The following is a 72,089-nucleotide window of genomic DNA, read 5'->3' on the forward strand; positions in this document are numbered from 1 at the left end:
AACCTTCGGAAATCATTTACCTCAACCTTCGAAAAGCATCCGTTATACGAGTTATGGCAATACTCCCGAACTCCCGCCCCAGTATTGGGTGGCGTCGAGGTTATCTCACCAACAACTGCATAAAAGAGATTTTCGATGTCGGCGAAACTAATCTCAGGTATTCCAAAACTGCAACGATAAAATTGTGACGACAACACCTCGGAGCTCAACTCCCCGGGACACTGCCACAACCCCTAAATGTCAGGAGGCACCAAGAACAATGTTCTCGTCAAAAATCGATCGGAACGATTCCAAGATACCCTCGTGATCCTAAAAAGTTTTTAGTGAAATTTGAGAAGAGAAGAGTCAAAACTCTACGTCAGGATGCCTCACCAGAGCGACGAAGGGACTGGGGAGTAAAAATAATTCCTAACTCTCCGATATATATAATCCTAAATGACTCAAAACATTTCTAGACTCAATAACGCCAGTGATTCGATCAAGCAGGGGGATCCAAAGGTTGGGGAAGGCTCTGATTACCAACTTATAATGCCCTCGATGCGGCTATATCTCCCACGTGTCGAAGCACGACTTAGAGGCATAACCGCATTGAAAGCAATGTCGCAAGTGAGGTAATCTTCACACAACCCATGTAATACATAAGGGAAAGAGATACATAGTTGGCTTACAATCGCCACTTCACACAATTAAATGAATAAAGCATTACATCATCCAGATACAATCAAGGTCCGACTACGGAACCAAAATAAAAGAAGACTACCCCAAATGCTACACAGATCCCCGATTGTCCCGACTGGGCTCCACTACTAATCAACTGGAAACGGAACAACACAAAGAACGGGATCTTCATCAGGCTCCTCCTTGAGCTTGGTTGCGTCATCTGCACGGTTCAACGGCACCTGCAAACTGGTTTTGGAAGTATCTGTGAGTCACGGGGACTCAGCAATCTCACACCCTCGCGATCAAAACTATTTAAGCTTATAGGTAGGGTAAAAGGTATGAGGTGGAGCTGCAGCAAGCGACTAGCATATATGGTGGCTAACATACGCAAATGAGAGCGAGAAGAGAAGGCAAAGCACGGTCGAGAAACTATGATCAAGAAGTGATCCTAGAACAACCTACGCCAAACATAACTCCAACACCGTGTTCACTTTCCGGACTCCACCGGAAAGAGACCATCACGGTTACACACGCGGTTGATGTATTTTAATTAAGGTCAACTTCAGGTTTTCTACAACCGGACATTAACAAATTCCCATCTACCCATAACCGCGGGCATGGCTTTCGAAAGTTCAAATCCCTGCAGGGGTGTCCCAACTTAGCCCATCACAAGCTCTCACGGTCAACGAAGGATATTCCTTCTAGCGGGAAGACCCGATCAGACTCGGAATCCCGGTTACAAGACATTTCGACAATGGTAAAACAAGACCTGCAAAGCCACCCAGATGTGCCAACAAATCCCGATAGGAGCTGCACATATCTCATTCTCAGGGCACACCGGATGAGCCAGACGTCGTGTGGGCTAGCCCAGAGTTTCCCATGGTAGCTCCGGACATCGCTCAGTTGGACCAACACTTAGAGAAGCACTGGCCCGGGGGGGTTAAAATAAAGATGACCCTTGAGTCTGCAGAACCCAAGGGAAAGAAAAGGCTAGGTGGCGAATGGTAAAACCAATGTTGGGCATTTCTGGAGGAGTTTTATTCAAGGCGAACTGTCAAGGGGTTCCCATTATAACCCAACCGTGTAAGGAACGCAAAATCCGGGAACATAACACCGATATGACGGAAACTAGGGCGGCAAGAGTGGAACAAAACACCAGGCATAAGGCCGAGCCTTCCACCCTTTACCAAGTATATAGATGCATTAATTAAATAAGAGGTATTGTGATATCCCAACAAAATATCCATGTTCCAACATGGAACAAGCTCCAATCTTCACCTGCAAATAATAACGCTATAAGAGGGGCTGAGCAAAGCGGTAACATAGCCAAACAACGGTTTGCTAGGACAAGGTGGGTTAGAGGCTTGGTTCAACAATATGGGAGGCATGATAAGCAAGTGGTAGGTATCTCAGTATAGGCATAGCAAAAGAGCGAGCATCTAGCAAGCAAAGATAGAAGTGATTTCGAGGGTATGGTCATCTTGCCTGAAATCCCGCAAGGAAGAAGAACGAATCCATGAAGAAGATAAACGGACGTAGCCAACGGATCCTCACAAACGCAACGTTACCGGATTACCGAGAAGAACTACACCGGAAAGAAAACAAACAACATGGTAAAACAACCACCACATAAGCATGACATGATGCACAACCAAATATGATGCATGTCCGGTTTAATGAAGCATGGCATGGCAACATGCACAAACAATACTACAAGTTAAATGGAGCTCAATATGCATCGGGATGCATATTGACAAAACACCACATTCCATTATTTAGTTCGATCTCGTTATGTGCCCAACAATATTAAGTGTTGATTAACATGGCAAGGGGGTGAATCAAATGAAAACTACCTATCTAGTCAAGTTTAAATGAGGCCGAAGATAACGAACAACAATTCCGGAAAATCCTCATATGCATATATTCGGTTTGGTACTGTTCTTCCCTAAACACAATTTTAGAGTTATTAAACATGCAAAGTAAGGTCACCATGTTAAACTAGGCATCTTTCTACCCCATTTACATATAAAGTTTGTTACAAACCGAGTTACGGTTAAATAGTTATGAATTAAATCATTTTAGCAAGTAATTTAAGCAAATTTAAACAAACAGCATTTTAAACATTTTAAACATGGATGGAAAATACATATTATGAAACTACACAAAATTCTAAGCAACTTTCATATTAAGTTTGTTTTAATCCGATGCACGGTTCAACAGTTATTAAATGCATGATGCTCGGGGGGTTTTCTGCAAAATTGTCCCTCTCTGGGAAAATAGCTAAATTCGCTGGACAGGAAAAAAACACGATGGGCTGGAATCTGGATTGACTGGGCTGCTCACCTCGTGGGCTCACGGCCCAGTCAGAGGAGAGGCTTGGCAGGCCGGTTGAGGAGGAGTGCGCTGGGCGTAGAGGCTGCTGACAGCGGGCCTTGGGCCGGTTGCCAGATCTGGGCCTGGTGCGGATGGAGCGGCTACAGCAGGCCGGCTTGGCACAGGCCGGGCCCTGCGCTGGGAATTGGCCCATGGGGAGGTGGCCGCGGTCAATGAAGCAAAGGATCGAGCGGTGGTGGCCTGCAGCGTGCGTGTCGTGGGACTTGGCGTGCAGGCGCAGTGACCTGAAGAAGGCGGCGCCGATGGCAGGGAACGGCCGGGAACAGGGGTCTTCGGCCCGGATCTGGTTCGTGGCGGCTTGGGGAGGCGGATGAACTCCAGGACGGGTGCGCGGTGTGGGTCAACGGGGATGAACGGGCGAACTGTTGTTGCTCGTTCTCTGCTCGCCAGAGGCTGAACGATGGAGCTGAAGGTCAAATGCAGGGCAGCAGCAGGACTTGGTGCGGCGACGGCGCACTGGAGGGGCGGCGTCCTTGCCAGGAACTGAAGGAGACGACAGCGACAGGGACTCCGGCAGTGGCAGGTACTCGAGGCGGCGGCCATGGCATCGTTCCTACAACTAAGAGAGAGCGAGCATGAGAGAAAGACAGGGATGGGGAGGAGAAGGAAGAAGCAGGGGAAGAGGAGGTCAGGAGGAAGGGATCCAGCGCTGGCTGGCTCCGGTGGCCTGCCGGAGCAGCGAGCGACGACAGTAGGTGATGGGGGAGAGGCCGGGAACGAGCTTCCTGCTCGATCTGGAGGCGGGCACGAGGATGGTTCGAAGGGAGGAGGTGGAGGCTGCTGGTTGGATGGAGTCAGTGGTTGGTGGAGGCTAAAAGGATTGGATCGGATGCGGGCTTGGATCGAGGAGGAGCAGAAGAGCGATGGTTGGTGGTCTTGGATCGGGAGGGGATCCCAAGGAGGAGGAGATAGTGGGCTGGCGGCGGCGGAGGATGGGACAAGATCCCTAGAAATTAGGGTTTGCTAGTTTAGGTAGGGTTTCATCTGCTATAAATAGCAGGTAGGAATTGGGTAGGTCTATCACGTCCCTACGATCGCAATCGGATGGTCGCGAATAAAATAGTTAGGGAGTCCAAAAAGGAAAACGGTGATGTTTTGTAGACGTTTGGGGATGATCCGGACACGACGGTGACGACTGCTCGGGTCGGGTCCGGGACAACTTTTCGGGCGCGCACGCGAGGAGGGCCGTGGGCTGACGAGAGGGGTTAGGTTGGGCCTGGCGGTAGGTAGTGGACTGTGGAGAGAGGGTCTCGAGCTAAGAGAAGAGAAGAGAGGGAGGCCCGGCGACTGTTTCCGGAGACCGAAAACGTCCGACGTTAGACCGGCTATACTGCCACTATAGTTAATCGGTTAGGCTATCAAACGAACTCCGAATGCGATGAAACTTGACAGGCGGTCTATCTACACTATAATAAGACCACACGCCAACTTTCAACCCAATCCGAGAACATTTTCCGGCCACTTATAAAATACTATTACGGACATGCCGCGGGCGCGTGCAAGTGTGTCTGAGCTCAGAACGAACAACGGACGGAACTGGGGGAACCCGGACGGATGCAAGTTTTGAAAAACATGATGATTCAATGCACATGATGACATGACAAGATGCAACACGCAAGCGAATGACATGGCAACGTCGGCGAATAACTGTAAGACACCTGGCGCATCGGTCTCGGGGCGTCACATATGCTTATCCATTTAACCGGAGTGTTGTGCCCTCTGCTCGAGTTCTTTTCGCCTTATCAAGTCTTGCATCTCTTTTCAACCGGAGTGTTGTCCGAATTTGTTCTTCCTTGTTCCTCTTTCCTAATGGAGTGTTTTCAACTTCGATCACCTCCATGGTATTCTTTCTTTCAAGTTGTTCAACCTTTCAAGGTTCTTTGGTTTCAATGGTTTGTCAAAGAAGCAAGTTAGTTTTACCTCTTATCTTCCTCGTCCTTTTCCCTCCGGTGCCATCCTAGATCTCGGGACGAGATCCTCTCGTAGTGGTGGAGTGTTGTAACACCCCGGATGTAACTTTCCATATTCATAACTCCGACTCTTGCCTTTTCCAGAGTTGCCATATGAGATTCCCTTCGTGGTTGGGTTTTGTCTTCGTTTTGCATTTTGTTCATGTCATGCATTTCATATCATGTCATCATGTGCAACGCATTTGCATACGTGTTCGTCTCATGCATCCGAGCATTTTCCCCGTTGTCCATTTCTCAATCTGACACTCCTACTTGCACCGGCGTCCCCTCTTGTCTCTTTTCATGAGCGGGTGATAAACGTTCTCGACATGGACTGAGATTTGCCAAGCGGTCTTGGTACACCACCGGTAGACCGCATGTCAAGTTTCGTGCCATTTGGAGCCCGTTTGATGCTCCAATGGTTAACCGGGGAACCGTAAAGGCCTCCTGTGTGTTGCAGCCCAACACCCCTCCAAAACGGCCCAATAACACATCCAAACCACTCCCATGTCCTCCGTCGTTGGATCACGGTCGTATGGCCGAAAACCGCACCTCATTTGGACACTCCCACCTCCTTCTATGTATAAATATGTGCTCCTCGTCCAAAAATTCGGGTCCAAAACCCTAGATCTCACCTCCACCGCGCCACCGGACATGCCCGCACCGCGCCGGACATGTCCACCACCGCCGCCACATCTCCCGCTGCCACATCAGCGCCACCGCCTCCCTCCTCCAATCCCGTTTCGCCACGTTGCCCACGCCGCCATCTCCACTGCGCGGTCCTGCCGTGCCCAGATCCGGCCCGCCTCGGGCCACGCCAGGCCCGAGGGAGCCCGTACCTCGCCAACCTCACATCCCTGCTCCGCCACCATCGTCGGCGCTGGCCGCCGCGCGCCGGCGACCCGCGCCCTCATCGCCGGCGCAAGCGCCACCCGCCGCCTTCACGCCGTTGCGCGCCGCTCCTCCGCCGCCTCGCCGTCGCCGACCTCGCTGCGCCGCCCTTCGCGCCCTCTGCCGCAACCCGTCCTCCCCGCTGACGCCGTGCTCCGCATCGCCGGCGTCCCGCCGCCGCTCGCCGTTCGGATCGGATCGGGAGGATCCCGGTCCAGTCAGCACCAGTTGACCCCACGCCCGGATGGCCCCGTCCTGGATCCGCAGATCCCCCACACCAAACGGCCTCCCGCACCGCTCCATCCAATTCCCCGCGAGTTCCAATTTTTCACTAAGTCCCTGAGATGGATACATTCTGGTGCTCTATTCATCTTGCCATAACTTCATCACCGTAGCTCCATTTTGTGCGTGCAATATATCAAAATGTTCATCATGATGTGCTCTTCACTTTGTTCCATTGTGCCATGCTTGTTTGAGTCCATCTTGATGCCCAAATCGTTGATGTAAGAGTGATATAAAATGTTAGCTCCTGTTTCTTAGCAGATTATGAGGATTTGTCTTTTTTGTGACATTTGTTGTGTGCTACATATGGGCATGAGCTCTACATGTATTTTGATCTATGCCATGCCATCTTTACAGGGGTGCTTGACATGTATTTTTGTGATCAATGTGGTGACTAGCACAAGCATGCAAAGTAGCCTTCGTGTTATTGCTGATTTCAGGATCTCGGGATTTTTACTAAGTCATTGCTCTGCTATTATTTTTATGCCATGTGTTCATGATGCTACAGTGAGATCCATGCTTGTTTTGAGTTGCTTCAGTAAGGATGATTTGGACATATGGTTGTGCTCTATCCATCCATGCCCCTGTTTGCAATTATGGAGTGCTCTAGCATGTCTCAATCTTGATCCACTTTTGCTATAAAATGTTCCTGGCAGATTGTTTACATGTTAATCAATTTTACCATGGTTGTTGCAGCTGATCCATGCATGCTATGAACTTTTTCTTGCCTTTTTTATCTTCTTGAACATGTCTTCTTGTTGATTATATGCTTATCTTTTCATGCAATACCTTGTGTTGAGTGAATCGAGCTCGCAAAGATGCCTTCATAATTCTGTTTATGCCATGCTCTGTTTTCTGCTAAGTCTGAACATGTTAACAAAACTTGCTATGTTTACATGGGTGCCATCATATCTTCTGATCCTTTTTGACTCATGGTCAGTAAGGGACTTTTGTTCTATGCTTTGAGTAGATTCATGCCCTGACTTGTTTTTCTATGATATGTTCCTGTAGCATGTTGTTAGCTTGCTCTAAACATTGCTTCATGTTGTTAATTCCTGGCATGTTGTTATTTTCACCAAGTCTGTGATGCTGATATCTTCTGCACTTTTGCCATGCTTGTTTGAACCTGCTATTGTGTGAATTAGACGTAGGCCAGTGTTCATCTTTTGTCAAGCATCTTGAGTAGATCACTTCCATGTGATTTGTTGCTATGTTGGAGTGCAGTAGCTTAGTTTCTTGTTGCATTCTAGATGGCATCGTGTTGTTAATCGTAGAATTGTGTCATTCTTGTTTTGCTTGCCATTTGCAAACCGTGCATCCGATTCCGGTGATCTTTATATCGATTTCGACCGAAATCATCTCATCTTTCCAGCGGCACACTTGGTTTGCCAAGATGATGCCTTGTTCATCATTTTCCTTTCGGAGCACGCATATGCATTGCATATCACATCCCGCATGTCATGCCATGTTTTGCATCATGTTGCTTGCGCATTGCACCGTGATTGATTGTGGTTTCTTTTGCTTGTGCTCTTGCTTTGGGTAGAGCCGGGAGACGAGTACATGATTGAGGAACCTGTTGAGTACGCTAATGAGGATCAAGCTTTCGACAACTCTGAGTTTCATTTCAGGCAAGATGACCATACCCTCGAAATCACTTCTATCTTTGCTTGCTAGTTGTTCGCTCTATTGCTATGCCGCGATACCTACCACTTGCTATATCATGCCTCCCATATTGCCATGTCAAGCCTCTAACCCACCTTTCCTAGCAAACCGTTGTTTGGCTATGTTACCGCTTTGCTCAGCCCCTCTTATAGTGTTGCTAGTTGCAGGTGAAGTTGAAGTTTGTTCCATGTTGGAACATGGATTTTGTTGGGATATCACAATATCTCTTATTTAATTAATGCATCTATATACTTGGTAAAGGGTGGAAGGCTCAGCTTTATGCCTAGTGTTTTGTTCCACTCTTGCCACCCTAGTTTCCGTCATACCGGTGTTATGTTCCTTGATTTTGCGTTCCTTACGCGGTTGGGTTATAATGGGAACCCCTTGACAGTTCACTTTGAATAAAAATCCTCCAGCAAGGCCCAACCTTGGTTTTACCATTTGCCACCTAAGCCTTTTTCCCTTGGGTTCTGCAGACTCAAGGGTCATCTTTATTTTAAATCCCCGGGCTAGTGCTCCTCTGAGTGTTGGTCCAAACTAGAGCACCTTGCAGCGCCACCTCGGGGAAACTTGAGGTTTGGTTTTAATTGTACGGATTTCTTATCTGGTGTGCCCTAAGAACAAGATATGTGCAGCTCCTATCAGGATTTATCGGCACATTCGGGTGGCTTTGCTGGTCTTGTTTTACCATTGTCGAAATGTCTTGTAACCGGGATTCCGAGTCTGATCAGGTCTTCCTGGGAGAAGGAATATCCTTCGTTGACCGTGAGAGCTTGTGATGGGCTAAGTTGGGACACCCCTGCAGGGTTTTGAACTTTCGAAAGCCGTGCTCGCGATTATGGGCAGATGGGAATTTGTTAATGTCCGGTTGTAGAGAACTTGACACTTAACTTAATTAAAATGAATCAACCGCGTGTGTAGCCATGATGGTCTCTTCTCGGCGGAGTCCGGGAAGTGAACACGGTTCTTGTGTTATGCTTGAACGTAAGTAGTTTCAGGATCACTTCTTGATCTTTATAGCTTCTCGACCGTGCTTTGCTTCTCTTCTCGCTCTCATTTGCGTAAGTTAGCCACCATATATGCTTAGTGCTTGCTGCAGCTCCACCTCATTACCTTACCCTACCCATAAGCTTAAATAGTCTTGATCTCGCGGATGTGAGATTGCCGAGTCCTCGTGACTCACAGATACTTCCAAACAGTTACAGGTGCCGATGATACCAGTGCAGGTGACGCAACCCAGCTCAAGTGGGAGCTCGATGAAGATCGTGTTCGTTGTGTTGTTTTGTTTCCTGTTGATCAGTAGTGGAGCCAGTTGGGACGATCGGGGATCTAGCATTTTGGGTTGTCTTTCTTTATTTTGGTACCGTAGTCAGACCTTGATTGTATTCTGGATGATGTATGATATATTTATGTATTGTGTGAAGTGGCGATTGTAAGCCAACTCTTTATCCCTTCCTTATTCAGTACATGGGATGTGTAAAGATTACCCCTCTTGCGACATGCCTACCATGCGGTTATGCCTCTAAGTCGTGCCCCATCACATGGGAGATATAGCTGCATCGTGGGTGTTACAAAAGTGAACAAAAGTATATATGATATACATGTTATTGATGTGTACTTTACTAGTGTTCATAGTAACCCCTACGTATTTGATACTGGTTCAGTTGCCATGATTAGTAACTTGAAACAGGAGTTACAAAATAAACAGAGACTAGTTAAGGGTGAGGTGATGATGTGAGTTGGAAGTGACTCCAAGGTTGATAAGATCACCAACACACACTCCCTTTACCTTCGGGATTAGTGTTGAACCTAAAATAAATGTTATTTGGTGTTTGCGTTGAGCATAATATGATTAGATCATGTTTATTGCAATACGGTTATTCATTTAAGTCAAAGAATAATTGTTATTCTGTTTACATGAATAAACCCTCTGAGGTCATATACCCAATGTTAATGGTTTATTGAATCTCGATCGTAGTGATACACATATTCATAATATTGAAGCCAAAATATGCAAAGTTAATAGTGATAGTGCAAATTATATGTGGCACTGCCGTTTAGGTCATATTGGTGTAAAGCGCATGAAGAAACTCCATGTTGATGGGCTTTTGGAATCACTTGATTATGAATCACTTGATGCTTGCGAACCATGCCTCATGGGCAAGATGACTAAAATTCCATTCTCCGGAAAAATATAACGAGCAACAGACTTATTGGAAATAATACATACTGATATATGTGGTCCGATGAGTGTTGATGCTCATGGCGGGTATCGTTATTTTCTGACCCTCACAAATGATTTGAGCAGATATGGGTATATCTACTTGATGAAACATAAGTCTGAAACATTTGAAAAGTTCAAAGAATTTCAGAGTGAAGTGGAAAATCGTCATAACAAGAAAATAAAGTTTCTACGATCTGATCATGGAGGAGAATATTTGAGTTACGAGTTTGGTCTTCATTTGAAACAGTGCGGAATAGTTTCGCAACTCACGCCACCTGGAACACCACAGCGTAATGGTGTGTCCGAACGTCATAACTGTACTTTCTTAGATATGGTGCGATCTATGATGTCTCTTACCGATTTATCACTATCGTTTTGAGGTTATGCATTAGAGATAGCTGCATTCATGTTAAATAGGGCACCATCTAAATCCGTTGAGACGACACCATATGAATTGTGGTTTAGCAAGAAACCTAAGCTGTCGTTTCTTAAAGTTTGGGGCTATGATGCTTATGTGAAAAAGTTTCAACCAGATAAGCTCGAACCCAAATCGGGCAAATGCGTCTTCATAGGATACCCAAAGGAAACTGTGGGGTACACCTTCTATCACAGATCCGAAGGCAAGATATTCGTTGCTAAGAATGGATCCTTTCTAGAGAAGAAGTTTCTCTCGAAAGAAGTGAGTGGGAGGAATGTAGAACTTGATGAGGTAACGGTACCTTCTCCTGAATTGGAAAGTAGTTCATCATAGAAATCAGTTCTAGTGATTTCTACGCCAATTAGTGAGGAAGCTAATGATGATGATCATGAAACTTCAGATCAAGTTACTACCGAACCTCGTAGGTCAACCAGAGTATGGGCCGCACCAGAGTGGTACAGTAATCCTTTCTGGAAGTCATGTTACTAGACCATGATGAACCTACGAACTATGAGGAAGCGATGATGAGCCCGGATTCCGCAAAATGGCTTGAGGCCATGAAATCTGAGATGGGATCCATGTATGAGAACAAAGTGTGGACTTTGGTTGACTTGCCCAATGATTGGCAAGCCATAGAGAATAAATGGATCTTCAAGAGGAAGACGGACGCTGATAGTAGTATTACTATATAAAAAACTTGAATTATCGAAAAAGGTTTTCGACAAGTTCAAGATGTTGACTACGATGAGATTTTCTCACTCGTAGCGATGCTTAAGTCTGTCCAAATCAAGTTAACAATTGCCACATTTTATGAAATATGGCAAATGGATGTCAAAACTGCATTCCTTAATGGATTTCTTAAAAAAGAGTTGTATATGATGCAACAAGAAGGTTTTGTCAATCCTAAAGGTGCTAACAAAGTGTGCAAGCTCCAGTGATCCATCTATGGACTGGTGCAAGAATCTCGGAGTTGGAATATATGCTTTGATAAAGTGATCAAAGCATATGGTTTTATAAAGACTTGCAGTGAAGCATGTATTTACAAGAAAGTGAGTGGGAGCACTACAACCTTTCTGATAAGTATATGTGAATGACATATTGTTGATCGGAAATGATGTAGAATTTTCTGGAAGGCATAAAGGAGTGTTTGAAAGGAGCTTTTCAAAGAAAGACCTCGGTGAAGCTACTTACATATTGAGCATCAAGATCTATAGAGATAGATCAAGACGCTTGATATATTTTTCAATGAGTATATACCTTGAAAGATTTTGAAGTAGTTCAAAATGGAACAGTCAGAGAAGGAGTTCTTGCCTGTGTTGCAAGGTGTGAAGTTGAGTAAAGACTCAAAACCCGACCACGGCAGAAAATAGAAAGAGAATGAAAAGTCATTCCCTATGCCTCAGCCATAGGTTCTATAAAGTATGCTATGATGTGTACCAGACCTATTGTGTACCTCACCATGAGTTTGGCAAGAGGGTGCAATAGTGATCCAGGAGTGGAACACTGAACAGCCTAGTAAAATTATCCTTAGTGGAATAAGGAAATGTTTCTCGGTTATGGAGGTGACAAAGAGTTTGTTGTAAGGAGTTACGTCGATGCAAGCTTTGACACCGATCTGGATGACTCCAAGTCTCGATCTAGATACATATTGAAAGTGGGAGCGATTAGCTAGAGTAGCTGCGTGCAGAGCATTGTAGATATAGATAATTTGCAAAATACATACGGCTCTGAATGTGGCAGACCCGTTGAATAAACTTCTCTCACAAGCAAAACATGATCACTCTTTGGGTGTTAATCACATGGCGATGTGAACTAGATTATTGACTCTAGTGCAAGTGGGAGACTGAAGGAAATATGCCCTAGAGGCAATAATAAAGTTGTTATTTATATTTTCTTATATCATGATAAATGTTTAGTATTCATGCTACAATTGTATTAACCGGAAACTTAGTACATGTGTGAATACATAGACAAAACAGAGTGTCCCTAGTATGCCTCTACTTGACTAGCTCGTTAATCAAAGATGGTTAAGTTTCCTGACCATAGACATGTGTTGTCATTTTATGAACGGGATCACATCATTAGAGAATTATGTGATGGAAAAGACCCATCCTTTAGCTTAGCATAAATGATTGTTTAGTTTTATTGCTATTGCTTTCATAATGACTTATACATGTTCCTCTAACTATGAAATTATGCAACTCCGGAATACCCGAGGAACACCTTGTGTGCTATCAAACGTCACAACATAACTGGGTGATTATAAAGATGCTCTACAAGTGTCTCCGATGGTGTTTGTTGAGTTGGCATAGGTCGAGATTAGGATTTGTCACTCCGATTGTCGGAGAGGTATCTCTGGGCCCTCTCGGTAATTCACATCACTATAAGCCTTGCAAGCAATGTGACTAATGAGTTAGTTACGGGATGTTGCATTACAGAACGAGTAAAGAGACTTGCTAACGAGATTGAACTAGGTATTGAGATACCGACGATCAAATCTCGGGAAAGTAACATACCGATGACAAAGGGAACAACGTATGTTGTTATGTAGTTTGACCAATAAAGATCTTCGTAGAATATGTAGGAACCAATATGAGCATCCAGGTTCCGCTATTGGTTATTGACCGGAGATGAGTCTCGGTCATGTCTACATAGTTCTCGAACCCGTAGGGTCCGCATGCTTAACGTTTGGTGACGATCGATATTATGAGTTATGTGTTTTGATGTACCGAAGGTAGTTCAGAGTCTCAGATATGATCACGGACATGACGAGGAGTCTTGAAATGGTTGATACATAAAGATCGATATATTGGAAGGCTATGTTTGGACATCGGAATGGTTCCGGGTGAGTTCGGGCATTTACCGGAGTACCGGAGGGTTACCGGAACCCCCCAGGGAGTGTATGGGCCTTATTGGGCCTTAGTGGGAGAGTGGAGGAGGCGGCCAAGGTGGAGGGCGCCCCCAATCCCAATCCGAATTGGGTGGGACCACCCCCCTTCATTCCCTCTCTGTCCCCCTTCCTTTCTCTCCTACTCCAACAAGGGAAGGGGGAATCCTACTCCCACCGGGAGTAGGACTCCCTCCCTTCAGGCATGCCATAGAGGGACGGCCCTCCCCCTCCTCCACTCCTTTATATACAGGGGAGGGGGCACCCCATAGACACACAAGTTGATTGTTTAGCCGTGTGCGGTGCCCCCCTCCACAGATTTCCACCTCGGTCATATCGTTGTAGTGCTTAGGCGAAGCCCTGCGTCGGTAACTTCATCATCACCGTCATCACGTCATTGTGCTGACGAAGCTCTCCCTCGACACTCAGCTGGATCTAGAGTTCGTGGGACGTCACTGATATGAACGTGTGAAGATCGTGGAGGTGCCGTACCTTCGGTGCTAGGATCGGTCAGATCGTGAAGACATACGACTACATCAACCCCATTGTCATAACGCTTCCACTTACGGTCTACAAGGGTACGTGGACAACACTCTTCCCCTCTCGTTGCTATGCATCACCTAGATGGATCTTGCGTGTGCGTAGGAATTTTTTTGAAATTACTGCGTTCCCCATCAGTATCTACACACTCTCTCTCTCTAAACATGTGGTCATGATTATCGATTTCGTCTTTCGCTTGAGGACATGCAAGGTCTAAACTTGGGGGAGTTGATACGTCCATTTTGCATCATGTTTTTATGTTGATATTTATTGCATTATGGACTGTTATTTCACTTTTTAAAACAATTCTCATGCCTTTTCTCTCTTATTTTGCAAGTTTCATATGAAGAGGGAGATCGCCGACAGCTGGGATTCTGGACCAAAAAGGGCTATATCAGAGGCACTTTTTCTAAACAACTCCAAATGAGTTGAAAATTGACGGAGAATTATTTTGAAATATATTAAAATTATTGACGAAAGAAATACAATAGGGGGACCCACCAGGCAGCCACAAGCTTGGGGGCGCGCCCTAACCCCTAGGTGCGCCCCCGAGCTTTTGGCGCCCGTGGCAGTGTTGGGGATCGTAGCAGAAATTCAAAATTTTCTATGCATCACCAAGATCAATCTATGGAGTAATCTAGCAACGAGGGGAAGGAGAGTGCATCTACATAACCTTGTAGATCGCTAAGCGGAAGCGTTCAAGTGAACGGGGTTGATGGAGTCGTACTCGTCGTGATCCAAATCACCGATGATCCTAGCGCCGAACGGACGGCACCTCCGCATTAAACACATGTATGGTTGGGAGACGTCTCCTCCTTCTTGATCCAGCAAGGTGAGAGGAGAAGTTGAGGGAAAACTCCGACAGCACGACAGCGTGGTGGTGATGGAGCTCGTGGTTCTCCGGCAGGGCTTCGCCAAGCACTACGGAGGAGGATGAGGTGTTGGAGGAGGAAGAGGGGTGCGCCAGGGGAAGGGTGCGGCTGCCCTCTCTCTCCCTCACTATATATAGGGGGAAGGGAGGAGGGGGAGGCACCCTAGGGTTCCCTAGGGGAGGGGCGGGCGGCCACAGGGGAAACCCTAGATGGGGTTGGGCGCCCCCACCCCCTAGGAAACTTGCCCCCCAAGTCGGGAGGGGCGGCTGCCCTAGGGGTGGCGCCCCCACCTCTCTTGGTTATGTGAGATGGGGTGGGAGGGGCGCTCAGCCCCTTAGTGGGCTGATGTGCCCTCTCCCCTTGGCCCATAAGGCCCCCCAACGCTTGTCGGGGCCTCCGAAACCCCTTTCGGACACGCTGGTCATCACCTGGTACCCCCGGAACAATTCTGGACTCCAATACCCTTCGTCTAATATACCGATCTTCACCTCCGGACCATTCCGGAGCTCCTCATCATGTCTGGGATCTCATCCGGGACTCCGAACAACCTTCAGTAACCACATACTATTTCCCATAACAACTCTAGCGTCACCGAACCTTAAGTGTGTAGACCCTACGGGTTCGGGAACCATGCAGACATGACCGAGACAACTCTCCGGTCAATAACCAACAGCGGGATCTGGATACCCATGTTGGCTCCCACATGCTCCACGATGATCTCATCGGATGAACCACGATGTCAAGGATTCAATCAATCCCGTATACAATTCCCTTTGTCCATCGGTATTGTACTTGCCCGAGATTCGATCGTCGGTATCCCGATACCTTGTTCAATCTCATTACCGGCAAGTCTCTTTACTCGTTCCGTAACACATCATCACATGATCAACTCCTTGGTCACATTTTGCACATTATGATGATGTCCTACCGAGTGGGCCCAGAGATACCTCTCCGTTTACACGGAGTGACAAATCCCAGTCTCGATTCGTGCCAACCCAACAGACACTTTCAGAGATACCTGTAGTGTACCTTTATAGCCACCCAGTTACGTTGTGACATTTGGCACACCCAAGGCACTCCTACGGTATCCGGGAGTTGCACAATCTCATGGTCTAAGGAAATGATACTTGACATTAGAAAAGCTTTAGCAAACGAACTACACGATCTTGTGCTAGGCTTAGGATTGGGTCTTGTCCATCACATCATTCTCCTAATGATGTGATCCCGTTATCAACGACATCCAATGTCCATGGTCAGGAAACCATGACCATCTATTGATCAACGAGCTAGTCAACTAGAGGCTTACTAGGGACATGGTGTTGTCTATGTATCCACACATGTATCTGAGTTTCCTATCAATACAATTCTAGCATGGATAATAAAAGATTATCATGAACAATGAAATATAATAATAATAATAATAACTAATTTATTATTGCCTCTAGGGCATATTTCCAACAGTCTCCCACTTGCACTAGAGTCAATAATCTAGTTCACATCGCCATGTGATTAACACTCACAGGTCACATCGCCATGTGACCAACATCCAAGAGTCTACTAGACTCAATGATCTAGTTCACATCACTATGTGATAAACACTCAAAGAGTTCTGGGTTTGATCATGTTATGCTTGTGAGAGAGGTTGTAGTCAACGGGTCTTGCCATATTCAGATCCCTATGTATTTCACAAAACTTTATATTGTAGATGCTGCTACCACGTTCCACTTGGAGCTATTCCAAATTATTGCTCCATTATACGTATCCGGTATCTCTACTCAGAGCTATCCGGATAGGTGTTAAGCTTGCATCGACGTAACTCTTTATGTCGAACTCTTTATCACCTCCATAACCGAGAAACATTTCCTTATTCCTCTAAGGATAATTTTGACCGCTATCTGGTGATCTACTCCTAGATCACCTTTGTACCCTCTTGCCAGACATGTGGCATGGCACACATCAGGTGCGGTACTCAGCATGGCATACCGTATAGAGCCTATGACAAGAGCATAGGGGACGACCTTCGTCCTTCCTCTTTCTTCTGCCATGGTCAAGCTTTGAGTCTTACTCAACTTCACACCTTACAACTCAGGTAAGAACCCCTTCTTTGACTGATCTATTTTGAACTCCTTCAAAAATATGTCAAGGTGTGCGTTCTTTGAAAGTATCATCAGGCGTCTTGATCTATTTCTATAGATCCTGATGCCCAATATGTAAGCAGCTTTATCCAGGTATTCCTTTGAAAATCACCCTTCAAACAACCGTTTATGCTTTCCAGAAATTCTACATTATTTCGAATCAGCAATATGTCATCCACATATACTTATCAGAAATGTTGTAGTGCTCCCACTCACTTTCTTATAAATACAAGTTTCTAGCAAACATTGTATAAACCTAAAAGCTTTGATCACTCCATCAAAACATATATTCCGATTCCGAGATGCTTGCTCTAGTCCATAGAAGGATTGCTGGAGCCAGCATACCTTTTAGCATCCTTAGGATTGACAAAACCTTTTATTGTATCACATACAACTTTTCTTATGAAAACTGGTAAGAAAACTTGTTTTGACATCCATCTGTAAGATTTCATAATCGAAAAATACAGCTAATTCTATCATGATTCCGACGGACTTAAGCATCGCTATGGGTGAGAAATTCTCATCGTAGTCAACTCCTTGAACTTGTGAAAAGACTCTTTCCCACAAGTCGAGCTTCATAGACGGTAACATTACTGCCCAGGTCCATCTTCTTCTTAAAGATCCATTTATCTCAATGGCTTGCCGATCATCGGGCAAGTCCACCAAAGTCCATACTTTGTTCTGATATATGGGTCCTATTTCAGATTTCATGGCTTCTAACCATTTGTCGGAATACGGGCCCACCATCGCTTCTCCATAGCTCGTAGGTTCATTGTTGTCTAACAACATGATATCTAAGACAGGATTACCGTACCACTTAGGAGTAGTACATATCCTTGTCGACCTACGAGGTTCGATAGCAACTTGATCCGAAGCTTCATGATCACTATCATTAACTTCCTATTCAACAGACGTAGGCGCCACAGAAAACATCTTTCTGTGTTGCATCACTCTCTGGTTGAAGTAAAGGTTCGACAACCTCATCAAGTTCTATCTTCCTCCCACTCAATTCTTTCGAGAGAAACTCCTTCTCGAGAAAGGACCCGTTCTTAGCGACAAACAATTTGCTCTCGGATCTGAGATAGAAGGTATACCCTACTGTCACCTTTGGGTATCCTATGAAGATGTGTTTGTCCGCTTTGGGTTCGAGCTTCTCCGGCTGAAGCCTTAAGCATCGCAGCCCCAAACATTAAGAAACGACAACTTTGGTTTCTTGCCAAACCAATGTTCATACGGCGCCGTCTCAACGGACTTAGATGGTGTTCTATCTAAAGTGAATGCAGCTATCTCTAATGCATAACCTCAAAATAATAGCGGTAGATCGGTAAGAGACATCATAGATCGCACCATATCTCATAAGGTTCGATTACGACGTCCGGACACACCATTACCTTGTGGTGTTCCGGGTGGCTTCAACTGCGAAACAATTCCACAAAGTCTTAAGTGATTGCCAAACTCATAACTCAGAAAATCCCCTTTTGATCAGATCGTAGGAACATGATCTTCTTTGTTATGATGATTCTTAACTTCACTCTGAAATCGCTTGAACTTTTCAAACGTTTCAGACTTGTGCTTCATTAGGTAGATATACCTATATCTACTCAAATCGTCAGTGAAGATGAGAAAATAGCGATATCCACCGCACGCTTCAATTCTCATTGGATCACACACATCAGCATGTATGATTTCCAACAAGTCACTTGCCCGTTTCATTGTACCTGAAAGCGGGGTCTTAGTCATCCTGCCCACGAGGCATGGCTCGCATGTGTCAAGCGATTCAAAATCAAGTGACTCCAAACATCCATCGACATGGAGTTTCTTCATGCATCTTACGCCAATATGACCTAAGCGGCAGTGCCACGAGAAAGTGGTACTATCATTATTAACTCTACATCTTTTGGCGTGAACATGTGTATTACCATGACCGACAATGAACCATTCACATAGGGTGCATGACCATGAAAGGTATCGTTCATGTAAACAGAATAACCATTATTCTCTAACTTAAATGAATGACCGTATTGCAATGAACATGATCTAATCATATTCATGCTCAACATAGACACCTGATAACATTTATCTAGGTTCAATACTAATCCCGAAGGCAGATGGAGCGTGCGATGGTGATCTCATCAACTTTGGAAACACTTCCAACACACATCGTCACCTCGCCCTTAGCCAGTCTCCGTTTAGTCCGTAGCTTTTGCTTCAAGTCACCAGTAATAGCAACTGAACCGGTATCCAATACCCAGGTGCTACCAGGAGTACTAGCAAGGTACACATTAATAACACGTATATACTTTGTTGAAGTTGCCAGCCTTCTTATCTACCATGCATTTGGGGTAATTCCGCTACCAGTGACCGTTCCCCTTACAATAGAAGCACTTAGTCTCGGGTTTGGGTTCAACCTTGGGTTCCTTCACTGGAGCGGCAACTGGTTTGCCATCCATGTAGTTTCCCTTATAGCCCTTGCCCTTCTTGAAACCAGTGGTCTTGTTAAACCATCAACACTTGATGCTCCTTCTTAATTTCTACCTTTTATGGTCTTAAGCACCGTGAACAGCTCCGGGATCAACTCCATCCCTTGCATGTCATAGTTCATCATGAAGATCTAGTAGCTTAGTGATAGTGGCTAGAGAACTCTATCAATCACTATCTTATCTAGAAGTTTAACTCCCACTTGATTTAAGTGATTGTAGCACCCAGACATTCTGAGCACATGCTCACTAGCTAAGCTATTCTCCTCCATCTTGTTGGCTAAAGAACTTGTCAGAGGTCTCACACCTCTCAACACGGGCATGAGCCTGAAATCCCAATTTTAGCTCTTGGAACATCTCATATGTCTTATGGCGTTCAAAACGTCATTGAAATCCTGATTCTAAGCCATAAAGTATGGTGCACTAAACTATCAAGTAGTCATCAGGATGTGTCTGTCAAGTGTTCACAACATCCACAGACGACGTTGTAGGGGTTTGCACATCGAGCGGTGCATCAAAGACATAAGCCTTCTGTGTAGCAGTGAGGACACTCCTCGGACTACGGACCTAGTCCGCATCATTGCTTACAATATCTTTCAACTTAATATTTCTCTAGGAACGTATTGAAACAGGGAGCTACAACATGAGCTATTTATCTACAACATATTTGCAAAGACAATTTAGACTATGTTCATGATAATTGAGTTCATCTAATCAAATTATTTAATGAACTCCCACTCAGATAGACATCCCTCTAGTCATCTAAGTGAAACATGATCCGAGTCAACTAGGTCGTGTGCGATCATCACGTGAGACGGACTAGTCAACATCGGTGAACATCTTCATGTTGATCGTATCTTCTATACGACTCATGTTCGACCTTTCGGTCTTCCGTGTTCCGAGGCCATGTCTGTACATACTAGGCTCGTCAAGTCAACCTAAGTGTATTGCGTGTGTAAATCTGGCTTACACCCGTTGTATTCGAACGTTAGAATCTATCACACCGATCATCACGTGGTGCTTCGAAACGACGAACCTTCGCAACGGTGCACAGTTAGGGGGAACACTTTCTTGAAATTATTGCGAGGGATCATCTTATTTAAGCTACCGTCGTTCTAAGCAAATAAGATGTAAAACATGATAAACATCACATGCAATCAAATAGTGACATGATATGGCCAATATCATTTTGCTCCGTTTGATCTCCATCTTCGGGGCTCCATGATCATCGTTGTCACCCATGACACCATGATCTCCATCATCATGATCTCCATCATCGTGTCTTCTTGAAGTTGTCTTGTCATCTATTACTTCTACTACTATGGCTAACGCTTTAGCAATAAAGTAAAGTAATTACATGACGTTTATGTTGACACGCAGGTCATAAATAAATTAAGACAACTCCTATGGTTCCTGCCAGTTGTCATACTCATCGACATGCAAGTCGTGATTCCTATTACAAGAACATGATCAATCTCATACATCACATATATCATTCATCACATCCTTTTGTCCATATCACATCACAAGGCATATGCTGCAAAAACAAGTTAGACGTCCTCTAATTGTTGTTGCAAGTTTTTACGTGGCTGCTATAGGTTTCTAGCAAGAACATTTCTTACCTACGCGAAAACCACAACGTGATATGCCAATTTCTATTTACCCTTCATAAGGACCCTTTTCATCGAATCCGATCCGACTAAAGTGGGAGAGACAGACACCCGCTAGCCACCTTATGCAACTAGTGCATGTCAGTCGATGGAACCAGTCTCACGTAAGAGTACGTGTAAGGTCGGTCCAGGCCGCTTCATCCCACGATGCCGCCGAATCAAGATAAGACTAGTAAACGCAAGCAAATTGACAATATCGACGCCCACAACTGCTTTGTGTTCTACTCATGCATAGAAACTACGCATAGACCTAGCTCATGATGCCACTGTTGGGGATCGTAGCAGAAATTCAAAATTTTCTACGCATCACCAAGATCAATCTATGGAGTAATCTAGCAACGAGGGGAAGGAGAGTGCATCTACATACCCTTGTAGATCGCTAAGCGAAAGCGTTCAAGTCAACGGGGTTGATGGAGTCGTACTCGTCGTGATCCAAATCACCGATGATCCTAGCGCCGAACGGACAGCACCTCCATGTTCAACACACGTACGGTTGGGAGACGTCTCCTCCTTATTGATCCAGCAAGGTGAGAGGAGAAGTTGAGGGAAAACTCCGGCAACACGACGGCGTGGTGGTGATGGAGCTCGTGGTTCTCCGGCAGGGCTTCGCCAAGCACTACGGAGGAGGATGAGGTGTTGGAGGAGGAAGAGGGCTGCGCCAGGGGAAGGGTGCGGCTGCCCTCTCTCTCCCTCACTATATATAGGGGGAAGGGAGGAGGGGGAGGCGCCCTAGGGTTCCCTAGGGGAGGGGCGGCGGCCACAGGGGAAACCCTAGATGGGTTTGGGCGCCCCCACCCCCTAGGAAACTTGCCCCCCAAGCCGGGAGGGGCGGCTGCCCTAGGGGTGGCTCCCCACCTCTCCTGGTTACGTGAGATGGGGTGGGAGGGGCGCTCAGCCCCTTAGTGGGCTGATGTGCCCTCTCCCCTTGGCCCATAAGGCCCCCAACGCTTGTCGGGGCCACCGAAACCCCTTTCGGACACGCTGGTCATCACCTGGTACCCCCGGAACAATTTCGGACTCCAATACCCTTCGTCCAATATACCGATCTTCACCTCCGGACCATTCAGGAGCTCCTCGTCATGTCCGGGATCTCATCCGGGACTCCGAACAACCTTCGGTAACCACATACTATTTCCCATAACAACTCTAGCATCACCGAAGCTTAAGTGTGTAGACCCTACGGGTTCAGGAACCATGCATACATGACCGAGACAACTCTCCGGTAAATAACCAATAGCGGGATCTAGATACCCATGTTAGCTCCCACATGCTCCACGATGATCTCATCGGATGAACCACGATGTCAAGGATTCAATCAATCCCGTATACAATTCCCTTTGTCCATCGGTATTGTACTTGCCCGAGATTCGATCGTCGGTATCCCGATACCTTGTTCAATCTTGTTACCGGCAAGTCTATTTACTCGTTTTGTAACACATCATCCCATGATCAACTCCTTGGTCACATTGTGCACATTATGATGATGTCCTACCGAGTGGGCCCAGAGATACCTCTCCATTTACACGGAGTGACAAATCCCAGTCTTGATTCGTGCCAACCCAACAGACACTTTTGGAGATACCTGTAGTGTACCTTTATAGCCACCCAGTTACGTTGTGACGTTTGGCACACCCAAAGCACTCCTACGGTATCCGGGAGTTGCACAATCTCATGGTCTAAGGAAATGATACTTGACATTAGAAGAGCTTTAGCAAACGAACTACACGATCTTGTGCTAGGCTTAGGATTGGGTCTTGTCCATCACATCATTCTCCTAATGATGTGATCCCGTTATCAACGACATCCAATGTCCATGGTCAGGAAACCGGAACCATCTATTGATCAACGAGCTAGTCAACTAGAGGCTTACTAGGGACATGGTGTTGTCTATGTATCCACACATGTATCTGAGTTTCCTATCAATACAATTCTAGCATGGATAATAAACGATTATCATGAACAATGAAATATAATAATAATAATAACTAATTTATTATTGCCTCTAGGGCATATTTCCAATAGGCAGGCCTCCGAGACCCATCTTCACCTATATGGTGCCATTTGATCTAGAAGAAATCAGAAGGACGGTTTCGGGACGAAATGCCACCGTCTCGAGGCGGAACCTGGGCAGGACCATTCGGACGGCGGCCCAGGTTCCGCCTCGAGGCTGAACCATCCGGGAAACTTCCCTCCGGGAGGGGGATATCGAAGCCATCATCATAACCAACGATCCTATTGAAGGAAATATGCCCTAGAGGCAATAATAAAGTTATTATTTATTTCCTTATATCATGATAAATGTTTATTATTCATGCTAGAATTGTATTAACCGGAAACATAATACATGTGTGAATACATAGACAAACAGAGTGTCACTAGTATGCCTCTACTTGACTAGCTCGTTAATTAAAGATGGTTATGTTTCCTAACCATTAACAAGGAGTTGTTATTTGATTAACGGGATCACATCATTGGGTGAATGATCTGATTGACATGACCCATTCCATTAGCTTAGCACCCGATCGTTTAGTATGTTGCTATTGCTTTCTTCATGACTTATACATGTTCCTATGACTATGAGATTATGCAACTCCCGTTTGCCGGAGGAAAACTTTGTGTGCTACCAAATGTCACAACATAAATGGGTGATTATAAAGGTGCTCTACAGGTGTCTCCAAAGGTACATGTTGGGTTGGCGTATTTCGAGATTAGGATTTGTCACTCTGATTGTCGGAGAGGTATATCTGGGCCCTCTCGGTAATGCACATCACATAAGCCTTGCAAGCATTGCAACTAATGAGTTAGTTGCGAGATGATGTATTACGGAACGAGTAAAGAGACTTGCCGGTAACGAGATTGAACTAGGTATGGGATACCGACGATCGAATCTCGGGCAAGTAACATACCGATGACAAAGGGAACAACGTATGTTGTTATGCGGTCTGACCGATAAAGATCTTCGTAGAATATGTAGGAGCCAATATGAGCATCCATGTTCCGCTATTGGTTATTGACCGGAGACGTGTCTCCGTCATGTCTACATTGTTCTCGAACCCGTAGGGTCCGCACGCTTAAGGTTTCAGTGACAGTTATATTATGAGTTTATGAGTTTTGATGTACCGAAGTTAGTTTGGAGTCCCGGATGTGATCACAGACATAACGAGGAGTCTCGAAATGGTCGAGACATAAAGATTGATATATTGGACGGCTATATTCGGACACCGGAAGTGTTCCGGGTGATTTCGGAGAAAACCGGAGTACCGGAGGGTTACCGGAACCCCCCCCCCCGGGAGAAGTAATGGGCCATATGGGCCTTAGTGGAGAAAGAGAAGGGCAGCCAAGGTGGGCCGCACGCCTCCTCCCCCCTGGTCCGAATTGGACTAGGAGAGGGGGGCGGCGCCCCCTTTCCTTCTCCTTCCCCACTTCTTTCCCCCTCCTAGTAGGAGTCCTATTCCTACTAGGAGGAGGACTCCTCCTTGGCGCGCCTATAGGGCCGGCCGGCCTCCTCCCCTTGCTCCTTTATATACGGGGGCAGGGGGCACCCCTAGACACACAAGTTGATCCACGTGATCATATTCTTAGCCGTGTGCGGTGCCCCCTTCCACCATAGTCCTCGATAATATTGTAGCGGTGCTTAGGCGAAGCCCTGCGATAGTAGAACATCAAGATTGTCACCACACCGTCGTGTTGACGGAACTCTTCCCCGACACTTTGCTGGATCGGAGTCCGGGGATCGTCATCGAGCTGAACGTGTGCTAGAACTTGGAGGTGTCGTAGTTTCGGTGCTTGATCGGTCGGGCCGTGGAGACGTACGACTACATCAACCAAGTTAACGCTTCCGTTGTCGATCTACAAGGGTACGTAGATCACACTCTCCCCCTCTCGTTGCTATACATCACCATGATCTTGCGTGTGCCTAGGAAATTTTTTGAAATTACTACGAAACCCAACAGTGGCATCCGAGCCTAGGTTTTATATGTTGATGTTATATGCACGAGTAGAACACAAGTGAGTTGTGGGCGATATAAGTCATACTGCTTACCAGCATGTCATACTTTGGTTCGGCGGTATTGTTGGATGAAGCGGCCCGGACCGACATTACACGTACGCTTACGCGAGACCTGTTCTCCTGACGTGCTTTGCACATAGGTGGCTTGCGGGTGACAGTTTCTCCAACTTTAGTTGAACCGAGTGTGGCTACGCCCGGTCCTTGCGAAGGTTAAAACAGCACCAACTTGACAAACTATCGTTGTGGTTTTGATGCGTAAGTAAGATTGGTTCTTGCTTAAGCCCGTAGCAGCCACGTAAAACTTGCAACAACAAAGTAGAGGATGTCTAACTTGTTTTTGCAGGGCATGTTGTGATGTGATATGGTCAAGACATGATGCTAAATTTTATTGTATGAGATGATCATGTTTTGTAACCGAGTTATCGGCAACTGGCAGGAGCCATATGGTTATCGCTTTATTGTATGCAATGCAATCGCGTTGTAATGCTTTACTTTATCACTAAGCGGTAGCAATAGTCGTGGAAGCATAAGATTGGCGAGATGACAACGATGCTACGATGGAGATCAAGGTGTCGCGCCGGTGACAATGGTGATCACAACGGTGCTTCGAAGATGGAGATCACAAGCACAAGATGATGATGGCCATATCATATCACTTATATTGATTGCATGTGATGTTTATCTTTTATGCATCTTATCTTGCTTTGATTGATGGTAGCATTATAAGATGATCTCTCACTAATTATCAAGAAGTGTTCTCCCTGAGTATGCACCGTTGCGAAAGTTCTTCGTGCTGAGACACCACGTGATGATCGGGTGTGATAGGCTCTACGTTCAAATACAACGGGTGCAAAACAGTTGCACACGCGGAATACTCAGGTTATACTTGACGAGCCAAGCATATACAGATATAGCCTCGGAACATGGAGACCGAAAGGTCGAGCGTGAATCATATAGTAGATATGATCAACATAGTGATGTTCACCAATGAAACTACTCCATCTCACGTGATGATCGGACATGGTTTAGTTGATTTGGATCACGTAATCACTTAGAGGATTAGAGGGATGTCTATCTAAGTGGGAGTTCTTTAAGTAAATTAATTGAACCTAAATTTATCATGAAACTTAGTACCTGATAGTATCTTGCTTGTTTATGCTTGATTGTAGATAGATGGCTCATGCTGTTGTTCCGTTGAATTTTAATGCATTCCTTGAGAAAGCAAAGTTGAAAGATGATGGTAGCAATTACACGGACTGGGTCCGTAACTTGAGGATTATCCTCATTGCTGCACAGAAGAATTACGTCCTGGAAGCACCGCTGGGTGCCAGGCCTGCTGCTGGAGCAACACCAGATGTTATGAACGTCTGGCAGAGCAAAGCTGATGACTACTCGATAGTTCAGTGTGCCATGCTTTACGGCTTAGAATCGGGACTTCAACGATGTTTTGAACGTCATGGAGCATATGAGATGTTCCAGGAGTTGAAGTTAATATTTCAAGCAAATGCCCGGATTGAGAGATATGAATTCTCCAATAAGTTCTATAGCTGCAAGATGGAGGAGAACAGTTCTGTCAGTGAGCATATACTCAAAATGTCTGGGTATAATAATCACTTGATTCAATTGGGAGTTAATCTTCCAGATGATTGCGTCATTGACAGAATTCTCCAATAACTGCCACCAAGCTACAAGAGCTTCGCGATGAACTATAATATGCAAGGGATGAATAAGACTATTCCCGAGCTCTTCGCAATGCTGAAAGCTACGGAGGTAGAAATCAAGAAGGAGCATCAAGTGTTGATGGTCAACAAGACCACTAGTTTCAAGAAAAAGGGCAAAGGGAAGAAGAAGGGGAACTTCAAAAAAAACAGCAAGCAAGTTGCTACTCAAGAGAAGAAACCCAAACCTGGACCTAAGCCTGAAACTGAGTGCTTCTACTGCAAGCAGACTGGTCACTGGAAGCGGAACTGCCCCAAGTATTTGGCGGATAAGAAGGATGGCAAGGTGAACAAAGGTATATGTGATATACATGTTATTGATGTGTACCTTACTAATGCTCGCAGTAGCACCTGGGTATTTGATACTGGTTCTGTTGCTAATATTTGCAACTCGAAACAGGGACTACGGATTAAGCGAAGATTGGCTAAGGACGAGGTGACGATGCGCGTGGGAAACGGTTCCAAAGTCGATGTGATCGCAGTCGGCACGCTACCTCTACATCTACCTTCGGGATTAATATTAGACCTAAATAATTGTATTTGGTGCCAGCGTTAAGCATGAACATTATATCTGGATCTTGTTTGATGCGAGACGGTTATTCATTTAAATCTGAGAATAATGGTTGTTCTATTTATATGAGTAATATCTTTTATGGTCATGCACCCTTAAAGAGTGGTCTATTTTTATTGAATCTCGATAGTAGTGACACACATATTCATAGTGTTGAAGCCAAAATATGCAGAGTTGATAATGATAGTGCAACTTATTTGTGGCACTGCCGTTTAGGTCATATCGGTGTAAAGCGCTTGAAGAAACTCCATACTGATGGACTTTTGGAACCACTTGATTATGAATCACTTGGTACTTGCGAACCGTGCCTCATGGGCAAGATGACTAAAACACCGTTCTCTGGTACTATGGAGAGAGCAACAGATTTGTTGGAAATCAAACATACAGATGTATGTGGTCCGATGAATATTGAGGCTCGTGGCGGATATCGTTATTTTCTCACCTTCACAGATGACTTAAGCAGATATGGGTATATCTACTTAATGAAACATAAGTCTGAAACGTTTGAAAAGTTCAAAGAATTTCAGAGTGAAGTTGAAAATCATCGTAACAAGAAAATAAAGTTTCTACGATCTGATCGTGGAGGAGAATATTTGAGTTACGAGTTTGGTGTACATTTGAAACAATGTGGAATAGTTTCGCAACTCACGCCACTCGGAACACCACAGCGCAATGGTGTGTCCGAACGTCGTAATCGTACTTTACTAGATATGGTGCGATCTATGATGTCTCTTACTGATTTACCGCTATCGTTTTGGGGTTATGCTTTGGAGACGGCCGCATTCACGTTAAATAGGGCACCATCAAAATCCGTTGAGACGACGCCTTATGAACTATGGTTTGGCAAGAAACCAAAGTTGTCATTTCTGAAAGTTTGGGGCTGCGATGCTTATGTGAAAAAGCTTCAACCTGATAAGCTCGAACCCAAATCGGAGAAATGTGTCTTCATAGGATATCCAAAGGAGACTATTGGATACACCTTCTATCACAGATCCGAAGGCAAGACTTTTGTTGCTAAGTTCGGAAACTTTCTGGAGAAGGAGTTTCTCTCGAAAGAAGTGAGTGGGAGGAAAGTAGAACTTGACGAGGTAACTGTACCTGCTCCCTTATTGGAAAGTAGTGCATCACAGAAAACTGTTTCAGTGACACCTACACTAGTTAGTGAGGAAGCTAATGATGATGATCATGAAACTTCAGAACAAGATACTACTGAACCTCGTAGATCAACCAGAGTGAGATCCGCGCCAAAGTGGTATGGTAATCCTGTTCTGGAAGTCATGCTACTAGATCATGATGAACCTACGAACTATGAAGAAGCGATGGTGAGCCCAGATTCCGCAAAATGGCTTGAAGCCATGAAATCTGAGATGGGATCCATGTATAAGAACAAAGTATGGACTTTGGTTGACTTGCCCGATGATCGGCAAGCAATTGAGAATAAATGGATCTTCAAGAAGAAGACTGACGCTGACGGTAATATTACTGTCTACAAAGCTCGACTTGTCGCAAAAGGTTTTCAGCAAGTTCAAGGGATTGACTACGATGAGACCTTGTCACCCGTAGCGATGCTTAAGTCTGTCCGGATCATGTTAGCAATTGCTGCATTTTATGATTATGAAATTTGGCAGATGGATGTCAAAACTGCATTCCTGAATGGATTTCTGGAAGAAGAGTTGTATATGATACAACCAGAAGGTTTTGTCGATCCAAAGGGAGCTAACAAAGTGTGCAAGCTCCAGCAATCCATTTATGGACTGGTGCAAGCCTCTTGGAGTTGGAATAAACGCTTTGATAGTGTGATCAAAGCATTTGGTTTTATACAGACTTTTGGAGAAGACTGTATTTACAAGAAAGTGAGTGGGAGATCTGTAGCATTTCTGATATTATATGTGGATGACATATTACTAATTGGAAATGATATAGAATTTCTGGATAGCATAAAGGGATACTTGAATAAGAGTTTTTCAATGAAAGACCTCGGTGAAGCTTCTTACATATTAGGCATTAAGATCTATAGAGATAGATCAAGACGCTTAATTGGACTTTCACAACGCACATACCTTGACAAAGTTTTGAAGAAGTTCAAAATGGATCAAGCAAAGAAAGGGTTCTTGCCTGTGTTACAAGGTGTGAAGTTGAGTAAGACTCAATGCCCGACCACTGAAGAAGATAGAGAGAAAATGAAAGATGTTCCCTATGCTTCAGCCATAGGCTCTATCATGTATGCAATGCTGTGTACCAGACCTGACGTGTGCCTTGCTATAAGTCTAGCAGGGAGGTACCAAAGTGATCTAGGAGTGGATCACTGGACAGTGGTCAAGAACATCCTGAAATACCTGAAAAGGACTAAGGATATGTTTCTCATATATGGAGGTGACAAAGAGCTCATCGTAAAAGGTTACGTTGATGCAAGCTTTGACACTGATCCGGACGATTCTAAATCGCAAACCGGATACGTGTTTACATTAAACAGTGGAGCTGTCAGTTGGTGCAGTTCTAAACAAAGCGTTGTAGCGGGATCTACATGTGAAGCGGAGTACATAGCTGCTTCGGAAGCAGCAAATGAAGGAGTCTGGATGAAGGACTTCATATCCGATCTAGGTGTCATACCTAGTGCATCGGGTCTAATGAAAATCTTTTGTGACAATACTGGTGCAATTGCCTTGGCAAAGGAATCCAGATTTCACAAGAGAACCAAGCACATCAAGAGACGCTTCAATTCCATCCGGGATCTAGTCCAGGTGGGAGACATAGAGATTTGCAAGATACATACGGATCTGAATGTTGCAGACCCGTTGACTAAGCCTCTTCCACGAGCAAAACATGATCAGCACCAAGGCTCCATGGGTGTTAGAATCATTACTGTGTAATCTAGATTATTGACTCTAGTGCAAGTGGGAGACTGAAGGAAATATGCCCTAGAGGCAATAATAAAGTTATTATTTATTTCCTTATATCATGATAAATGTTTATTATTCATGCTAGAATTGTATTAACCGGAAACATAATACATGTGTGAATACATAGACAAACAGAGTGTCACTAGTATGCCTCTACGTGACTAGCTCGTTAATCAAAGATGGTTATGTTTCCTAACCATGAACAAGGAGTTGTTATTTGATTAACGGGATCACATCATTAGTTGAATGATCTGATCGACATGACCCATTCCATTAGCTTAGCACCCGATCGTTTAGTATATTGCTATTGCTTTCTTCATGACTTATACATGTTCCTATGACTATGATATTATGCAACTCCCGTTTGCCAGAGGAACACTTTGTGTGCTACCAAACGTCACAATGTAAATGGGTGATTATAAAGGTGCTCTACAGGTGTCTCCAAAGGTACATGTTGGGTTGGCGTATTTCGAGATTAGGATTTGTCACTCCGATTGTCGGAGAGGTATCTCTGGGCCCTCTCGGTAATGCACATCACATAAGCCTTGCAAGAATTGCAACTAATGAGTTAGTTGCGAGATGATGTATTACGGAACGAGTAAAGAGACTTGCCGGTAACGAGATTGAACTAGGTATGGGATACCGACGATCGAATCTCGGGCAAGTAACATACCGATGACAAAGGGAACAATGTATGTTGTTATGCGGTCTGAACGATAAAGATCTTCGTAGAATATGTAGGAGCCAATATGAGCATCCAGGTTCCGCTATTGGTTATTGACCGGAGACGTGTCTCGGTCATGTCTACATTGTTCTCGAACCCGTAGGGTCCGCACGCTTAAGGTTTCAATGATAGTTATATTATGAGTTTATGAGTTTTGATGTACCGAAGTTAGTTCGGAGTCCCGGATGTGATCACGGACATAACGAGGAGTCTCGAAATGGTCGAGACATAAAGATTGATATATTGGACGGCTATATTCGGACACCGGAAGTGTCCGGGTGATTTCGGAGAAAACCGAAGTACCGGAGGGTTACCGGAACCCCCCCCAGGAGAAGTAATGGGCCATATGGGCCTTAGTGGAGAAAGAGAAGGGCAGCCAGGGTGGGCCGCGCGCCTCCTCCCCCTGGTCCGAATTGGACTAGGAGAGGGGGGGGCGCCCCCTTTCCTTCTCCTTCCCCACTTCCTTCCCCCTCCTAGTAGGAGTCCTACTCCTACTAGGAGGAGGACTCCTCCTTGGCGCGCCTATAGGGCCGGCCGGCCTCCTCCCCTTGCTCCTTTATATATGGGGGCAAGGGGCACCCCTAGACACACAAGTTGATCCACGTGATCATATTCTTAGCCGTGTGCGGTGCCCCCTTCCACCATAGTCCTCGATAATATTGTAGCGGTGCTTAGGCGAAGCCCTGCGACAGTAGAACATCAAGATCGTCACCACGCCGTCGTGTTGAGGGAACTCTTCCCCGACACTTTGCTGGATCGGAGTCCAGGGATCGTCATCGAGCTAAACGTGTGCTAGAACTCGGAGGTGCCGTAGTTTCGGTGCTTGATCGGTCGGGCCGTGGAGATGTACGACTACATCAACCAAGTTAACGCTTCCGTTGTCGATCTACAAGTGTACGTAGATCACACTCTCCCCCTCTCGTTGCTATACATCACCATGATCTTGCGTGTGCGTAGGAAATTTTTTGAAATTACTACGAAACCCAACACCTATCATCATGGGAGGCCCGATCTTCATCAACATGTTCACCATCACCATCTCATCTCAAACCCTAGTTCATCTCTTATATTCAATCTTTGTGTCAAAACCTCATATTGGTACCTGTGGGTTGCTAGTAGTGTTGATTACATCTTGTAGTTGATGCTAGTTGGTTTATTTGGTCGAAGATTATATGTTCAGATCCTTGATGTTATTCAATACCCCTTTGGTCTTGAGCATGAATATGATTTGTGAGTAGTTACTTTTATTCTCGAGGACATGGGAGAAGTCTTGTCATAAGTAATCATGTGAATTTGGTATTGTTCGATATTTTGATGATATGTATGTTGTTGCTTCCTTTAGTGGTGTCGTGTGAACGTTGACTACATGACACTTCACCATCTTTGGGCCTAAGGGAAGTCAGTGTGGAGTACTCCCTCCGTTCCTAAATATAAGTATTTTTAGACATTTCAAATGGACTACAACATACGGATGTATGTAGACATATTTTAAAGTGTACATTCACTAATTTGCTCCATATGTAGTCACTTGTTGGAATATCTAAAAAGACTTATATTTGGGAACAAAGGTAATAGTTATTAGATGATCGGTTGCTAGAGTGACAAAAGCTTAAACCCTATTTTATGCGATATTCCGTAAGGGGCTGATTTGGATCCATATGTTTCGTAGTTGTGGATGCTTGCGAGAGGGGATAATCATAAGTGGGATGCTTGTTCAAGTAAAAAAACACCTCAAGCACCGGTCCACTCACATATCAAAGTAACAAACGTGAATAAAACAAATATGATGAAAGTGACTAGATGAAATTCGCATGTGCCCTCAAGAACGCTTTGCTTATTATGTTCCGACCCGTTCTTTGCAACAAAAAGGATTGAGTACCTTGTTGCACATTTATTACCGTTACTACTTATTGCTCGTTACAAATTATCTTGCTATCAAACTATCTGTTACCGATAATTTCAGTGCTTGCACACAATACCTTGTCGAAAATCGCTTGTCATTTCCTTCTGCTCCTCGTTGGCTTCGACACTCTTACTTATCGAAATGACTACGATTGGTCCCCTATACTTGTGGGTCATCATCCAGTTGTATATTATTTGCCCAATTCCGGCAAAGTTTGTGAAAATTATGGCCAAAAAATATTTTTAACCATTTTCAAAATTGGCTTAAAACTGTAAAGAATTGGTATACAAAAAAGTATCGCAATTGTTCAGGCTTTCCAATGCCATATCATTTGCTGCCTTCCGACAAACCATTTAGAAAAAAACTGAAAATACGAACTCGGAGTAACTTTGACCATTTTCTAAATAACTTTTAAACCCTTCAAAATTAAGAAAAACTTTTTATATGTAAAAGAAGTGCATTTTCATAAGCTTTCCAGTGCCATATCATTTGCATCAATCCAAGTTGCCGTTTTCAAATTACGCGTAAAAAATGAGCTCGGCTGTTTTGTTTGAGAAAATTCGTCATTTTTCAAATTACTCGTTAACCGTATGAAATTGGAAAAAAATATGTGAAATAAGAGGATTTGCAGCAACTTTTCAATGCCGTATCATTTGCCTCATTCCGATAAACGGTTTAGAAATAGACTCGAAAATGCGTTTCATGTTTTTTTGTATGAAGAAAAACGGTTTGCCAAATTGCTTTTAAACTGTGTTGATTTTGTAAAAACTTAACGTAGGTTGTGATCCACATGTCCATAGCTTTCCAATGGTATATCGGAAGACCCATTTGGACAATGTTCGCGGAAGTTCAACCTCTCCTTGGGTGAAGTTGAACTACTACTGCTGCGACGGGTCGGGTAGTTACCATAATATTATTCTGATCCCGTGATCAAAATAATGTTTATATATATAATAGAAAATGGGTTAGTACTCCTTAGTCTGGAGAAAAAAGGGTACACTGCAAGCCCTTTTAACATACTTTATTTAACATATGTAGCCAATTCACATGAGGTAAAAACATTTAATATTCAATAGCAATTAATTAGGTTAGTTAAGTTTATGCCCTAAAAGAACTTATATTAGTTAACAGGAATGACTAATAGCATGGTTGGAAATTAAGCATTTTTCTGGTCAAATTACATATAAAATTATTTTAATCTGAGTAACGGTTGCAACACGATCATTTTAACATATTTTGTGTAAATAATAAAGACCAGGTACCTAAACGGACTGAAAACAGAGTGAACTAGACCTACTAACATGAAATACTGACCAGTGCCCGGGTGCGCACAACAATGGCTACAGAAGTTGGGCCGAAGCCCAACAAATAAAGAGAACGGAGAGGGATTTAATACTGGACCGTGGGTTATTTTTTTAAGGTGCGTCCCAACGGGATATAAATATTCTAATATGTTAGTTTGTGATTTACCATAATATGCGATTGTGTAAATAAATGTTCATCAGATTTTGTCTGTGATTTACCTTATATTTTGGTCAGAATTGATTTACCTGCCCATAGTATGTGATTTTGTAAATAAATGTTCATTAAATGTACTTCTAATTATCTTTTTATATATCAAAATTTGGTAAGTAAATAAAAGTGAAATTGATTCAGAAGGTACATACACTAAAGTGATTAATTATTATACGGGGAAGGTTCGAGGAAGGGGTGATGGGAAGAAAGATGAATCGGGAATTTTTAATTAGTATAATAATATAGAGATTTCACATAATTCTGTCTTTAACCTCCAAAAAAAGAAAAGTATCTGTCTTCTGATTGGATGTATCTCTCATTGTATAGAAAAAGAAAAGTATCTCTCTCGATTGGGTGTATTCTTTTCTTTCCTAGCCTAAATGATTAACTTGCCACTAATGAGGTGATTTAGTCAAGGTTAATTTCCTTCTAAATTATGTATAATTATGTGCATTGTTCATCGTGATCAAAATAATACACCTTACATACAACCAAAGGAATGGAGGGAGTATAATATGATACACTCCAATTTTTTGATATAATTTTAGCGTATGCTACTACTACTCCCTCCCCGTGCATAATAGTCCCTCCAGTTTTTTATGTAAGGTGTATTATTTTTAGGACGATGATCAAGGCATAATAGTCCCTCCATCTGTTGTGTCTAGATATCATAACACTTCCTTGAATGAATGTAAAAGTGTTTTTTCAACAAATGCATCATTCTTCAGTCTTTTAGTGCTGAGATTTTAGTTACATATCAGTCTTCAGACCCTTTTGTTTTATTTATTTTTCTCTTTGTCAATCAGTGCTTTTAGTCATATTCCCTAAAAAACAATATGTCCTTATTGTATTCTTTATTCAGTCTATTTGGTTTTTTTTCAACGATATGATCTCATTGCATAAAATGTAGGCATCGGTGTACAATATGGATGATGCACGTGATTGGATTGGCACTGCCATCTCCACTGCACTGAAGGAGATCAAGCCCATTTCCATCAAGATCAGCTAGAACCTCCCCTCGACCTGCATCATTGTCCTTTATTTTTTTTCTCTCCCTGAGGTAAGTTGGCATGCTCCCTGTTCATACATATGGACGATGAGATGGATATGGGTTTGATATTACTGATGTTGATGAACTGCTCATTTGTCACTGTCAAACCAGATGAGCCTGAAAGGAACTAAGAGAGATGACTATTCATTTACCAGTCTTGTCATTCTATGTTTTGTCAATATGTCATTGGACTGATGCTTGAATGTATTCATGGACAAACATGTTTGTTGATCAGCTATGATATGTGTTTCCACTGGCTACTTGCCACTTTTTGAGGGGCAGATTTTAGCTTGAGAAGATTTTTGTGAAAACATAGTTGTGCTCTTGCTCTAATGGAAATTCAGAGTGGGGTGTTCCAAACCAGATTGACACAAACAGAAATTTGTGACTGAGTTTTATGCTGAGAGGTAGATACCTGCTTTCCGCTCTTCACCTATCCTAGAACTTGCATCTTATTTTTTGATCACTATAATCTGTCCATTAATCGGTATTCTAGCTGAAAGTTTCAGAGTTGTCAATTATTTTTGAAACTCGCTTCGAAGAGTAGCTGGTCTCTTTTAGGACATATTTGTTGTGTCTTTTCCCCATTTAGAACTACATGTGAACTTTATAGATACGAGAATAAAAGGGCAAAGGCCCAGAGAAAGTTCAATTCCTCTTCTGTTTATTTTCTTTATTCTTTGTTTACATAATGGTTTTGAAACTATGTTTGTGAATTGGATGTATATAGACATGTTTTAGTGTGTTTGTTCACTTGTTTTAGTCCGTATGTAGTCTATATTAAAATATTCAAACACATATTATTTTTGTGAATGGAGGGAGTATTTTTTTTATAATTCTTATGTATGGTAATATTAGTCGAGACGTGCGTTGCACGTGCATACTTACTAGTTATTTTTAGGACGATGATCAAGGCATAAAATTATACAAAGTTAACCTTCGTTAAATCATTAATTAGTGACAAGTAAATCATTTAGGCTAGTAAAGTAAGAGATACACACAATCAGGAGAGAGGTATTTTTTTTTCTTTATAAGGAGAGATACATGCAATCAAAGGAGAGACACTTTCCTTTTTCTAGAGGGCTAAAATCAGATTTTGAGGAATTAGAAAAAATGCACCTTATATTATGAAATTTTATAAAAGAAATAAATACACCTTATAAAGGAACGGAGGGAGTGCACCAGTATGAGGAGTGGAGGGAGTAATAAAAGATCGAGACGCTTGACGATCTAGTACTAGTAGAAAACATCGGGAAACCCCCTCCCCGTGTCGTTCCAACCACCCCAAGGGCCGCCACTCCCACCGTACCGCGGCAATGCCGACGCCGCGAAACCGGAAGGTCCCTGCCCCTGCCCCGCCGCGCCGGCCGCCTCCCCGCCTGGAGTACCGCGCAAAGGACGGCGCGTGGTACGGCGCGCGCATGGCGCTGCAGGGCGACTCGCTGCGCGTCATGTTCGAGGAATTCCGCGAGGAGTTCGACGAGTGGCACGACCCAGACGCGGACGACCTCGCCTCCCCGGGCGACGTGGCCGCGCTCCGCGCCAGGTTCCGCCCGGCGAGCCCGCCCCTCGAGGACGCCCGCTGCGGCGACCTCCGCCGCGGCCAGCCGCTCTGCGTCCTCCGCGCCATGCCCGACGGCGAGCGCAAGTACTACGACGCCGTCCTCGATTCCGTACGCTCTTCGCGCTGCGCCGTCCTCACTTCCTTCTTTCCTCACGCATGTATGTTATGCTTTATCAACAAGCGCCGACCGAATACGCAGGTGAAAAGAGCGGCTCACGTCACCGTGGGCGGCGAGGAGCGGTGCGCGTGCCGCTTCACGGTGCGGTGGACGGACGGGCCGTTCCGCGGCGGCTTCGACGAAGTCGGCGTCGACGAGGTCTGCTGCGTGCGGGACTCGCCGGTCAACGACCCGGTGCTGAGCGAGTTCCTGGACCGCGTGACGAGGTCGTTCGGCTTCTGCGACGGCGAGGAGAACGCGAAGGCGGCGCAGGACTCGCCGGTCCAGGACCCGCGGCTGAACGGGTTCCTGGACCGCGTGACGAAGTCCTTCGGCTTCTGCAACGGCGAGGAGAAACCGAAGGCGGCGGCGTCTCAGGGTACCGGGGCCACGCCGGCCCCGGGCAGCGAGCAGAGCGCGACGGCGGCGCCTCAGGCGAGCGGGGCCACGTCGCTCTGGGGCGGCGAGGGGGGGACTGCCTTCATAATCATCGACTAGGTGTCGCGGCCTGCACTGCATTCCTGCGCTTCTGTTTCGATGTATCCATGTGCCTGCCCTGCTCGACGATTGGTAGAGGGTATTTTGTGCCTTTGCGTTGCTTCATTCAGTTACTGTCTTTGTCTTCCATGTTTCGTGTCTCAAGTCTAATCTTGTTCGGCCCCAAAATGGACGCCATCGTTGGTAGTACTGTACTTGGTAGTCGGTACGATTATGTATCTCTGTTCATGTTGCCATCTTTCCCTGGAACCTGAAAGCCATATTATTGAACTGAGCCAAATTTTATTCTGTATACCTGAAAACCAAAATAGCATCCACCAAGCGTTTAAATAACAGCGCTCAAAACATGGTGATGCTACCTAGTGCAAAGTAGAACAAGATTACATTAGACCTAATGTTTATGCATTGAACCCCTCCCCCCATGGTTGATGAAACCTTGATATTCATCAAACGTGGAGGAGGATGCGTTCCGCGTCAGTTAGTTAGCTCCAGCGGGTAATTGCCGAGCCAGCAGACAGTACGAGCCTGTAGCCTACGAACAGTAGCAATAACCCAAGTTTTGGTTTCTAGGAATTTTCCTAACGCTAACATCCATCTCTCTCCATTGAGCAACACCTTTATCTCTGCAACCTGGGTGCAACCTGGGATAAATAACACGAGAGGTGAACATCCACGGACTGAATCATCGAGACTCCTCAAGAGGTATCAGTTTAAGGGTCATCTGCACAGATCGTACCAAGGTTCAGCACACAGCTGTAACGACCGCCAGGGCACCACCACGGTGATCACGCACTAATCATACCAGTGTCCACTGCCATCAGCCGCCTGGAAGGGGCCGTCGACGTTGAGATTAACGTGATCTTCTGGCGGTGGCACCCGCATCTACTTCCTCGTGAGTTTAGGTCCAAGGGCGGTGGCGCCCTTCGATATGTATCAGCTTAGCACCTTCTTTGTCAAAATCTGCATGTAGAAATTGCTCAATGATCGGTAGCAAATCCACATAGCTGGCTAGGAACTTCTTGGATCCTTCGACGGTCAGCAGTGCGATTCAGTAACCTGATGTTTTTCCATCATCAAGGCTTCTCTTACAGTTGCAGTTGCAGGACAAATGTGTGGGCTTCAGAACCAACCCACATATGGCTTCCAAACCATACAAGGGTACACCATGTACAAGTTTGTACTACTACTACAAATTTACTCATGAGGGCAGTTTGGATAAGTCAGACTACCCTTGCGCCTGGCAGGAGCTTAAAAGTCTGAAGAATGAAATTGTTCATAACATAGTATTGGCTCCAACAAATCAAAGTATGCTGGCTAAAGGTCTCCTCTTTTTTGGAGACAGTATAAAGGTCTCCTTATGAGCCATTAATCATCCCTTCCATTTTTAAACAAGACCAAGCAAAGAAAACTATCACAGGTATATCACACAAACATAAATAATGCAAACAAGAAATGCAAAGAAAATGTAGAAAAAGGAAACCCCATAATATATTAATTTAGTCATGCTATTGGCTGAATGTCGGTCAAGTAGCACAACAAGCATGTCATCTACACAAAATGAAATGTTTCGCCTGGGTACTACCCTTGTGCTACACAGCAAGCATGGCATGGCGTCCTATGAAGAGTAATAACGTTAAGAGTTTCCCTAGAAGCACCATGACACAGTAAAAAAACCTAATATAGTCGCTTTCGGCAGTCAGAGGTGCCACAGTAGCAAGCTAACTTGGAGTTTCCCATGAAAAGCACTATGGCACCTGTCAAAGAACCTAATAGAGCCACTTTCGGCAGTCAGAGGCACCACAATGGCAAGCTAACTTGACAACATTGCCATCTGGATCAATAACACTGTCCATTCCATACCCGTAGTCATACGAGAGTTCCTGCAACAAGTACAGTCAAGTCAGCAAGCCATAGGCAGGTGAAGCAGCAGGAAGATAAAAGGTCATGTGCCCTCACTTGTACAATTGATATAATTGATTATGTTTCAATATCTACTACGTAATATTTAACTTAACAGCAGTTTACAAAACCAATTCATAAAATACATATCACCTTAGTATGGGTGCATGCATCTATGATCCATAGGCCGGGGGTAAAAAAAAGAAGAAGCTTCCATTATCTAAAAAAACATAACGCCTTAGAATGTGTATGATCGAATTTTCTCACTTTGATCTCTATAGTGTATCTAGAAATTTCAGGGTCGGCAGTATTAAAATGATGCTGTAGATTTTTCACCAAATATTTGTTGACGTTGAAACGAATTTATTTCATAATTTCTGTAAACATATTTGACAAAAGCAGTGGCCATGTTCATCTTTTCAGTGCTATTCATGAAACATCTATCTTCTTAAACACAGGTAACAGCTTACTAGTAATACAAATATGGGCAAAGAGCAGTTCAATTGTCTTAAGATGATCTACCACAAACATGGTTGAGGAGCAATGTAACATGGAAAATGAATGAATTACTAAATGAAAATAGATAAGTACCACAAATAACTGAAGATAAAGCTTGAGTGATTCTGATTCAACTATCTCACCGAGTTTTAAAGTAACACAAGTTTACCTTTCTGGGAGTTGGTGCTACTCTTAGACATCTATGTGTTTATCAGATATATCAATTCATCAATATAATAGGGTTAGTGCTACTTAGGATGACCAGGCAAAAAGTAAAACGTAACATGGGAAAATGAATAAATTACTAACTAATCAACACATTAAGATTAACAGGTCAAATAACTGAACAATAGAGCTTCAATAGTTATGATTCAACTATCACTGAATTTCATGGTTAACATCTTACAGAGTTAATTTTTCCTTGAAAAAAAAATCAAGTTTTAGTCACAAAAACTCACCTGAAGAGGTGGTATGGTATCAGCTGCAACAAGCATGATTTTTGCTAGCTTGATATCTCTATGTGAGCTCAATACGCACTGGATGAAAAGGTTCGGTTGGCAGCTATGATTTATGAACCTCGCAATGTTGCCAATGGAACCAGCATCAATGCAATACTCTGGGGCTTGAGAAGCCTCCAAGTCATGCTCGTCTTGAAGAGATGCCATATGCAGTTCTGAGCCAGACCTTTGCTGTAGAAAAATAACGAGCAAATATCATGGTAATGATGTGTTAATACACAATATATGACATTGTGGAAAGGGAAGAAAATGACAACTTCAGGTGGAGGAAATTATAGTAGATCATTTTACAGGATATGCTGCTCCATCTGTTCCAACAAAATCTAGGCCGATTACTAGCTCTAGAAAGATGAACAAATCATGATATCATGATATCACTTTACTAGTCAAAGACAATCATGATATCACTTTCACTTTCCCATTCTAACAGAGAACAATTGTATTGAGAACTAGAAGTAGTGCATCACAGTAATATATCCTTGGTTTTATTATGGTAAGTTGGTAACTTGGAGAAATAGCATCAAATCGAGGCATCGGGCATACAACAGTTCAGCTCCAAAGTTGAAACCAGCAAACGGAAGAGAATAATGCATTACCTTCCTCCCATCCAGGCCTTTAATGGTCTGAAGACAGTCTATATCAAATATGTAGTTGTTGTCCAGCAAACCTTCAACTTCAGCGTTTCTCCTCAGTACCCCAGTGTATTCACAGATGAGTGCCCCAGGAAGAATAGTGTCCCACGTTCTTACACTCCAACCTTTTAACTCAGTCTTGAACACCTGAATTTACATTTTGATTCGTTAATCTACAAGGCAATGTAATATAGTCTGTCCGGTTGTGTATATAAGTCAGGCATGAAATTTTAGGTCTTTAACTTGACTAACATAACATATCTAATATGCCAAAAAAGATATTTTGAAACTTCACTCGACGACGAATCTGAAGATATATTTTTTGTGGGCATATAACAAAAGTTTTGCTAGTCAAATTAAAGACCTGAAAACCCTTGCTCAACTTATAAACCTGACTGGAGGAAGTAAGGATATAACACATAAAAGAAAATAAGAGACTAAGAAAAGTAGTACCTCTAGGCGGTATTGCAATCCTTGCTGGGATGTTCTATTTACACAGCTGCAGTGGCAGCTACAATTAGCACCACACTCAAACACAACTGCTTTGGGCTCCACCAACCTAAAGATTACACAACCGATTAAAGAAGAGCTGCAGCCCAAGAACAATGAGTACATGATAAACATTTTTTTTCGTTCCCTGAAAACTTGATGCGCCATTGCCACTTCACATCGTAGGCAAATATTACCATAAACATGTTTTTTGACATTACATTATGCTAAAAGCCCAATGATCTTCAACGCAAAATGTTACCTTCCAACATTCTTATGTGTAGAATCCAGATGCTTAGCACGCACTTTCTTTTGTGTGGACACATATGGTAGATCAGAGCCATTGCGATCAGCACACAAACAGTGTGTAGAGCTAGAACAATCTCCTTTGCAATTGCAACCCATACTGTCAGCTGGCATCTTGATATATTCTGGAATCTGCAGTGACTTAGAGTACACAAAGCCTACAAAAGGCATGATGCAGATAAAATCATTATAGTGTGTGCGCTCAATATTTGTGAAAAGCGAGAAACTCAAGCAATACAAGTAACACATGTCAAAAAAGAACAGAACAAGCAAGCATCTGGCATAAACAGAAAATTAGCGGCCAAAATCACATATGATAAAAACAGGTAAAACGATGGACAGGAGAGCTAGTTAAAGGGAATAAATAGAAGTTTGTAGCATACCAGATGGAGGAACAGGAGGATCATCAACTAAATTTGTAGCAGGAATTGGAATGTTCTCCTGCCCATAAGAGATGTCCCGACAAACCAACCTATTGAACAAACTCAAAGACAAATAGTAAGAGCCGGAGGGAAAAGACAAAAGAGTATGAATACTGAGGATAAATCAATATGGTCAGTGCTCAAATAACGAACCCAGGTAATTCAGAAATTGGCATGTGAACATCTCCACGATTAAACAGCACCTGCACATATATGTGTTTATAAGAAGCTAAAAGGTAAAGAAATACTAAATAAAGCATCAGGGTCAAAGAAAATTAAGTGGAATGAAAATCACTTCTCAAACATAGGATTTGAAACATGAGTACAATAGGCTGTCAGTCAAGAGAGTCGATATTATGATATTTATAAAGGGTAAGAAATTTAATAGAGGGGGACTGCATCTTCAGACTCCTAACCAACATCAAGTACTAGGAAATTGCTGGATAACTGAACTGAAAGATCCAAGCACAAGAAGTTCTTCTGTGAGAAAAATACACAGTAAAGAAAAGGCACAAACTACATATGTGATTAAGGATTCTAAGAACGCATGTGATCCCGGATTGTAAGAACAATAGCAGTAAAAAAATGGTACCTCCTGTTTCCTAGATCGTTTCCAAGTTCACAGCGGTTTCCCAGTCAACTTGGTTATTTTCCAGTTTTCTTTACTTTTTTTTTGCATAATTTTTTGTTTCATACACATTTGACAACTCTTTGACGAAGATTCCAAATGGTTCAGCCAAAATCGAGCCACAACTGAACATCTGATTACAGCCATGATCTTGGAACCTAGTTCAGTCAATAATAATACTATACTAGATTGAAATGTTGATACAAGTGCTCTTATAATGCAAAAAGAAGAATAAAGAGATATCGAAAACAAGAAGATAAGGGGCTGAAATCAGCTTGAGCTTGTAAACTCTACCCTGGAAGTTGTCAAAGGTGGTTGACCTTCAAGACGCTTCAATCTGAATTTGAAAACCAAATGCCCGCGCACTCCTTTCTCTGACAAGCAATCCACTACCTATGTAACATTTGTAGTCATAAAATAAGTTACTCAAGATGCAACCATGAGACATGTTCAAGTTTCAGAAGCAGTGAAGATAAGACATATAACAGGAGGCAAGATCACTGCAACTATCGCTGATGGAATACTTCAATTTGCTTCAGACTAGAGCCTTAAGTTAATGGAAGAAATATTTGAATAGATATACAAATGCTCCCTCCGTCTGGAATTAACTGTCGCTGAAATGAGTGTATCTACACACTGAAACGCGTCTACACTCATTTCTGCGCCAGTTAATTCCAGACGGAGGTTATATTTGATAATAAGATCGCACTAGGTGACTCTTCGGCAAAATAAAAATATCACACTAAGTCGCTAGTTTGGATGATTAGTTCAAAACTATCAGCCTACATACACTTGGTACCAAACAGATATTTGATATTAAGATAATCTAGGAGATAAAAACCTTGTACAATCCATCATAGGTGTACACTTTTCCAGTGTAGCTGTTCTTTTCTATATGCCCACGAATAACCCGTATAGGGTTGCCATTATCCTTGCTATTCTGCACAATATTAAATTATGTCACTCGAGAGCCAGCAGCAAAGGTTAATCAATACGAAGAACAAAAACTGTGAGAAGTACTACCTCTGTCCCAAAATATAAGACGAACTGCAAAGATGTCTTATATTTTGGGACCGAGGTAGTAGATTACAAAGAGAACTGGTAATTGCAATGGATGCTATTCAACCTTTAATCTATACCAATATAAAAAGACCCAAATGGGCAGATCCAAATCATCTCGACCGTCAAATCATGTTATCTAGCGGTTCAAATCACTCCAATGTTGAGCACCAAACACGTTTGACGCTCTAATTACCTACCACTGCCATTGGTTATAAACACATTTTGACTTAACGCTATCCCTTGAAATCTGTCATGTAATTAATATCCTACCATTTTCGCGAAAAAGTAATTGATATCTTACCAAATACCAACGTGCAACTAATATCCTACCTAATATAAACGTGCATTGCACGTACATTATTACTAGTAGAAGTAAGAGGCGACTATTAGCATTTGGAAGAGAACTAATTCTTGAGATGGAAAAGGAAGAGCATAAGCTACTCTAAACTTGGTGATGCAATCAATGGCTGTGTGCATCGCAATGATGCAGGCTCGGGATTTCAACCTCCTTTTTGAAAAAAAAATGTTCAACTCGAATAAGATTACAAATAATAGAAAGAAAGAAAGAAAACAAATGTTATATGGGAAGAAGAAAATAATAAGGCTGAGCACATTATAATTGAAGTGTGACTGTAGATTATACATACAAGAAAGAATGAAAAACTGAAACAACAAGATAGGTTTTTGCACGATATAAAAATCAAAGGAACCCCGGGAAGTAACCTTCAGTGCCAAGTTTCCCCGAAGCAACGTTTGTTCAGTTTTCTGGTGACCGTTGCCAAGCAAATTGTTCCCTCCTTCGCCAGTGTAAATAATTTCGTCAGCTTTGTCAAAATCATCTTCATATGCCCCCGACATTACAATGCAGGTGGCAAGAGGGAAAATTAAATCTTGATACCCTGGCTGCTTAATCAAGTGATCAACACTACCAAATAAATCATTTTTTCTTATGGAATAGATATATTAACAAATAATATGATCAATAGAGCTTTGCAGATTGTACATCAGAAAAATAAATACAACCAGATATTAACAGCTAGACAAAGTCCTGTGAAATAAAATAATTTAACATGAACTTACTCAAAAAATAGAAAATATTTCTACGATCAAGACATTAAAATGTTTACCCTCTTATGTTGTATATATATAAACAGACAATGACATTATATGAGTGTTCAATGACCTATTTCTATATGGCACACTGTCAAATCATTTCATTGCAATGTGACGTGCAGAACTAGCCATGGACAGGGGTGCGTGGAAGCTTGCTATCCATGTGCCAGAACCGTGAGTTGGTTGCGAGATCTTCTGGGTTTCACCTCTAACCTATCCCAACTTGTTTGGGACTAAAGGCTTCGTTGTTGTTGTTGTTGTTGTTGACGTGCATTATATTTCAACTTACATACCATTTAAACAAACGAAACACTCCTGAGTAAATTTTACTCGTAGGCTACTATGGTACTTAACTTGACTTCTATTTCACTTCAGTGCTACATCAGTCAGCTGTATGCTAAAGCGGAAAAAAAATTGTCGTGTTAATTTCACAATGTGGGGTTGGGCTAGCTTGGGAGGAAGAAGAGAGGAGCCATGCAGCATGTGTTAGGGAGTACTAAGCTACAAATCATTTCTACCGGGTTTTAATCGAGTTTTGTGGGTGACACCGTCACTTGGGGTTAAATTGCATTTATTAGTTCACGGCTTAGACGTCAAGGAGCGACGAATTGTCCAAACCTTCTTTTTGGGCATGTAACTAAGAAAAATGGGTGAATTCTGTTTGAGCAACCATTTCCCCGTCTTCTTATGTATTCAATACTGAACTGAAGTTCAATTTTACATCTAGGTCAGGGAACCCTAGACCATGGTGCTTGGTTCGAGTTGAACACTGAACTATGAAATATGTATTATTAAACCTTGAAATTTGTAGAACCGTCTAACTTGTACCCTAGCTTGTTTTTGCATTTTCGTGTTCCCAAAACACATGAATTTTTTGCGAATGTAAGGAATGATACAAAATCATAACCTGCAAAGCTTAATGCAGGAACATTGCTATTTGTGTCCTAGGCAAAAATTACAAGAGATAAATAACTTCCTCTCGCCTTTGTGTGTGTGTGTGTGTGCGGTGGGGGGGGGGGGGGGGGGGGGGGATGTTACAGAACACAAATTGTCATGTTTTTCTAATCTTTGCAGTTATTCGGCCACGGTTTGAAGGGTGGTTTTGTCTCCCAATGTCCCCGCAAATTCTGAAAAAAAATCATGGATGTGGGTGTATGCTATAAAATGAGAACCTGCAAAAAATCATCAAAAATATGATAATTTGTGTTCCATAAAAAAACAAGAGATAACTGTATTCGTTTTGTTATTTTTTTCATAGAACACAGGTAGCCATATTTTTGGATGAAACTTTGCAGGCTATTGTTTCAATTATGAAATGAATCAAGTGCATACAGATCAAATTTGGTTAGGATCAAATAAACCAAGAGCATACCAAGCTGAATGTCGATTTCATATTTAATGGGCCAATATGTCATGGTCATTAATAGAATATCGAATATGTTACTGTGTTATCCGCTAATTTTGAATACCCATTCCACTAGCCTTACCTTATCTTGATGTTTTGAACCAATATAATCTATACCCTTCATCCAATGGCCATGTATGCCTAGCACAACCATCTCAGCACGTGAGTAGAATTGATCTCCAACATCAACCCCTAAGAAAGAAGACAATGAGCGAATTCACATTGTTATTTCTATAAAGCTAGTAAGAAAGTAGGCAAGAACTGTTTCATCAATCAATAAGACATTTTCCTCTTTGAAAATAAATGAAACACTAACCAGGAAGATGCCCTATCCTCTTCTCTGGATAAAGTACGGCATTGGTCGCTTGCATCTGTTTTATTTTCCAGGTTCACATAAATTTGCAATATCTATAATACACAATTCTAAGTATCACTAATAAGAAGGTACCTTTGTTAATGCTTTCAGATCAGGGCGCTTTGATGGCCGTTTGACTTCTTCAAAATCTTCGTCATCTTGGTTGTTAGTCTTCCATGTTCACAAGCAAAGAAGGTTATGAAATCGTACCAAGCATTTCATAGGGTATCAAACTGCCAGAAATAACATAAAAATACGGCAATGCATTTTTTTGTGGATAGGGGCCGGTGGGGACGAGGATTATAACTGGTCAAAGTTTATATTTCAACCTTCGATTTACGGTCCCTAGCATTTTTTTACCCTCTTGAGCTAATGCTTCACCCAATGCTTGGTTTTCCCACATTTACCCAGAGTCTGTTGTTCCATAAGTGATAAAATCAAACATTTGTATGAGAAAATAAACAAAAATCATCGACAGGACCGTTCAAAGTAAATTATGTCTGAGGAAACAGATAATAAACAAACTCCAACACGGGAGGAGCCATGTAGATTTTAATTAAGGAAAACTTACTGCATGATACTAGAATTAGCTCAGGGGTTGAACTTTGGAACATGGGTCCATGCACACCCCTTATGAACAGTAAAATCAGAAAAAAAATAGAGTGAGTGTGGACCCATGTTCTGTCAATGTGTGAAGTTTCGCGAAGAAATGACACGGTATTCTGGGCAAAAAAGGCAAAGTCAGCGCTTAAAAAAACATGTTTGAAGTAATTTGGATGTCCGATTTTTTAAATTTTATTTTTGCCAAGAGTACAACTGATGTCATTTCTTTGCAAAACTTCACATGTGAGTAGAACAGTTAACCTAAAATTTTAGAATTTTTTATCTTAGAACTATTTTTAAAATTTTACTTTTCACAAGGGGTGCATGGACCCATGTTAACCATTCTATTTCAAAATTTTAGAATGAAGTATATTGGAGTAAGTAACGGGGGACAGAAATATGTAAAGCATCTATAATAGTATCAAAATGCTATCGATCTATGCGGATGATGTCGTTCTCCCACATGGATCTGGCATTTGTCAAGGAAGTATTGCACATCTTTGGAGAGGCATCGGGTCTGAAGATTAACTATCAAAAGTCCTCAGCGATCATGATTAGGCCGGGAGCGGGGGACACCGAAAGAGTTGCTGCAGCGCTACCGTGGAGGATTCAAACTTTTCCGTGTAAATACCTCGGCCTCCAACTTTCGATCAAGCAACTAACTCGCAATCAGTGGCAGCCTATGGTGGATGCGGTGCTCAACTTCCTGCCAGGATGGTCGAGAGGTCTGATAACTAGGCCTGGCAGGTTGATTCTTATCAACAGCATTGTTAGAGCGAGGCCTATCCATCATCTTATCGTGGCCAATGCACCGAAGTGGGCCTTGGATAGCATTGACAGAGGGTGTAAGGCGTTCTTCTGGGCCGGTTCAGAGGAGATTCACGGTGGACAGTGCCTAGTGGCCTGGAGTCGGGTTTGCCGGCCTAAGGAGCTTGGAGGGCTGGGCGTGTTGAATTTGCATACACAAGGAATTGCCCTCAGGCTCAGATGGGAATGGCTCAGACGTACTGATAACTCCAAACCTTGGCAGGGACTGGCTATGTCGGCAGACAAGGAGATGCAAGCAGCCTTCGCTAGCTTGGTGCATTGGGGGGCAATGGAAGCCAAATCCTATTCTGGAAGGATAGATGGATCCAGGGTCCCCGCATTATGGAAATTGCACCGCTGGTGATAGTGCAAGTTCGAACCCAAACAGTGAATCGGCGGTTGGCAAAGGATGGGTTGACCTCAAGCAATTGGATTAATGGCATCAAAGGGGAACTGTCAACAGACGGGCTTGTCCAGTTCATTCAGCTATGGAAGAGATTAGGTACTGTGGATCTTGACTCCTCATTGGAGGATCAAGCTATTTGGAAGTGGTCGGCATTGGGCCAGTACTCGGCTTCTTCGGCTTACCGGATCATGAATGAGGGACCTATCAGATTGGGATGCGCAAAAGGACTGGAAATGCTGGGCTCCACTGGGCTGCAGACTGTTCATGTGGTTGGCGCTGCAGCGAAGACTTTGGACCTCCGATCGTAGACTCCGGCATGGACTTCAGGATGCTACATCTGTATGTTTCCTGTATGATCAAGAGGAGGACTCGGTGAATCATATAATGCTCCAATGTGTTTACTCGAGGCAAGTGTGGTTCCAATGCTTCAGGTGGGCTAAGATCGACATGCGGATGATGCCCTCGCCGACGGATATATTGCAGGAATGGTGGCCAACTGCCCGGAAATGGATCCCCAAGGGGCATCGAAAGGGATTTGATTCGCTGGTGCTATTGGCTTGTTGGAGCATTTGGAAGCAAAGGAATGGGCGAGTTTTTGGTGGCCATGGCATTAGCAAGGAAGAGGAACTCTCCACGAAGATTTATCAAGAGCTGCGACTTTGGCTAGCGGTAGGAGCAAGGAGTGTTCAACACTTGTGTGAGTAGTCCTGTATGGTAGGAGTAGGAGTGGGAGTCTCTTTGGCTTCGCCGACTTGTGGTGACGGCCAGAACAATCCTCTTGTAATTATTTCTCCCTTCTATAAAACTTAGGTACGCTCTTGGCGTACTCTAAAAAAAAAGTATCAAAATGCACCTAATTATTAAGGACTGCGCTACGGCGTGACGGGCCCAATCCCCTGCATGCGCTGGATGCAGTGGACGTCGGCCAGGGCGTCAGCAGGTCATCATCAGCCTGCGCAGACTCGACAGCGTGGTCGATCACACACTGGAGAGTGCGACACGCCGTAAAATTCCCGATTATTAATCACACGCTTCACATGGACTATTACTAATATGATTTGTATTTGAGATGTACAAAATGTTAGAAACAAATAGAAATAGGAGCATACAAAAGCCTTTTAGAAAGAAATGCCTAACACACAGCATCCAGCGCAATGACTGCAAACATGCTTCCATGTGCACAATGACTGCAAAATATTTAGGAGAAAAGACCTGCTAACGCGAACAAGCATAACACGTTTCAGAATGAAGACATGATCAAGAAAAAAGGGAAACAAGCAGGGAACTATAAGCTCCCTGCAACTTATATTTCCTGTATGCACACATAGCTACTACAAATTCAATATAATCAGGATTCGAGGTGTACACAAGGTCATAAACAAACAGGATCATATAATAAATCATTTTGAAGGAAAGTCCTGGTAGTAGAAACCACATGACATGGCCCATTAAATTAAACAAAGCACACACAACATAGGTTAGCAACAAATAGCCAAACAAACAAACATAAGATCAGACCAAGCATATGCATCCATGTGCACAATGATGACAAAGCTATTTAGGAGGAAAGACCTGATAGCACTAATATCAGAGTACTAAAAATGCACATGTTACTGCAATTTTAGTAGCCCCTGGTCCAATTGTGCAACTTCTAGGTGACTGAGATTTATGGAATTTCAGGCAACTGAAAATTAGCAAACACTATGACTGGCGGACTACTTTCTGTGCAACAGCCAACAGTACAACTGTACGAGATTACTCAACTAATGGCATGAAAAAACTGAATGAACTTCATATTCATGCTCCAGAATTTCACAGCTCAAACTGTGCGTTCATGGTACGTCCAGCCAACCAGTACGTGTAAATCTTTCATGGTCAAAGAGACCCTAATTTCACAGCTAAAACTGTTCGTTTATCATAGAAGACACAGAATGCCACACCTGACGCTTGAGAGCCCTGGAGGCCTTCAGCTCTTGCCTTACAGCCTGCTCCCTTTGCTGTTCCTCCTGTGACACAAACCATATGCCAGGCCTTAAAAACACTATAGGAAACTAACAATCCCTTTTGTTTTTTCAGAAACTAACTAACAATCCTTAATATGCCCAGTGCCCACATTCAGAAGTATGTTTTTGTTAACGAGAAAATTAAGGAGACCGGGAGACCTGCACAAAGTGAAGGTAATTACTGCTGAAAGCCCGCAGCGTTTCCTTCACACGCAACCTCCAGCTCTTGCCGCCACCGCCATGCTCATCGGCCCCACCATCCACGGGCGCCACCTCCTCGTTGTCCTTGGGCAGCGCCAAAACCTCGCATGCAGTCATCGCCATTGCCATGGGCGCGGTGACCGTCCTGCGCCTCTTTCTCCCGTCCAGCGCCACCGCGTCGGACTCCACCTCCATGCCCTGGAGCAACGGAACGAGCATGTCCACCGCCGTCTCCGCGGCCTTGGCAGCCTCCCTCTGCTTCCTCCTTACGTAATGCAGCACCGGCTTCTTTACCGGGACGCCTCCCTCGTCCCTCTTGTGCCCGAGGCGCCCGACGGACCCTGCGTCGTCCGGGCACCCCTTCTCGGTGTGCGGCGCGCTCCGTGGGCGGCGCGGCGCGGGGTCGGTGAAGTCATCGGGCTCGGCGTAGTCGGGGTACCCCTTCTCGGCATACCGCGCGCTCCGTGGACGGCACGGCGCGGCGGAGGCGCGGACGTCGGGCAGCTCGGCGTAGTCGAGGCACCCCTTGTCGGCGTCCCGTGCGCTCCGTGGGCGGCACGGCGCGTGGACGGCGCGGGCATCGGGCGGCACGGCGTAGTCGAGGCACCCCTTCCGGGCATGCCGCGCGGTCCGCGGACGGCACGGCGTGGCGGGGCCGCAGAAGTCGGGCTCCTCCGCGTAGTTGGGGTACCCCTTCACCGCGTACCGCGCGCTCCTCGGGCGGCACGGAGAATCGGCGAAGCCCGGCACCTCCATGACGGCGGCCGCCGGTGGGATCGCGCTCAGGCTCCTCCTTTGGGGCGGCGGCGAGGGTTTTGGGAGGGATTGGGTGAGGGCGGAGAGAAGCGAGGTGCGCGACAGGACACGGACGCGATGAGAAAGGGAGGGAGGGGCAGGTGGACGAAGCCACGAAGGTACTGCTCTTTAACCATTTGCGGCAAAGCTTGGGGGACATGGGGATTTTACCAGACTGTCTTCGCGAGCTCGCGATGGAATGTCGTTGGGGATGTCTGAATGAAAGGGCGATGTCCGGATCGGACGGCCGCGAGCATAGTAGCCCGAACGGCACGGCACGGCATCGCCGTCCAGCACCACTGGGTGGGGCGGATCGATCCTAGAAAGAAACGGAGGGGATTTAGGGTATGTTTGGTTTATACTAGAAGTAGTAGCAAATATGTGCCTTTGGTCAACTCCAACGCACAACCCAATTTTGTCCACGTGTGTTTCTTTGATTCCAAACCGACAAAAAACAATGGTCCAACGCAACGACTTATATCATTTTTTCATCGCTTTGTGTTTACTCAGGATCAAATTTGCTCATGATTTGGGTCCAAAGCGGACACAAGCCAAACATTTTCTGCATCATCCTCGTCCGTATGTGTCCTCTCGTGTCCGACCTAGGCCCACCCACCATTCACCCACCATCCCATCTCTCTCTACCTTTTCCTTTCTCTCTTTTCCCGCACACACACCAACCCATCTCGGTGCAGACCACCCACCATGCCGTGGGAGATGATGTGGCCGTCAGGACAACGTCGGAGCAGCGCCTCCGCCGTGCTTACTCGCTCGCGCTCTGGTCCGGGACGCAGCTGCTCGAGCAACACGAGCAGGCAGTGGCGATGGTAGCAATCTGGCGAGCTTTGGCCTCCGCCACACCATAAAATTTTCTACCTTCATACTATATGCACGTTTAGGTCTAGGAAAACTTCACAGTCTGTATTTTGTGCGCCTAGCTGCTTACATCGACCATACCTTGAAGAATATTCTGCCTTTGCCACTGCGAGCAGGCCGCCTTGAACGCCAGGCGCTCCTCGTCGCTCTGGTTCGGGACACAACACGAGCAGGTTGCCGCCAGAGCACCTTGACAGAACGGGAGAGAGCGCCCAGCCGCCCGACCTTGCCGCCGTCGGAATCCCAGACACGGCGGTGCTTCCTCTGTCGCTCTAGGCCAGGCGTGCAGAGCCCCAACTGCCAGACCTCGTCGCGGCCAGAGTCCCGTCGACGGGATCTAAGAGCACGGGGTGCCTGATACGTCTCCAACGTATCTATAATTTTTTTATTGTTCCATGCTATTATAGTATCAATCTTGGATGTTTTATATGCAAATATTTTTTTTGAACTAACCTATTAACTTAGTGCCAAGTGTCAGTTATTGTTTTTGTCTGTTTTTGGTTTGCTAGGAAATCGGTACCAAACGAAGTCTAAATGCCACGAAACTTTTTGATGATTTTTTTTCTGGACAAGAGAGACCCTATAAGCTTCGGGAGGAGACCAGACGTGCAACGAGTAGGCGACAAGGCACTTGGGCGTGGCTAGGGGTAGGCGCGCCCAAGTACCTTGTGGACCCCACGGAGGGTAGGCGCGCCCAAGTACCTTGTGGGCCCCATGTGGCTCCGTTTGACCTAATTCCACCTTTATAAATTCTTTAAAATTGGGAAACCAATAAAGAACCACCCAAAATAGTTTTTCCACTGCCGCAAGTTTCTCTTCTTCGGAGATCCCATCTGGAGGCCTTTTTCGGTACTCTGCCGGAGGGGAAATCAATCACGAATGGCCTCTACATCAACCTTGCTACCCTTCCGATGATGTGTGAGTAGTTTACCACAGACCTATGGGTCCATAGCTAATAGCTAGATGGCTTCTTCTCTCCCTTTGATCTTCAATACAATGTTCTCTTTGATGTTCTTGGAGATCTATTCGATGTAATCTTTTGCGCTGTGTTTGTTGGGATCCGACGAATTGTGGGTTTATGATCAGATTATCTATGAATATTATATGAGTCTTATCTGAACTCTTTTATGCATGATTATTATAGCTTTATATTTCTCTCCGATCTATCCGTTTGGTTTGGCCAACTAGATTGATTTATCTTGCAATGGGAGAGGTGCTTTGTAATGGGTACAATCTTGCGGTGCTCTATATCCCAGTGACAGAAACGGACAAGACACATATTTGTATTGTTGTCATTGAGGATAAAATGATGGGGTTTATTCATATTGCTTGAGTTTACTTTGTCTACATCATGTCATCTTTCTTAAGGCGTTACTCCGTTTTTTATGAACTTAATACTCTAGATGCATGCTAGATAGCGGTCGTTGTGTGGAGTAATAGTAGTAGATGCAGGCAGAAGCCGGTCTACTTATCTCGGACATGATGCATATATACATGATCATTACCTTGGATATCGTCATAACTATGTGCTTTCTATCAATTGCCCAACAGTAATTTGTTTACCCATTATATGCTTTTTGTTCGAGAGAGAAGCTTATAGTTAAAACTATGGCCCCTGAGTCTATCTCTATCATATATAAAATCCAAAAATACCCTGCTGCAATTTATTTACCGTTATTTTATTTTGTGTTTTTGTTTATCTATCTACCATTATCAGACTTGATCCTTGCAATTAACCATCGAGCGGATTAACAGCCCCCTTGATCGCATTGGGTGCAAGTATTTGTTCTTTTGTATGTAGGTGTTGTTCACGAGGTCTTGCGTGGTTCTCCTACTGGATCGATAATCTTGGTTCTTAACTGAGGGAAATACTTATCTCTATTGTACTGCATCATCCTCTCTATTGGGAAACGTAGCATGTAATTTCAAACAAATTTCTACGCTCACGCAAGATCTATCTAGGAGATGCATAGCAACGAGAGGGGGAGAGTGTGTCTACATACCCTCGTAGACCGAAAGCGGAAGCGTTTGACAACGCGGTTGATGTAGTTGAACTTCTTCTCGTTCTGACCGATCAAGCACCGAACGTACGGCACCTCCGAGTTCTGCACACGTTCAGCTCGATGACGTCCCTCGAACTCTTGATCCAGCAAAGTGTCGAGGGAGACTTCTGTCAGCATGACGGCATGGTGACGGTGATGGTGAAGTGATCCGCGCAGGGCTTCGCCTAAGCACTACGTGAATATGACCGGAGGCGTAAACTGTGGAGGGGGACACCGCACACGGCTAACAATTGTTAGTGTGTCTTCTAGGCGCCCCCTCCCCATGTATATATAGGTGGGAGAGGGAGAATTATTGCTGGATCGTCGAATAACGTATGTTGTCATTACGGTTCGACCCTAATATCGAATCTTTATCAGTCGAACCGTAATGACAACATATGTAATAACAATTATTGCTGGATCAAGAGTCCGACGGATCTTTATCGGTCGAGCCGTAATGACAACATACGTTATTCCCTTTGTCATCGGTATGTTACTTGCCCGAGATTCGATCATCGGTATCTTCATACCTAGTTCAATCTCATTACCGGCAAGTCTCTTTACTCGTTCCGTAATACATCATCCCGCAACTAACTCATTAGTCACATTGCTTGCAAGGCTTCTTATGATGTGCATTATTGAGAGGGCCCAGAGATACCTCTCCGATACTCGGAGTGACAAACCCTAATCTCGATCTATGCCAACCCGACAAACACCTTCGGAGATACCTGTAGAGCATCTTTATAATCACCCAGTTACATTGTGACATTTGATAGCACACAAGGTATTCCTCCAGTATCCGGGAGTTGCATAATCTCATAGTCGAATGAATATGTATTTGACCTGAAGAAAGCAATAGCAATGAAACTTGAACGATCAATATGCTAAGCTAACATATGGGTCTTGTCCATCACATCATTCTCCTAATGATGTGATCCCATTCATCAAATGACAACACATGTCTATGGTTAGGAAATTTAACCATCTTTTATTAACGAGCTAGTATAGTAGAGGCTTACTAGGGACACGGTGTTTTGTCTATGTATTCACACATGTATCAAGTTTCCAGTTAATACAATTCTAGCATGGATAATAAACATTTATCATGATATAAGGAAATAAAAATGACAACTTTATTATTGCCTCTAGGGCATATTTCTTTCAGTCTCCCACTTGCACCAGAGTCAATAATCTAGTTCACGGCGCCATGTGATTTAACACCAATAGTTCACATCTTTATGTGATTAACACCCATAGTTCACATCGCCATGTGATGAACACCCAAAGGGTTTACTAGAGTCAATAATCTAGTTCACATCGCTATGTGATTAACACCCAAAGAGTACTTAAGGTGTGATCATGTTTTGCTTGTGAGAGAAGTTTAGTCAACGGGTCTATCACATTCAGATCCGTATGTATTTTGCAAATTTCTATGTCTACAATGCTCTGCATGGCGCTACTCTAGCTAATTGCTCCCACTTTGAATATGTATCCAGATTGAGACTCAGAGTCATCCGGATCAGTATCAAAGCTTGCATCGACGTAACCCTTTACGACGAACTCTTTGTCACCTCCATAACCGAGAAACATTTCCTTAGGCCTCTTTAGGTACCTAAGGATAATTTTGACCGCTGTCCAGTGACCTACTCCTGGATCACTATTGTACCCCCTTGTCAAACTCATGGAAAGGTACACAATAGGTCTGGTATACAGCATGGCATACTTTATAGAACCTATGGCTAAGGCATGGAGAATGACTTTCATTCTCTCTCTATTTTTTGTTGTTGTCGGGTTTTGAGTCTTACTCAACTTCATACCTTACAACTCGGGCAAAAACTCCTTCTTTGACTGATCCATTTTGAACTCCTTCAAAATACTATCAAGGTTTGTACTCATCGAAAGTCTTATCAAGCGTCTTGATCTATCTTTGAAAAAATATGTAAGCAGCTTCACCGAGGTATTTCTTTGAAAAAATCCTTTCAAACACTCCTCTATGCCTTTCAGAAAATTCTACATCATTTCCGATCAACAATATGTCATTCACATATACTTATCAGAAAGGCGGTAGTGCTCCTACTCACTTTCTTGTAAATACAGGCTTCACCGCAAGTCTGTATAAAACTATATGCTTTGATCAACTCATCAAAGCGTATATTCCAACTCCGAGATGCTTGCACCAGTCCGTAGATGGATCGCTGGACCTTGCACATTTCGTTAGCACCTTTAGGATTGACAAAACCTTTTGGTTGTATCATATACAACTCTTATTTAATAAATTCATTAAGGAATGCAATTTTTAATATCCATTTGCCAGATTTCATAAAATGCGGCAATTTCTAACATAATTCGGACAGACTTAAGCATCGATACGAGTGAGAAAATCTCATCGTAGTCAACACTTTGAACTTGTCGAAAACCTTTTGCGCCAATTCGAGCTTTGTAGATAGTAACACTACCATCAACGTCCGTCTTCCTCTTAAAGATCCATTTATTCTCAATGGCTTGCCGATCATCGGGCAAGTCCACCAAAGTTCACACTTTGTTTTATATACGGATCCTATCTCAGATTTCATGGCATCGAGCCATTTATCGGAATCTGGGCTCATCATAGCTCTTCATAGTTCGTAGGTTCGTCATGGTCTAGTAACATAACTTTCATAACAGGATTATGATACGTCTCCAACGTATCTATAATTTTTGATTGTCCCATGCTGTTATATTATCAATCTTGGATGTTTTATAACCATCTTATAGTCATTTTATATCATTTTTGGTACTAACCTATTGACATAGTGCCAAGTGCCAGTTCTGTTTTTTCCGTATTTTTTACATCGCAGAAAATCAATATCAAAGGGAGTCCAAATGCCACGAAACTTTACGGAGATTTATGGACCAGAAGGAACAAGTTGGGCCCTGGAAGCACTTGGGAGGAGTCCCGAGGAGGGGACAACCCACCAGGGCGCGCTAAGAGGCCCAGGCGCGCCCTGGTGGGTTGTGCCCACCTCGGGTGCCCCCCGGACCGCCTCTTTTCTCTATAAATATCCAAATATTCCAGAAACCCTAGGGGAGTCGACGAAATATTCATCCAGCCGCCGCAGAGTCCAGAACCACTAGATCCAATCTAGACACCATCTCGGATGGGGTTCACCACCTCCATTGGTGCCTCTCTAATGATGCATGAGTAGTTCTTTGTAGACCTTCGGGTCCGTAGTTTGTAGCTAGATGGCTTCATCTCTCTCTCTTGATTCTCAATACAATGGTCTATTGGAGATCCATATGATGTAACTCCTTTTGTGGTGTGTTTGTTGGGATCTGATGAACTTTGAGTTTATGATCAGTCATATCTTTTTATATCCATGAAAGTTATTTGAGTTTCTTTGATCTTTTATATGCATGATCTCTTATAGCGTCATATTTCTTCTCCGATATTTGGGTTTTGTTTGGCCAACTTGATCTATTTATTTTGCAATGGGAAGAGGTGCCCGGTAGTGGGTTCGATCTTACGGTGCTTGATCCTAGTGACAGAAAGGGAACCGACACGTATGTATCGTTGCTACTAAGGATAAAAAGACGGGATCTATATCTACATAATAGATAAACGGGTCTTGTCTACATCATTGTTCTTATTGCATTACTCTATTTTTTCATGAACTTAATACACTAGATGCATGCTAGATAGCGGTCGATGTGTGGAGTAATACTAGTAGATGCAGGTGGGAGTCGGTCTACTAATCTTGGACGTGATGCCTATGTAATGATCATTGCCTGGATATCGTCATAATTATTTGAGGTCCTATCAATTGCCCAACAGTAATTTGTTTACCCGCTATTTGCTATTTTTCTCGAGAGAAGCCACTAGTGAAACCTACGCCCCCTGGGTCTTCTTCCTCATATATTTGCTTGCGATCTACTTTTCCTTTGCATTTTTATTCAGATCTATTAAACCAAAAATACAAAAATACTTTGCTGCACTTTATATTATTTGTGATCTATTATTTCAATCTACTACAATTTTCTGGCATCGTTACCTGAAAGGGATTGACAACCCCTTTAACACGTCGGGCGAGGTGTTGTTATTTGTGTGTAGGTGCTGTTTATGTTGTGTTGCTTGGTTCTCCTACTGGTTCGATAACCTTGGTTTCTTCACTAAGGGAAATACCTACCGCCATTGTGCTGCATCATCCCTTCCTCTTTGGGGAAATACCGAAGTAGTCCTAGCAGACAGGAGCTTTACTGGCACTATAGTCAGAGAGCGATCAGATTACCATACCACTCTTGTGCGGAACGTGCTCTGGTTGACCTACGAGGTTCGGTAGTAACTTGATCTGAAGTTCCATGATCATTATCATTAGCTTCCTCTCTAGTTGGTGTAGGCATCACGAGAACGGTTTTGTGTGATGAGCTACTTTCCAATTCAAGAAAAGGTACAATTACCTCATCAAGTTCTACTTTCCTCCCATTCACTTCTTTCGAGAAAAACTCCTTTTCTAGGAAGGTTCCATTCTCGGCAACAAAGATCTTGCCTTCGGATCTGTGGTATAAGGAGTACCCAATTGTTTCTTTTGGGTATCCTATGAAGATGCACTTCTCCGATTTGGGTTCGAGCTTATCAGGTTGAAGCTTTTTCACATAAGCATCGTAACCCCAAACTTTAAGAAACGACAACTTAGGTTTCTTGCCAAACCATATACCATACGGTGTCGTCTCAACGGATTTAGACGGTGCCCTACTTAACATGAATGCAGCTGTCTCTAATGCATAACCCCAAAACGATAGTGGTAAATCGGTAAGAGACATCATAGATCGCACCATATCTAATAAAGTACGGTTACGACGTTCAGATACACCATTACGCTGTGGTCTTCTAGGTGGCGTGAATTGTGAAACTATTCCACATTGTTTTAAATGAAGGCCAAACTCGTAACTCAAATATTCGCCTCCGTGATTAGATCGTAGAAACTTTATTTGTTGTTACGACGATTCTCTACTTCACTCTGAATTTCTTTGAACTTTGCAAATGTTCCAGACTTGTGTTTCATTAAGTAGATATACCCATATCTGCTCAAATCATCTGTGAAGGTCGGAAAATAACGATACCCGCCGCGAGCTTCAACACTCATCGGACCGCATACATCGGTATGTATTATTTCCAATAAGTCATTGGATTGCTCCATGTTCCGGAGAATGGAGTTTTAGTCATCTTGCCCATGAGGCATGGTTCGCAAGTATAAAGTGATTCATAATCAAGTGATTCCAAAAGTCAATCTGCATGAAGTTTCTTCATGCGCTTTACACTGATATGACCAAAACGGCAGTGCCACAAGTATGTTGCACTATCATTATCAATTTTGCATCTTTTGGCATCAATATTATGAATATGTGTATTACTACGATGGAGATTCAATAAACCATTTACATTGGATGTATGACCATAGAAGGTTTTATTCATGTAAATAGAACAAGAATTATTCTCTGACTTAAATGAATAACTGTATCGCAATAAACATGATCTAATCATATTCATGATAAACGCAAACACCAAATAACATTTATTTTAGGTTCAACACTAATCTCGAAGGTAGAGTGAGTGTGCGATGGTGATCGTATCAACCTTGGAATCACTTCCAACACACATCGTCACTTCCCTCTTAACTAGTCTCTGTTCATTCTGCAACTCCTAATTCGAGTTACTAATCTTAGCAACTGAACTGGTATCAAATACCTAGGGGTTGCTATGAACACTAGTAAATTACACATCAATAACATGTATATCATATATACCTTTGTTCACTTTGCCATCCTTCTTATCCGCCAAGTATTTGGGGCAGTTCCGCTTCCAGGGACCATTTCCTTTGCAGTAGAACCACTCAGTTTTAGGCTTGGGTCTAGCTTTGGGCTTCTTCATGGGAGTGGCAAATTGCTTGCCATTCTTCTTGAAGTTCCCTTTCTTTCCCTTTCCCTTTTACTTGAAACTAGTGGTCTTGTCAACCATCAACACTTGATGCTCTTTCCTGATTTCTACCTTTTCCAATTTCAGCATCGCGAAGAGCTCGGGAATTGTTTTCGTCATCCCTTGCATATTATAGTTCATCATGAAGTTCTAGTAGCTTGGTGATAGTGACTAGAGAACTTTGTCACTCACTATCTTATCTTGAAGATTAACTCCTACTTGATTCAAGCGATTTTTAGTACCCAAACATTTTGAGCACATGCTCACTAGCTGAGCTATTCTCCTCCATCTTGTAGGCAAAGTACTTGTCAGAGGTCTCATACCTCTCGACATGGGCATGAGTCTGAAATACAAATTTCAGATATTGGAACATCTCATATGCTCCTTGGCGTTCAAAACATTTTTTGAAGTCCCGGTTCTAAGCCGTAAAGCATGCTTGTAAGGGCATATTTCTCCCTAAGTGGTTTTGGTGATTAATGACAATGCTTTTGCGGACTAATCATGTGCATTGAGCATTTTAGATATCTCATGTCTAGGCACAAGACGATTTGGTTCCCCTCGGAGCTTTATGTGAAGACGGTGTAGTCTCCTGTGTTTCGGTTTGGTGGACTTGAGTCCTAGGAGTCACCGTACTATCAAGAGGGGGTCCGCATTGGAAAGTCTAGGGTGGAATCAACACGTACACGTCTTTGTTGCACCCCAGCTCCTTTCCTCCCCTTGGAGCTTGCTGTTTGAACTGTTGTGGAGACTGTGAGGAGGAAGCGGTAGTACCGCTGCCAGAGCGGTAGTACCGCCTATGGTCCTCAAGCGGCAGTACCGCTGTCTACAATGGTAGTACCGCTTCGGGGCATAGGCGGCAACATCGTCTTGTTTCGTCAATGCTACCACATCGATTCGAGGATGCATTTTCTCGTGTCGGGTTGTGCGGCAGTAGTACTGCCCATGAGCGGTAGTACCGCGGCTACCACCGCTACTAGTGCCGCCCAGACCTCCTCTCTCTCCCGTTCTTCCTCTGCTTCTTCTACTCTCAGTCTATGCGGTAGTACCGCTGGGGGTCGCGGTAGTACCGTTGCTACCAGTGGTAGTAACGCTCTACTAAGCAGTAGTACCGCTCTGTGTGGGCTGAAGATGGGGGTAACAGTTGGATTGGTTCCCCACTATAAAAGGAGGTCTTCTTCTCCAAGTTGACCTACCTATTTTTCCCCAAGCTCCATTGTTACTCCGAAGCTCATTTTCACCCGATCTCTCTCCCTAGCCAATCAAACTTGTTGATTCTTTAGGGATTGGTTGAGAAGGCCTAGATCTACACTTCCACCAAGAGAAATTTGATTCCCCCCACTAATCCCTTGCAGATCTTGTTACTCTTGGGTGTTTGAGCACCCTAGACGGTTGAGGTCAGCTCGGAGCCACATTCCATTGTGGTGAAGCTCCGTGGTATTGTTGGGAGCCTCCAATTGAGTTGTGGATATAGCCCCAACCTTGTTTGTAAAGGTTCGGTCACCGCCTTCAAGGGCACCAATAGTGGAATCATGACATCTCGCATTGTGTGAGGGCGTGAGGAGAATATGGTGGACCTAGTGGCTTTTTGGGGAGCATTGTGCCTCCACACCGCTCCAACGGAGACGTACTTCCTCTCAAAGGGAAGGAACTTCGGTAACACATTCTTGTCTCCACTGGCTCCGCTATTGGTTATCTCTCACCTTTACTTGTGCAAGCTTATATTGCGTTGTATCCCTTACTTGCTTGTGTGCTTGTTGTTGTTGCATCATATAGGTTGCTCACCTAGTTACACATCTAGACAACTTATTTTGATGCAAAGTTTAATTTGGTAAAGAAAAGCTAAAAATTGTTAGTTGCCTATTCACCCCACCCCTCTAGTCAACTATATCGATCCTTTCAATGGTGCACTAAACTATCAAGTAGTCATCATATCGAGCTTGCAGAATGTTCATAACGTCTACATCTACTCCTGCAACAGGTCTGTCACCTAGCGGTGCATCAAGGTCATAATTCTTCTATACAGCAATGAGGATAATCCTTAGATCACGGACTCAGTCCGCATCATTGCTACTATCATCTTTCAACTTAGTTTTCTCTAGGAACATATCAAAAATATATAGGAGCTATATCGTGAGCTATTGATCTACAACATAGATATGCAAATACTATCAGGACTAAGTTCATGATAAATTAAGTTCAATTAATCATATTACTTAAGAACTCACACTTAGATAGACATCCCTCAAGTCATCTAAATGATACGTGATCCAAATCAGCTAAACCATGTCTGGTCATCACGTGAGATGGAGTAGTAATCAATGATGAACATCTCTATGTTGATCATATCTACTATATGATTCACGTTCGACCTTTCGGTCTCCACTATTCTGAGGCTATGCATGTCTGTACATGCTAGGCTTGTCAAGTTTAACCCAAGTATTCTGCATGTGCAAAACTGTCTTGTACCCATTGCATCTGAACGTAGAGCCTATCACACCCGATCATCGCGTGGTGTCTCAGCACGACGAACTGTCGCAATGGTGCATACTCAGGGAGAACACTTATACCTTAAAATTTTAGTAAGGGATCATCTTATAATGCTACCGTTGTACTAAGCAAAATAAGATGCATAAAGATAAACATCACATGCAATCAAAATATGTGACATGATATGGCCATCATCATGTTGTGCCTTTGATCTCCATCTCCAAAGCACCATCATGATCTCCATCGTCATCGGCTTGACACCTTGATCTCCATTGTAGTGTCGTGGTCGTCTCGCCAACTATTGCTTCTACAACTATCGCTAACGCATAGTGATAAAGTAAAACAATTACAATAAAGCGACAACCATAAGGCTCCTGCTAGTTGTTGATAACTTTTACAAAACATGATCATCTCATACAACAACGCATATCACATCATGTCTTGACCATATCACATCATAACATGCCCTGCAAAAACACGTTAGACGTCCTCTACTTTGTTGTTGCAAGTTTTAAGTGGCTGCTACGGGCTTCTAGCAAGAACCGTTCTTACCTACGCATCAAAACCACAATGGTGATTTATCAAGTTTGCAGTTTTAACCTTCAACAAGGACCGGCCGCAGTCAAAATTGATACAACCAAAGCAGGAGAAACACACACTCGCCAGCCACCTTTACGCAAAACCAGTTGCATGTCTATCGGTGGAACCGATCTCATGAACGAGGTCATTGAAGACCCACAAGTATAGGGGATCTATCATAGTCCTTTTGATAAGTAAGAGTGTCGAACCCAACGAGGAGCAGAAGGAAATGACAAGCAACTTTCAATAAGGTATTCTATGCAAGCACTGAAATTATCGGTAATAGATAGTTTTGTGATAAGGTAATTCGTAACGGCTAACAAGTAACAAAAGTAAACGAGGTGCAGCAAGGTGGCCCAATACTTTTTGTAGCAAAGGATAAGCCTGGACAAACTCTTATATAAAGGAAAGCGCTCCCGAGGACACATGGAAAATATTGTCAAGCTAGTTTTCATCATGCTCATATGATTCGCGTTCGTTACTTTGATAATTTGATATGTGGGTGGACCGGTGCTTGGGTACTACCCTTCCTTGGACAAGCATCCCACTTATGATTAACCCCCCTCGCAAGCATCCGCAACTACGAAAGAAGAATTAAGGTAAACCTAATCATAGCGTGAAACATATGGATCCAAATCAGCCGCTTACGAAGCAACGCATAAACTAGGGTTTAAGCTTCTGTTACTCTAGCAACCCATCATCTACTCATTACTTCCCAATGCCTTCCCCTAGGCCCAAACAATGGTGAAGTGTCATGTAGTCGACGTTCACATAACACCACTAGAGGAAAGACAACATACATCTCATCAAAATATCGAACGAATACCAAATTCACATGACTACTTATAGCAAGACTTCTCCCATGTCCTCAAGAACAAACATAACTACTCACAAATCATATTCATGTTCATAATCCGAGGAGTATTAATATGCATAAAGAATCTGAACATATAATCTTCCACCGAATAAACCAACTAGCATCAACTACAAGGAGTAATCAACATTACTAGCAACCCATATGTACCAATCTGAGGTTTTGAGACAAAGATCGGATACAAGGGATGAACTAGGGTTTGAGAGGAGATGGTGCTGGTGAAGATGTTGATGGAGATTGACCCGCTCCCGAAGGATCGATGGTGATGATGATGGTGACAATTTCCCCCTCCCGGAGGGATGTTTCCCCGGTAGAACAGCTCCGCCGAAGCCCTAGATTGGTTCCGCCAAGGTTCCGCCTTGAGACGGAGGCGCTTCGTCCCGAAAGCTTTCTTATGATTTTTCCAGGGCGAAAGACACCTTATACCAGAAGATGGGCATCGGAGGCCTGCCAGGTAGCCCACGAGGCAGGGGGCGCCCCCACCCTCGTGGACGGTGGCTGGCCCCCCTTTGGTGCTTTCTTCGCCCAATATTTTTAATATATTCCAAAACTGACTTTCCTGGAGTTTCAGGACTTTTGGAGTTGTGCAGAATAGGTCTGTAATATTTGCTCCTTTTCCAGCCAAGAATTCCAGCTGCCGGTATTCTCCCTCTTCATGTAAACCTTGTAAAATAAGAGAGAAAAGGCATAAGTATTGTTACATAATGTGTGATAACAACCCATAATGCAATAAATATCGATATAAAAGCATGATGCAAAATGGACGTATCAACTCCCCCAAGCTTAGACCTCGCTTGTCCTCAAGTGGAAGCCGATATCGAAAAATATGTCCACATGTTTAGAGATAGAGGTGTCGATAAAATAAAATACGGACACGAGGGCATCATGATCATTCTTAGAACAACAACACACACACACACACACACACATATATATATAGTCATATGGTTTCTTATGCTAAAGTAACCATCCATTCATAATGTAAAGTATGAATCAGAAACTTCATTGAAAGCTAGCAAACTATAATCTCAGTCATTGAAGCAATTGCAATTTACCATAACATTGGAAAGAGTCAATATAAGAGCTTTTCGGCAAGTCCACATACTCAACTATCATTTAGTCTTTCACAATTGCTAACACTCACGCAATACTTATGGGTATGAAGTTTTAATCGGACATAGAGAAAGATAGGGGCTTATAGTTTTGCCTCCCAACCTTTTACCTCAAGGGTAATGTCAACAATAATGCTTTATGAAAACCCACATCCAATTAGCTATATATATCAGGATCTTTCCAACATATAGTGCTTGCCAAAGGATAAAATGTAAAAAGGAAAGGCGAAGATCACCATGACTCTTGTATAAGGTATAGGACAAAAATAAAAGATAGGCCCTCCGCAGAGGGAAGCATAGGTTGTCATGTGCTTTTATGGTTGGATGCACAAAATCTTAATGCAAAAGAACGTCACTTTATATTGCCACTTGTGATAGGGACCTTTATTATGCAGTCCGTCACTTTTATTTCTTCCATATCACAAGCTCGTATAAAGCTTATTTTCTCCACACTAATAGATCATACATATTTAGAGATCAATTATTATTGCTTGCAACAATGACAACTTACTTGAAGGATCTTACTCAATCCATAGGTAGATATGGTGGACTTTCATGGCAAGACTGGGTTTAAGGATATTTGGAAGCACAAGTAGTATCTCTACTTGGTGCAAAGAATTTGGCTAGCATGAGGGGGAAAGGCAAGCTGAACATGTTGGATGGTCCATGACAATATAATTTATTTCGGATATAAGAAAACATAACCCATTATGTTGTCTTCCTTGTCCAACATCAACTTTTTAGCATGTCATATTTTAATGAGTGCTCACAATCATAAAAGATGTCCAAGATAGTGTATTTATATGTGAAAACCTCTCTTTCTTTATTACTTCCTATTAATTGCAACGATGACCAAAACTATGTTTGTCAACTCTCAGCAACTTTTATTCATCATACTCTTTATATGTGAAGTCATTACTCTCATAAGATCAATATGATCTCTTTATTTCTTTTTATTCTTTCTCCTTTTTTTCTTTTATTCCCTCAAGATCATAGCAAGATAACCAAGCCCTTGACTCAAAACTAATCTTTATTATATATAGCTCACGGACTCGATTACATAGATAAGGATCAACACAAAACTCAAAGCTAAATCATACTAAACTTTATTCTACTAGAACAAGATATAACCAAAAGGATCAAACTAAGAAAAATGGTAAACATAGAAGTGTGATGGTGATACGACACTGGGGCACCTCCCCCAAGCTTGGCAGTTGCCAAGGGGAGTGCCCATACCCGATACTCAGTTCTCTTTTGGTGATGAAGAAGATGGTGGTGGTGATGATAGAGTTGTTGATGAAGTCGTGTCACACATCGAGCGTAGGAGATTCTCCAATTTGCAAATAATGCCCTCGAGTGCGGTGATGTATTCTTGCAACAAAATATTTTCACGAGTGAGATACTTGTTTTGCACCCGAACTATTTCAATCATCTTGAAAGCTTCTATTTCAGTAGGGGTAAGATGGTTATAGTAAGGTTGACGTATGTCTTCTTATTCTCCTGCCGGAGCTTGATCCTCCGTGGCCTTCTTGATCCTATCACCCTTGTTTATCTCTCCAAGTTCTTGTCTCTTCATCTCTATCTTCATTAGCCAAGCATCGTCGCCCGCGTTGTTGGAGGAGGAGGACGACATGATGCTTGGCCTTGGAAACTCTGGCAGAAAACAGCTCAAAACGAAGACAGGGGATTTTGCCGTGGTACGGTGGTCAAAACCTTCGGGAGATTATATAATGAATTTTTACCGACCAAAAGAAGTATTGTGCAAGAAATCGGAGTCCGGAGGGCACACGAGGTGCCCACGAGGCAGGGGGCGCGCCCTCCACCCTCGTGGATGCCTTGTATCCTTTCCGAACTACTTCTTATTTTCCTATTTTCTTAAATATTCCTATACGGAGAAAAATTGCCATTAGAACTGTTTTGGAGTCGGTTTACTTACCGTACCACATACCTATTCCTTTTCGGAGTCTGAAACGTTCTGGAAAGTGTCCCTTATGTACTCCTCTGGGGTTACGGTATTAATAACATTGGTTTCAACATTTATGGGATTACCTGAGATATAATGTTTGATTCTTTGGCCGTTCACCACCTTTGGATTTGTGCCTTCGAAGTTGTTGATTTATATGGCACCGGAACGATAGACCTCTTCGATAACGTAAGGACCTTCCCATTTAGAGAGGAGTTTTCCTTATGTGTAGTTCTATCTGCAGCGTGGTGTCCTCCATAAGCCTCGGAGTGACACTTGCGTAGGATCTGTTCCTGTTCATGCTCAGGTACACAACATCTAATAAAACCATCTACTCCTTCTTTATAAAGGTGTGGGTCATCCTAGAAGTAATGTCTTAAATCATAGAATTTTTTTCTTTTGCTGGTGTGTGAAACTAGGTGGTATAAATTTAGCAACAATGTAATTAGCATAACCAGCATACCATGGAGCAGTACGAGAAGCATTTATGACAGCTAAATGTTCATCAAGAAAGCTATCATCTATAGGTAGTGGGTCATCAAGAACATTCTCTAACCTAGACAAGTTGGCTGCAACTGGGTTCTCAGCTCCTTCTCTATCAATAATATGCAAATCAAATTCTTGTAGCAAGAGAACCCATCTAATAAGTCTAGGTTTAGCATCTTTCTTTTCCATATGATATTTAATAGCAGCATGATCAGTGTGAACAATGACTTTAGAATCAACAATATAAGGTCTGAACTTATCACATGCAAATACAACTGCTAAAAATTCTTTTTTAGTAGTAGCATAATTTCTCTGGGCACTGTCTAGAGTTTTACTAGCATATTGGATAACATTTAATTTCTTATCAACTCTTTGTCCTAGAACAACACCTACCGCATAATCACTAGCACCACACATAATCTCAAAGGGTAAATTCCAATCAGGTGGCTGAACAATAGGTGCAGAAATCAAGGCTTTCTTAAGTATTTCAAATGCTTCTACACAATCATCATCAAAGACAAAAGGAACATCTTTTTGTAAGAGATTAGTCAGAGGCCTATAAAGTTTTGAGAACTCTTTAATGAACCTCCTATAAAAACCGGCATGACAAAGGAAACTTCTTATACCTTTAATGTCCTTAGGACACATCATCTTTTCAATAGCATCAACTTTAGCTTTATCAACTTCAATACCTATTTCATAAACTTTATGCCCCAAGACAATACCTTCATTAACCATAAAGTGGCACTTCTCCCAATTCAAGACAAGATTAGTTTCTTCACATCTCTGCAAAACTCGATCAAGGTTGCTTAAGAAATCATCAAAAGGAGTTCCATACACGGAGAAATCATCCATGAAAACCTCAACAATCTTTTCACAAAAGTCAGAGAATATATCAGTCATACATCTTTGAAAGGTAGCAGGTGCATTACATAAACCAAAAGGCATACGTCTATAAGCAAAGGTATCGAAAGGGCAAGTAAAAGTGGTCTTTTCCTGATCCTCTTTCGACACAGGTATTTGAGAGAAACTGGAATAACCGTCTAGAAAGCAAAAATGTGTATGTTTGGATAATCTTTCTAGCATTTGATAAATAAAAGGTAAAGGGCAATGATCCTTTCTAGTATCTTTATTTAGTTTGCGGAAGTCAATTACCATTCTATAACCTATAACAATTCTTTGTGGGATCAATTCATCTTTATCATTAGGAACAACAGTAATACCTCCCTTCTTAGGGACACAATGGACAGGACTTACCCACTGACTATCAGCAACATGATAAATTATACCTGCCTCTAGAAGCTTTAGTATTTCATTTCTTACCACTTCTTTCATCTTAGGATTTAACCGTCGTTGGTGATCAACAACCGGCATAGCGTCTTCCTCCAATTTTATTTTGTGCTGGCATAGAGTGGGACTAATGCCCTTAAGATCATCAAGAGTATATCCAATAGCAGCGCGGTGCTTCTTCAGAGTTTCCAATAATTTCTTTTCTTCCTGCTCTGAAAGGTTAGCATTAATAATAACAGGATATATCTTCTTTTCATCAAGATAAGCATATTTAAGAGTATCAGGTAATGGTTTAAGCTCAAACACGGGATCACCCTTGGGTGGAGGAGGATCCCCTAGAATTTCAATAGGCAAGTTGTGCTTCAAAATTGGTCCCTGTTTAAAGAATACTTCATCTATTTCCCTTCTTTCATTCATAAACATATCATTTTCATGGTCTAGCAAATATTGTTCTAAAGGATCATTAGGAGGCATGACAATAGAAGCAAGACCAATAATTTCATCTTTACTAGGCAATTCTTTATCATGGGGTTGTCTATAAAATTTAGCAAAATTAAAATCATGAGACATATCCCCTAAACCAACAGAAACAATATTCTTTTTGCAGTCTATCTTAGCATTAACAGTATCCAAGAAGGGTCTACCAAATATAATGGGACAAAAGTCATATTGGCGGGAGCCAAGAACAAGAAAATCATTAAGATATTTAATTTTCCCACACAAGACTTCAACATCTCTAACAATCCCAACTGGTGAAATTGTAGCTCTATTGGTAAGCTTAATTGTAACATCAATACCTTCTATCTCAGCAGGTGCAATATCATGCATAATTTCTTTGATAAGGAATGAGGTATTGCACTCGCACTCGTACCCATGTCACATAAGCCATGATAGCAATGATCTCCTATTTTAACAGAAATAACAGGCATGCCAACAACAGGTCTATGTTTATTTTTAGTATTGGGTCTAGCAATTCTAGCAGCTTCATCACAGAAGTAAATAACATGCCCATCAATATTATCGGCCAAGAGATCTTTAACCATAGAAAAACTAGGTTCAAATTTAATTTTCACAGGAGGTGTAGGTGTTTTAGCATTACTCTTATGAACCACAATTGAAGCTTTAGCATGATCCTTTATTCTAATAAGGAAAGGTGGTTTCTCAATATAAGCGGTAGGAACAATAGGATCAACATTATAAGTGATAGTCTTTTCTTCAACTTTAATAGGTTCAACTACTTTTAATTCAATGGGAGGATTATATTTAAACCACTTCTCCTTAGGGAGATCAACATGAGTAGCAAAGGATTCACAGAAAGAAGCTACTATCTCAGAGTCAAGTCCATATTTAGTGCTAAATTCACGAAAAACATCGGTATCCATAAAAGATTTAACACAATCAAACTTAGGGGTTATACCTGACTCCTTACCTTCGTCGAGGTCCCAATCTTCAGAGTTGCGTTTAATTCTTTCCAATAAATCTCATTTGAATTCAATAGTCTTCATCATAAAAGAACCAGTACAAGAAGTATCGAGCATGGAACGATTATTGAGAGAAAGCCGACCATAAATTTTTTGAATAATAATTTCTCTTGAGAGCTCATGATTGGGGCATGAATATAACATTGACTTAAGCCCCCCAAGCTTGATCAATGCTTTCTCCTTCGCGAGGCCAAAAATTATATATATATAATTACGATCACGATGAACAAGATGCATAGGATAAAACTTCTGATGAAATTCCAGTTTCAATCGGTTATAGTTCCATGATCCCATATCATCAGATAGCCTAAACCATGTCAATGCCTTTCCCTTCAAAGATAAAGGGAATACCTTCTTGTTGATAACATCCTCGGGCATACCTACAAGCTTAAAAAATCCACAAACTTCATCCACATAGATTAGGTGCAAATCAGGATGCAATGTTCCATGTCTTGTAAAAGGATTAGCTAGAAGTTTCTCTATCATACCTGATGGAATTTCAAAGTAAACATTTTCAGTAGGTTCAGTAGGTTGAGGAGAAACTCTTTGCTCTACTGGTCGGGGTGAAGATACCCCGAACAAGCCCCTCAAAGGATTATTTTCCATAGTAACAAGTGACAGTAAATTTCAGCACACTATATAAATTTTTCCTTACCAAAGGCGCTTCACTCCTCGGCAACGGCGCCAGAAAAGAGTCTTGATGACCCACAAGTATAGGTGATCTATCGTAGTCCTTTCGATAAGTAAGAGTGTCGAACCCAACGAGGAGCAGAAGGAAATGACAAGCAACTTTCAGTAAGGTATTCTCTACAAGCACTGAAATTATCGGTAACTGATAGTTTTGTGATAAGGTAATTCGTAACGGGTAACAAGTAACAAAAGTAAACGAGGTGCAGCAAGGTGGCCCAATCCATTTTGTAGCAATGGACAAGCTTGGAAAAACTCTTATATAAAGGAAAGCGCTCCCGAGGACACATGGGAATTATCGTCAAGCTAGTTTTCATCATGCTCATATGATTCGCGTTCGTTACTTTGATAATTTGATACGTGGGTGGACGGGTTCTTGGGTACTGCCCTTCCTTGGACAAGCATCCCACTTATGATTAACCCCCCTCGCAAGCATCCACAACTATGAA

At 43.2% G+C, this 72,089-nt stretch overlaps 2 protein-coding genes across 3 annotated transcripts; one reads left to right on the forward strand and one right to left on the reverse strand.

Annotated features, from left to right (window-relative positions):
- The first annotated feature begins 36,633 nt into the window (after positions 1-36,633).
- On the forward strand, positions 36,634-37,811 carry LOC125516064 (uncharacterized). Its single transcript, XM_048681553.2, has 2 exons — positions 36,634-37,125; positions 37,216-37,811. The coding sequence occupies exons 1-2, from the start codon at positions 36,769-36,771 to the stop codon at positions 37,669-37,671; spliced, it is 813 nt and encodes a 270-aa protein (XP_048537510.1). The 5' UTR covers positions 36,634-36,768; the 3' UTR covers positions 37,672-37,811.
- Positions 37,812-39,137: 1,326 nt separating this feature from the next.
- LOC125516074 (histone-lysine N-methyltransferase, H3 lysine-9 specific SUVH4) lies at positions 39,138-52,056 on the reverse strand. 2 transcript variants are annotated; one of them, XM_048681570.2, is made up of 16 exons: positions 50,977-52,056; positions 50,755-50,820; positions 47,092-47,169; positions 46,960-47,014; positions 46,726-46,835; positions 44,849-45,028; positions 43,905-44,003; positions 43,358-43,456; positions 42,589-42,638; positions 42,397-42,485; positions 41,970-42,171; positions 41,672-41,777; positions 41,183-41,365; positions 40,527-40,757; positions 39,724-39,790; positions 39,138-39,551 (listed from the first exon to the last, which is right to left on the reverse strand). In XM_048681570.2, the coding sequence occupies exons 1-15, from the start codon at positions 51,772-51,774 to the stop codon at positions 39,725-39,727; spliced, it is 2,412 nt and encodes an 803-aa protein (XP_048537527.1). In that variant the 5' UTR covers positions 51,775-52,056; the 3' UTR covers positions 39,138-39,551; position 39,724. The 2 variants fall into 2 exon arrangements, with proteins under 2 accessions (XP_048537527.1, XP_048537520.1); XM_048681563.2 differs by lacking the exon at positions 39,724-39,790 and having other exon boundaries at positions 50,977-52,050.
- Between the last annotated feature and the right edge of the window lie 20,033 nt (positions 52,057-72,089).

The sequence above is a fragment of the Triticum urartu genome, chromosome 1A (genome assembly GCF_056163025.1).
Source record: "Triticum urartu cultivar PI428250 chromosome 1A, HENAU_Tu73, whole genome shotgun sequence".
Taxonomy (NCBI): Eukaryota; Viridiplantae; Streptophyta; class Magnoliopsida; order Poales; family Poaceae; genus Triticum; species Triticum urartu.

What these genes read in the sequence shown, in the direction of transcription:
- LOC125516074 (XM_048681563.2), bottom strand. Translation starts at nt 51,774, where the DNA reads ATGGAGGTGCCGGGCTTCGCCGATTCTCCGTGCCGCCCGAGGAGCGCG. An exon ending in ATTACCTTCACTTTGTGCAG is followed by an intron (nt 50,821 to 50,976) that starts GTCTCCCGGTCT and finishes TTTGTGTCACAG; the next exon opens with GAGGAACAGCAAAGGGAGCA. An exon ending in ATCTGAAAGCATTAACAAAG is followed by an intron (nt 47,015 to 47,091) that starts GTACCTTCTTAT and finishes AAAATAAAACAG; the next exon opens with ATGCAAGCGACCAATGCCGT.
- LOC125516064 (XM_048681553.2), top strand. Translation starts at nt 36,769, where the DNA reads ATGCCGACGCCGCGAAACCGGAAGGTCCCTGCCCCTGCCCCGCCGCGC. An exon ending in ACGACGCCGTCCTCGATTCC is followed by an intron (nt 37,126 to 37,215) that starts GTACGCTCTTCG and finishes CCGAATACGCAG; the next exon opens with GTGAAAAGAGCGGCTCACGT.